General features: G+C 34.2%; 6 protein-coding genes and 1 non-coding gene across 8 annotated transcripts; 4 read left to right on the forward strand and 3 right to left on the reverse strand.

The window, feature by feature from the left end:
• Positions 1–20,246: 20,246 nt before the first annotated feature.
• On the reverse strand, positions 20,247–20,756 carry LOC130998137 (uncharacterized). Its single transcript, XM_057923571.1, has one exon. It carries the CDS (start codon positions 20,754–20,756, stop codon positions 20,247–20,249), a length of 510 nt encoding a protein of 169 aa, XP_057779554.1.
• A 2,622-nt stretch (positions 20,757–23,378) lies between these two features.
• On the forward strand, positions 23,379–28,612 carry LOC131001503 (MADS-box protein SVP-like). Its single transcript, XM_057927890.1, has 8 exons — positions 23,379–24,269; positions 26,303–26,381; positions 26,455–26,519; positions 26,609–26,708; positions 26,833–26,874; positions 26,976–27,017; positions 27,113–27,276; positions 28,390–28,612. The coding sequence occupies exons 1-8, from the start codon at positions 24,088–24,090 to the stop codon at positions 28,406–28,408; spliced, it is 693 nt and encodes a 230-aa protein (XP_057783873.1). The 5' UTR covers positions 23,379–24,087; the 3' UTR covers positions 28,409–28,612.
• Positions 28,613–28,810: 198 nt separating this feature from the next.
• Positions 28,811–28,894, forward strand: TRNAL-CAA (transfer RNA leucine (anticodon CAA)). Its single transcript has one exon. It is a non-coding gene; the product is annotated as a tRNA-Leu (tRNA).
• Positions 28,895–33,777: 4,883 nt separating this feature from the next.
• On the forward strand, positions 33,778–38,742 carry LOC131001504 (O-fucosyltransferase 31-like). The gene is made up of 10 exons (XM_057927891.1): positions 33,778–34,593; positions 35,534–35,596; positions 35,682–35,763; positions 35,888–35,958; positions 36,069–36,157; positions 36,285–36,488; positions 36,862–37,132; positions 37,497–37,724; positions 37,821–38,018; positions 38,255–38,742. Exons 1-10 carry the CDS (start codon positions 34,459–34,461, stop codon positions 38,462–38,464), a joined length of 1,551 nt encoding a protein of 516 aa, XP_057783874.1. The 5' UTR covers positions 33,778–34,458; the 3' UTR covers positions 38,465–38,742.
• Positions 38,743–41,935: 3,193 nt separating this feature from the next.
• LOC131001505 (mechanosensitive ion channel protein 2, chloroplastic-like) lies at positions 41,936–49,479 on the reverse strand. 2 transcript variants are annotated; one of them, XM_057927893.1, is made up of 13 exons: positions 49,222–49,479; positions 49,069–49,134; positions 48,555–48,712; positions 47,412–47,535; positions 47,189–47,286; positions 47,001–47,114; positions 46,255–46,315; positions 44,658–44,807; positions 44,407–44,517; positions 43,957–44,124; positions 43,743–43,856; positions 43,416–43,472; positions 41,936–43,166 (listed from the first exon to the last, which is right to left on the reverse strand). In XM_057927893.1, exons 1-13 carry the CDS (start codon positions 49,297–49,299, stop codon positions 42,267–42,269), a joined length of 2,199 nt encoding a protein of 732 aa, XP_057783876.1. In that variant the 5' UTR covers positions 49,300–49,479; the 3' UTR covers positions 41,936–42,266. The 2 variants fall into 2 exon arrangements, with proteins under 2 accessions (XP_057783876.1, XP_057783877.1); XM_057927894.1 differs by having other exon boundaries at positions 49,069–49,128; positions 49,222–49,361.
• Positions 49,480–51,804: 2,325 nt separating this feature from the next.
• Positions 51,805–54,253, forward strand: LOC130998139 (uncharacterized). The gene is made up of 4 exons (XM_057923572.1): positions 51,805–51,871; positions 51,955–52,289; positions 52,467–53,803; positions 53,902–54,253. Exons 1-4 carry the CDS (start codon positions 51,805–51,807, stop codon positions 54,236–54,238), a joined length of 2,076 nt encoding a protein of 691 aa, XP_057779555.1. The 3' UTR covers positions 54,239–54,253.
• A 58-nt stretch (positions 54,254–54,311) lies between these two features.
• On the reverse strand, positions 54,312–57,638 carry LOC130998140 (uncharacterized). The gene is made up of 5 exons (XM_057923573.1): positions 56,721–57,638; positions 55,374–56,639; positions 55,195–55,302; positions 54,916–55,119; positions 54,312–54,833 (listed from the first exon to the last, which is right to left on the reverse strand). The coding sequence occupies exons 1-5, from the start codon at positions 57,303–57,305 to the stop codon at positions 54,378–54,380; spliced, it is 2,619 nt and encodes an 872-aa protein (XP_057779556.1). The 5' UTR covers positions 57,306–57,638; the 3' UTR covers positions 54,312–54,377.
• Between the last annotated feature and the right edge of the window lie 13,760 nt (positions 57,639–71,398).

Below are 71,398 nucleotides of genomic sequence, written 5' to 3' on the forward strand. Positions count from 1 at the left end.
ATTAAAATATTTATCGTGCATTGCATGTATACAAATGCTAATAATCAAGAAAATAACAAATAATGTTCAATCAAAATTGCTTAAAAAGAAGAAGAAGAAGAAGAAGAAGAAGAAGAAGAAGAAGAAGAAGAAGAAGAAGAAGAAGAAGAGAAAATGTTCGTCAAAAAAAAGAGAGGCGAAAATGACAAATAAATGAATATTCAGATCTTCTTATAAATTTATTTCCTATTTCAGATTGGGTTAGGCGGTTGGATTAAAAATTAAAAGCCCAAGTACGACCAATATCTTATAGGCCCAGTAGTTGTGGGCTTTAGTACTTATGATAAATTACCTGCAAATATCCAAAGCCCCGACCCACAAATATTTGATAAAAATGAAATTCCTACTCTTTTTTATTTATAGTTTTTAGGTCAATCATAGGCATAAGCTATAAGAGTTAATAATTGAGTTAATTGTCTTAGATATTAGAGGATTTACCTAAATTTGCAATTAAAAGTACCACGTTTACAGTCTGGTAATTGGCTGCTCTCCCATTATTTAATTCGTTACAATTACAATATTTTTAAAAACTTGTTTGATGTTGTATCCATTGGATTGAGATTTAGTGTATCACACTTGATATCTAACTTTATATCTTATTTTTTATTTTATTTAATTTTCATATATAGTTTTTCAAATTTCAACTTTGCATGCTAGTTTAATTTTATAATTATTAACTAGGATTTATTTCATCTAATTAGAGTATATAATTATTTTTTTATCATTTAATTTCTCTTATATTAGATAATAATAGGTTAATAAATTAAAAGTTATGGTATGTAATCTTTAAAATTTTTAATTTTTTGAAATAAAAATTAAGTACTATAATTCTTATTCTTATAAGTAGATTTTATTTTTATAAAAATATTATTAAAATAATAAATATCAAAATAAAATATGATGATATATTAAAATAATAAATATAAAATAATAATGAGGCTCGGCCCTTAGTCTGCTCTCTTGTGCTTTCAAGGGTTCTTAGGTTTTTTGCGTTTCTTTCTTTTATAAAATCACAATTTAATAAATATATATGAAATTATGAAAACTGTATCTCGTATACATGATACAGCGTCACTGAACTGGTAGAAATATTAGAAATGTTGTAATTGCAACTGAAAGATGAAGCTATCAAACCAATCAGATAGTGAGCACATTAATTATTGCTTTATCAAATAGGGTTGGGTTAGCCCGTCCTTTTTCAAATTGGATCGGCCCAACCCAAATTTCTACGTGCCCATAAATCAATGGCCCAGCCTGCAAAAATTAGCTGCCCTATCAGGTTGGACTAAAAGTTGTCAACAAATTAAGAGTAATAATATTATAAAACGTGATGTAATTATAAATGAGAGTAAATTTTATAATATTCAAGATAATTACTTACAACCATTTATTGAAACGGATGTGAGTAATATGCATTTTAGAATGTACAAACATTTATCAATATATTTATATGATCTTTTTTTAATTCTTTTGATTTTCTATTTTTACATATTAATATTTATTCTAAAATGTTCGAGTTTTCATTGAAACGGATAACTAAGTATTGTAATAAATTATTTTTATAAATTAAAACATGCGTGGGTAGTTAACAAGTACTTAGAGCTGTCAAAAGTGATCCGGGCTGATGGGCCGGGTTGGGCTTGAAAAAAATGAAGCCAAAAAAAATTCGGGCCTAAAAGGCCCGCCCAAATGGCCCATTGGGCTAATCGGGTTTCGGTAGGGGTGTAATCGAGCTGAGTCGAGTCGAATAGTATCTTGCTCAAGCTTTGCTTGTTTAGCTAAACAACTTGTTTGCTTAATTATCGATCGAGCTTTAATCGAGTCGAATACAATACCGAGCTTAATCGAGTTTTTAAATATAAAATTTTAATTATTTTCCTAATACATAAGTTATTTTTCAAATATACTACTCTCTCCGTCCCTGAAAATTGTGACTTTATTACTATATCGGTACGTTCTTGAAAATTGTGACCATTCTTTATTTGAAAATGATCCCATTAACTTTCTCTCTCACTATTTACAAAAAGGTGTGTGACTCAATCTCCACTCAACTACAATTACTACACTTTTTCTTAAAATCCGTGTCATCTCCCTTGGGTTGCAATTTTTAGGGACGGAGGGAGTATAAGATATTTTATTCACAACAATGTAATATATTTACTATTTTCTTGTAAATAAATTATGTTAATTAGATACTTAATCCAAATATTACTAATTATAGTATAAAATATACGACATTCAATTAATAATCTTATGTTTTTAAGATAAATCATTTAACGAGCATGCTCACGAGCTAACGAGTCGAGTATCGTCATGCTCAAGCTTGGCTAGTTTAGCTAAACGAGCTGCTCATTAAACTACCGATCGAGCTTTTATCGAATCGAACGTCGAATATAGTTCACGAGTAGCTTGGCTCGTTTACAGCCCTAGGTTTCGGGCTTTTAAGCCTGGGGTTGTCGGGCTTTTTGGCCCGCCCATTTATTTATTTTACTTCCTCCGTCCACAAAAGAACTTCCTATCTTTCCTTTTTGGGACGTCCATAAAAGAACTTCATACCTATTTTTGGACTATACCTCACCACTTATAATTCTCTTACTTTTCACTTTTCACAACTCCCAATATTAATTATAACATCTTTTCACCACTCTCAATACACTCAACTACCTTTTACCCACTCTCAATACACTCAACAATATTTTTTCTTAAAACCCGTGCCACTCCCTCCTAGGAAGTTCTTTCATGGACGGAGGTAGTATTTTATTAATTTATAGTATATATTATACATAATAAAAAAATCCCTATAATACTATATTAGTGTGTTCTACGTTTATTTATATATACATAAAATTTTTAAAAAGTATAAATCATAATTGATATATTTTTCTAAAAAGACGGCAGGAAAAAAATAAGAAAAGTGAAAAAGTAATTGATTTAGCAATGTACTGAAAATCAAGAAAATCAAAATTGATACACAGAACTTCGTATATTTAGCTATGTAGTGGAAATTAATTTGTTCGTGAAAATCGAGAATATGGAGTCCAAGACTTTCAGTGCATGAATTTGTGATGCTTTGGTTGTGTTAGTTTTTTTCTTTTTTTCATCATCTTAAAGTTAAATGTCAAAATTGTGTTATTGATGTGGCTATCTAACAAATCACGCAACATATGATCATTTATATTTGTGAATTAATAATCTAATTTGACGTTAGTCCATTTAATTTATTTTATTTTTTAAAAATTTTTTAATAAAAAAATAAAATTTAAAGAAAAAAAATTATTGGACGAGTGATGGCCCGAGAGGGGCTGAGCTGGACTTGCTAATTTGCAGCCCGGTCGGATTTCGGACCGGCCTGGCCCGACCCGATATTATCCAAAAGCCCGATGGGCTCGGGCCGGGCTGCCCGGCCCATTTGACAGCTCTACAAGTACTATACATGTTTGTGACGAGAATGCAGTAAAATTGCTTTTTACATATCAAATTCAAATCGGTTCCTCCAATATAAAGATTGTTTCATCTACTGTAACTATAAACATAACAAAAGTGATTATTTGTCAAGTTTCGACAAGTTACACACTAATTAATAATTAAAGGGTTAAGTACCAAATACCCCCCAACGTTGGGGCCCCTATCGCAAATAGGACCCTATACTCAGGGTAAGCGCTGTTTACTACCTCAACGTGGCTAATTTTAAACAAATCCCCCCCCAACGTGCCTAAACCTAAGCAAATCCCCCCCTGCGTTAAGTCACTGTTGGGGGGGTATTTGGTACTTAATACCCAACGTTGGGGGGGGATTTGCTTAGGTTTAGCCACGTTGAGGTAGTAAACAGCACATACCCTGACTATAGGGTCCTATACGCGATAGGGGCCCCAACGTTGGGGGGGTATTTGGTACTTAACCCATAATTAAATACATAGTTAAATTCTATTCAATTTTAAACCGAGGTGAAATTTATACTCGTCATTGTAAATAGTAGAAATGAATAGTTGTCAACAAACTTAATTTGTAAAATATTTAGTTAAATTTAAGGACTTTAGACAAGATTCTAAATTTGTACGTATAAACCATGAACTCTTCATCTTTCTTTCTCAAACTCTATTTTTCTTTCTCTTTCTCACCCTATCTCTCGGACGACTCTTTTTCTATCTCGGTCTACTTTTTCAATTTTTTTTGTTCGTTGTTGTCGTCATCCTCTCCAAAATTTGGAGAACTCCACCGTCACGCCATCGTCTACAAATCTACGAAATATGTGAGCCGAGTTTCAGATAAACAAAAAAGAAATCAATTTAGTTCAAGAATTTAGTTAGATTTATAATATTTCATGTTATTTTGCTCAATTAATTCAAATTTTGTTAATGAAATGTAATTGTAACAAATTGCCATTTTCTTGGCACGAAATGGTACAAATGAGTTCTTTCATATCATCTGTTTCAAGATCTGATGCTCCAAGTGTTGACACAAATAGTGTTAATAGTTCCATTAGCACCATCTATTCCGTATGTTCCAAGATCTGTTGCGCCAAGTATTGGCACAAATGGTGCGAATGAGCCCATTATCACCATTCATTCTCGCCGTTTCAAGACCCATCGCACATATGCACGACACAAATGGTGCGAAAAAAAATCATTTGCACCATTGGTGCCAAGTGCACAGGTGGAGACTTATTGGGTGACGAAGAAAACAATATTCATTCATCCACATAATACGGATTCACCGCTGCAACCTGACGACGCTTACAATGAAAGAGAATGAAATGAAAAAAATGAAGATTTAATTTAGGAATTTAGTTAGAATTGAATTATTTTGTTTTATTTGTGAGATTACGTGTTAATTTAATCATTTGATTTGTTGAAAAATGAAGAAAATATTGATTTAAATCTTATTCATGAATTGTATTTGTATTTGTTGGAACAAACTGCAAGGCTATAATTTTTTTGTCAGAACAAATTGTGCCATTTTTTAGGACGAATGATACAAATAAGTTCTTTCGTACAATTCGTGCCAAGTATTAGCACGACATATCTTGGCACGAACGGTACAAATAGGCCATTTCGTACCATTCTTGCCAAGCCCATGATCGAATGGCGTGTTAAGACTTCGTGTGCCACGACTGGTACGAATAATCTTGTTTCGTACCAGATCTGAAATACAACAGAAAAATAAGTATTCAAAATATAGATTAATGACATATCACGACTAGATCTGAAAAATAAGTACTCCATTCGTCCCACTATTCATGACACGTATTCCATTTCGGGTTGTCCCTCCGATAATGGCTCGTTTATATTTTAAGAAATAATAAGGGATAGTTAATCTTAATTAAAACACTAATTAAATGCCTAATAAAACCTACTTTAATTAAAAACAAAACACTCTCACTGTAACTCTCTCTCTCTCTCTCTTCTGATTACTCTCTCTCTCTCAGCTGCTACACCCTCGCCGCTTCTCATCCTCCGCGTCCACCCACCCTCCTCGGCAACGGTGCGGCGACTCCGCGCCCACCCACCCTCCTCCTATCCGCCGCCTTCTCTCTGTTGGACGCCAGAATTTTATTCGCCGGAGTTTTGTGAAGGCCGCCTTCTCCTCCATTGGCCTTCCCGGCCCTTTCCTCTCCTGCCTTCCTTCCCTCTTCCCCCCTCCCTCTCCTCCATCGCAATTTGCATTCGAATCGAAACCCAGATCTGCATTTTCCTTGAAACGGGAATTTTTAGAGCTCAAATTTCATTGAATATTTAAGGGTTTTCATCGCACACGATCTGAAAAGAAATGGCTTGCCCGGTTATTCAATTTATATATTTTCTGGGTTGAAATTCGAAGAATTATTGGTTTGGTTACTAACATAGGTTATTAAAAATTAAATTAATAAAGAAAGTAATATTTTTTTTAATTCATAAAATAGATATAATTAACAATCTCTTAATCACAAACTTAAATATGTGGACCACACTCTTTATTCACTTAATTTGCTTCTCCTTAATCTCCGTGCCGAAAAGCAACGTGTCATGAATAGCGGGATGGAGGGAGTAATTTAATGGAGAAACACAATAAACAATTGCTTAACGAGTATTTGAATAGAGAAGATGACCGAAATAAGTATTGGCCTAGCATAACTTTTGGCACGAATTTTAATACACAGAATATGACTATTTTTTGTGAATACCTCTATGATCATTTTTTTGGGACGTATCTAATAACTTTATATGATCATCATGTATTAAATTTTATTATTAATTAAATATCAATATTTATTTATTTTTTTATTATGTTTACTAAGTATTTCGTAAGCTCAACTAAACTCAATTATGATACTAAGTCAATCTTGATTCTTCTTAAAAAATAGAGTTAAAATTAATTCAATGAAAGTCTTTGGATGACTTGCAACTTGAACTAGGTCTTATTGGCACAATAAATTATCATTATTAATTAATACTATCTTTTATGTGAGACACTGATAACACTCATTTTATCATGATTTTTAATGTTCTTATGATGTCAATTTTATGGGAAATTGAATGTTTGATGATTATTTTGTGCTTAAATTATTTTATCTTGTGAAATAGTACTATGATATTTGCTCGTACTTTGGTGATTTTTACAAAAATATTGAGTTTGAATTTGGATGAATGATCTTAATGAAAGTTATAGATCATCGTGATACAAGTTCGTAGGCGCAAACGGATCGCAAATCGGAGTTCGGACGAGAGAGATATGCCCGAAACAAGAAAGTCGCGTGCGGTAGTGAATAGTATCTGACGGGAATTTTCGGGATTTTTTGGAATTTTCTGATTTTATCAGTATTTTTGAGCTCTGTACTGTATTTATCCCCTTTGCCTATATATAGGTCATTTTATTTTTCTGTTTTAGACTTAGGATTGTAGATTATATTTTTTTTCGTGCAAGATTGAAGACTTCAACATTCAAGCTGTTATTCAGATTTCTTTCGGGTTTTATCAATTTCATTTATTTTTATTAATTACTTTCTTATTTATTATGTCTTTCATTTATTTTATGATGTTTAGCTAAATTTTTATCTGATTCTAGAGTTTGTAAATAGTTAATTGAATTCATGTAATTAATTTGTTAATATTTTTTTGCCTTTCAGTTAATGATTCATAATTCCTGGTGCTTGATTTCGTGTGGATTATCTGGTCAATAATTTGCATGTGTAGTTATTCGGTTTGGGACCTAACGGAGATAACTGTTTAGCGGATTCAGGAATGTATGATATGATTTTAACCTTAAAATCTAACGGAGATAGGTGGATTATAGGGAGCTATTCTTAGGAGCTATTGGGAGTTAGTAGATTTTCTTGAGACCTAACAGAGATAGATAATTTACTAATTTACTGTCGTTGCTGCTCTAGCGAGAGTAATTGATTATATGTGTGATTTCTCATAATAGTTGGATTAAACTGGTGATTAGGATTAATAGGTTGATTATGTGAATTTGATTGATGAATTTACATCCTAGGGTCAGTCGTTTTATTACTGATTTTCTATTTGATTTTATGTGCTTTGTCTTGAGTTTAGTTTTATTTTATTCATTTTGGAGTTTTTGTCTGGATATTATTGGTAGAGTCCTTGATAGGATTACTTAGAGTAATTTCGTTTATCGGTTCCTTTGGATACGATACTCGGTTACTGATTATTTGCTATAATTGTACCGTGTTAGTTGCGGTATTTTGTTGCTAAGAAATTTAATTTAATTTTTTGATTCAAAATAAAAGAGGATTTAGTTAGTGTGGTGCTCAAGTGAGTTCTCGCTTTCTTCTTGAATCAATTTGTAGGTACCTCTGGTACCTTTGACATTTTCAATAAATTCTCTTTTCTTGACCAAAAAAAAGTTAGTTTTAATGTTTTGTCCCAATTATAGCTATCTTTGTAATTCTTTGTACTTTTTTTTAAATGTATTTTTTTATAGATTTTGTACATAAGAAATAAGAAAAATTTAAAAAGTTACAAAAAAGATTTGAAAAAAGAACTACAATGTGGGTATATTAATAAAATAACTAAATATTTTTTTTTGAACCAAAAAATTTAATTAAATCAATTTTTAATACTATTTTACTATTTTTTGTCTTGACATATTTTTTAAAAATAATATTATTGTATTAAATAAGAATTAACATATCTTGATACTATAATTTTATCTTTCTGAGGCCAAATGTTTTGGGTTCGAATCCTCTGTAGCACGACCTTTAAATTTTTTTATTTAATAGATAAATCACATTTTTCCATAATTTTTGTCTTTCTAAATAATCGTGTAAAAAAATAGGCAAGTAAAATAGAATGAAAGGAATATACATTTTCTTTTCAAGTATTTAAAAAATACTTGTAGAAGATAAATATTTCTTTCATGAAAAAACTTCATATTTTTCTTTTTTGTCACATTCATAAAAGAACTTTTTATCTATTTCTGGATTATAACTCATCATTTATAATTATCTCAATTGTCCTTATTCTTTATTTTTTTTCATCACTCACAATACTAATTAAAATAATATTTTATTATTTTTAATATACTCAATAATTTTTTCATCACTTTTAATACATTTGACTTATCTTTTTCTTAAAATATATATCAACACCCCTAAAAAAATTTGTGCAAGGATGGAGTATTTTTTTAGTAAGGAATGAAATTAAGGGAAAGAGTACGCCATCACATTTAAGTATTGTCGCAATCGTGGGGGTGTAGCGTCGAACTGACCACTGTATCTTGCACGTGCGATTGTACTTCGAATATTGGCTCTAGATTTCTTCCATCTTTATATCTGTCCACTCGTTTTCTTTCATGTTTTTTCTTCTCGCACAGTTACAGCTTGCAACCTTTTATGGAACACTCACACCGTCCCTCAAATAACTTCTAAATAACGCACGCATGAGTTTTAAAAAAAAATATTAAATATATTAGTAATAGAGAAAAAATATTATAATTAATATTGAAAGTGAAAAAAATATATTATAATTAATATTAGAATTAGTGAAAGATTGAAAAATAAGAATAAAGACAATATTATTAATGACAGAGTAATGTCCCAAAATAGATAGTAAGGTACTTGTGGGACGTCCCAAAAAAGAATTATAAAAAGTTATTTAGGAAACAGAGGAAATATTATAATACACGTTTTCTTATTTCCTGAATTGAAATATTAAATTTTTAATTCTTTTGAATACTTCCTCCGGTAAGGGATCACTAGACTTCCTTGGGATTTTTAAAAATAACCGAAGTATTTCTTAATTTTATAAATATATTATTAACAATAAAAAATATATAATTTTATCTCCATAATTATTATGTTAAGCTATTTTATAATGTAATTGATATGTAAGTTATAGAGTTGACTCGTTGTTTTGAAGAAGTGACCACATTAATATTAATTCTTGTATATCATTTTAATTTTTTGAAGCTGATTTGTATGAACTTGAAAGTCAGTTTGAAATGTATGTTTTGTAATTCAAATGACATTAGAATTATATTAATGAGTATTACTTATTTTCAATTTAATTTAATTAAGTAATTTATTTAGTTAATTATTAATTTTATTAAAATAAATTGGAATCAAAAGTTTGGCTCCGCCACTGACGATAAGTGTGGTCTTCTTGTCATTTTGATCCGTCCACAATAAGTGTGATCTTTCTATCTTATGACGTATACCCTTATACTTTATCTTATTCTTACACAATATTTACAAAGAATTAATCTCACAAATTATTTATTAATTACCTAACAAATAAATTCAGTGGATCATTTTTCTACTTATACAAATATTTCAATATATTTTTTAAAACTCATGCCATTTTATCCACACCACACTTATCGTAGTCAGAGGGAGTATAATTATAATTTTTTTCCAAATTAAAATTGCGTTGGTTGTCGAAAACTCTAACACAACTAAATTGGTCATAAGAAAAATTGATGCAACAGTATAAAATATTAAAATATCATCGTTTATAATTAAATTTAAGTTTCAAATCCACGAATGATTTGCCTGAGAAAAATTATAACAAATTGGGTGAATTTATGATGAGTTCAAGAAAGGATATACGACTAGATTAAAGGGCAGATTTCAAGAGCACTGGGAAGCTCGTCCAGAAAAGATTTACATTGTGACAACATATTTTTAAGAGCATCCGCAATGGGGTTACATGATAGCTTACATGATAGCCTACTTTATGATGGGGGGACCACATGGTGTAAAGATGCTGCAGTGGGGTTACATTATAGCTTACATGATAGAATTACTTTCCATTTTTATGCTTTTTACTTAAATTTAATTGCTCAAATTTAAATAACACCTTTGACTAATAATTAAAATTTCATTCAAATAAAAAACCTAAAAATTACATTAAAAAAAAATTAAAAACATAATTTAAATTACATAAATTAAACCCCTAGTCTAGATAAGGCCACGACGCTTGAGCATTTCTTGTCCCATGTGCTCGTGGGCCATCCTCTGTACATCGCTCATATGCGATGTATCCAGACTGAGGAGTTGCATGTCGAGCTCCCTCTCCTTGAGCTCGTTCTTTTTGGCATATTCGGCCGTGATATTTTTCAAGTTCTGATCGGACCGATCCAATGCCTCTTTGTACTCCGATGACTGCTCGGAGCTTGCCGTCGCCTTCCCCTTCCCCTTCGCTTTCGCCGCCCTTGCCGCCGCCTTGTTCCCAATCGGCCGGGCAGACGAGATCTCCTCGCCTGACGCCGAGGTGGTGAAGGCGCCCTCCTCTGTCGTCTTTGTCCTCTTGGAGGAATGCACGTCTCCCTCGAGGTACATCGACTTGAACTTGTGGTTGTTCCGGAGAATTCTCCACGCATTCCAGTAGTTGAAGGAGGCGTTATTTGCGCTCCGACTTTTGAAAAGAGTTTGGGCCTTGTCCCGGAGCATATCGTCAGAATGGCCGGACGGCCACTTGCTGCGCGCCTCCACCCAAATACTTTCCCACAACCGCACCTCTTGGGCCACTCGGGTCCAGTGCCCTTGAATCTGACGAACTTTGAGGTGGGCGCCGATGAGGGGGTTGACACGGGCGACGATCCTCTTCCAGTACTCGAACCCCTTTTGATTTGTCCCACGGATGGCGTCGTTTGTCTCCTCCATCCAAATTTGGACGATGATGTCCGTCTCCTCAGTGGTGTAGGTATGACGGGTAGTCTTACCTCCGTCATCCTCCGCCCCCTCCTCCTCCGCCACCGACGCCGGCCTGTCATGTCGGATCTTGTGGGCGACTTCTTTCCTTCGGCTGCCTTTCTTCGGTTTGGCAGCACTATGGGCCGAAGGCATCTCCTCGCCGGCCTGAGGAGCATCCCCCAAGTTACATCCCGATAAATCGGGATGATATTCGTCGGATAGATCGGGACACCAATTTAGATCATAGTAATTTGGGTTGTTTGGATCCATGGGGTGTAGAGAGAGGAAGAAATGAAGAAGATGAAGAAGAAGAAGTGAGGGCGTAGGGAAAAAAATGAGGAAGAAGAAGAATAAATAGAAGAAAAGAAAGGAAAAAAAAAAAATTGAATGGTCAAAAAAACACGCAAACGGAGGAGTCAACAGTCAAATCCATTTTTTTTTAAATAGGCGCGTGCATCGCACGCGCCTTACACTATCGAGAAATTGGGCTACACGATAGAACGTGTAGCCCTCGTGTAACCCGAGTCTGCAACGGTTACACGATAGAGCTTTTACACGATAGGGCTATCGTGTAAGCGTTATGGATGCTCTAAGAAAAATAATCGTTTTCCAATACCACAAATCTTTGAGCTCGTCGATGGCATTTGAAAATAATTTTATATATGAATTTAAAATCTATATTTAAATTTAATATCAATGATAATATTTTAATGTGTTACTCCCTCCATCCTAGTTATAATAAGACTTTTTTGGGGGCACCAGAATTAAAAAAGATGTGTTTTGTGTAGATGAAAAAAAAATGAAAAAATGAATAAAAAGTAAAATTTTTGCTAAAAAAAATCAAGATAAATGAAAACAGTCTCAAGATAGGTGGGATGAAAGGACAAATGAGATCCTTTGTATTAAATATAGTGTGTACCACTCTTAAATTCTTTATAATTTTTAATTATTTGTTATTCAATTTTAATTTATTATGCTTTAATATAATACTATAAAAATAATTAACAAGGGTTCACTCATCCAATTAGGGTTTAAAATTATTTTTTATATGTGAATTAATAATAGATTATTTGGGTTCATTAATTCAAAGTTAGGATATATAATTTTGTAAGTTCCAATTTTTAGTGATAAATATTAATTAAACTTCATAATATAATAATAATTTTTATTTTTATAAAAAATAATTATAAAATAAAAAAATTAAGAATGGTACACTATTTTTCTGATCAAAACAAAAAATACACACTATATTCTGGAACAGATGATCCAATCTCAATGAAAGGAGCACAATCCTATGTCTGATTTGTTTACTATTGCATTAAAATTTTAATGGTTAACTCAGCTTTGATTTGGGAAAGAATTAAAAACTCGAAAGATTAAGTATTTTTATTCAAAACGAATTCACGTAAAATTTGTCTTTAAAAGTAATGTCCAATTATTTAAAGATTAAAATATGAAGCAGTTGGTGATTGAGTGATTGACATAGCCACAAACCAATCTGAAAAACAGAAAAAGTGTGACGTAGAAGTAAGTGTCAGCCAACGAGTAAATGTTGACCAAATTGGCGTACAATTTTGTCGAGGATTGCTTCCATTAGCTTCATTAATTAGTTTCGTAAATTATTGATGCAGCCACTTTTTTCCTTTTTTTTCTTTCGTACTGCTAAGTCGATCCACGATAATTATTATGTGGATGAAAAAAATACGAATTTTTTAAAAATACGTATAAAGTGAAAAAAAAAATCACACAGTAAATATTACTATGTGTGAATAAGATAAAGTATAAGAGTATAAGTATATCCTAAAATAGAAACGTCACACTTATTATTAATGAATTAAAATAACAAAAAAAAATCACATTTATCGTGGATGAAGGAAATAGTATTTTTTTATCTTCCTTAAATCTATAGTGAATAATATATATAGGGAGGAGTTCTTATAAATTTACTATTTTAACCTTTTAATACATTTTTAGAGCATTTTATGCATTTTCAGAAATAGCGTGTGCAATTAATTAAAAGATTCACAACGTTAATTTTAAGGAAATAAAGTGATGATATTAGTTCTTAGTTTCTATCTTATGGAAGGTCTTTATCTTAAGTGAGATTGCTGACATAAGAATAATGAATAAGTCAATATATAGTATTGAAAAAAAAATAGTATATAGTGTTGAATAACAATAGTAAAAAATTTATAAAATTTTCGCTTCCTCTTAATAAATATCGACCATAAGATATATTAAATTAATACTTACAAATTAATCTAAGATTTCACAATATAAGATTATCTAATTGAAACCATTCCATGTATATATATATATATATAGGGTGTGGTTCCAGAGAGAACTACATTATTGTGAGAACGAGAGAACCATCAAATCTAATGCATTCACTGTAAAAATTAATGCATTCGCTTTTAAAATTAATGCACTAAAAAAATTAAAAAAAAATGCTCCCTTCAGGATTCGAACCCAGGTTCTATATTCATCCAACAAGATGATGCATCCACCGTAGATCTTGATGATCGAATGGCTGAAAATGGTTCTCCGTTCTTTTTTTATTTATGGTTCTTTCTTGAACCTCTCCCTATATATATATATATATATATATTCATAAGATACATTGATTTATTTATCGAAATTATAGACTCACTTATTCGTAACTTTTAGATTTATTCTCCATTCTCTACTTATTTGTAGTTTTCTACAGAACTTCTCCCTATATATATATATATATATATATATATATATATATATATATATATATATATATATATTAGTAATTTGGAATCGTTAAATTTTAAACAAATTAATCAATCTAGATAAATAGCTTTTTTAGGTTTTAAGAATACTATTTAATTAAATAAAAGACTGCCCTTTCCACAATTAAGTTATCATGCATATTCCTTATATTTAAGAAATTAAGCGAACGATCTTCATGCTTTTTAATGAACAAACACAAAATCTTTGGTACATTCGAGTGTACCGTCGAGTTGACTCGTACTCGATCAAAATAATTATTTATATAATTTGGATAAGGATATGAGTTCAAATTAGGGTATGGATCAAAATCTAAGTGAAGTTGCAATTCAATTATACGGTACACTCAAGTGTACCCAAAACCACCTCATGAACAAAACTATATCCATTTCTTTGTGCAAACATGTGCAGTTGTAATGTTTCGAAAGCCAATATTATATAACTAACACTTTTGAATGCAATCAGAAGAATTATTTTTTGAAAAGAAATTAAATTATAATTTATTATTGACTCTATTGAAAAATAATTCTATTGTCATATCAAATAATTAACGTAGCGACTTTGGCCAAAATAGAATAAAAAATACTAGTAATCATTATATATCAAAAGGAATGTTACTTAATTAGTACTAACAACTAAAGACGCACCGCATCTTTTACTTTAGTTAGTATATACTTCCTCCGTCCCACTTCAATAGGCTCACTTCTTTTGAGCATAGAGATTAAGAAAATTTATTTTTTAGTAGAAAAATGGTAATAAAGTGGTGTGGTCCACACCAATTCAGTACAATTTTTTTATCCGAAAAGGAAAATGAGCCTATCTTATTCATAAAAAACATGTATAATATGAGACGACACGAATTTTAAGAAATCTTGTAAAGTGTAGCGTGGGTGGATTAATGGTCCCACAATGATTGTGATGTTTAATTGATGGAAGAATTATTGCTATAAATGAGCTATGCATATAGGTTTTTATTGGATGGACGGAAAAGAAAAATTATGCATGTTTTTATAAGACGAAGAAAATAGTATTTTCTCATTGAATTTTTGTCAGAAAATTTTTTACGATCTTAAATAACATTATTAAAAAGCAAGGCAAGATTAATCGACTATGAAGGAGTAATATGTTATTCCTCGAGTATGTAAAACATATAAATTCATTTTATTCCAAATTTGTAAAATGTGAAATGAATATTGGTAGCAGTACAAGTTTGAGGTGTTGTTGGTGCGGTAAAATTATAAAATTACGGTTACACACGCAAACAAAATAGATGGTACGCATTGTACAACTATTGAAGCACTCAGCGTAGTAACTGCAGGAGGTGATACAACAGAGAAAAGATTGCAGCAATCGGCGACTGAACTACAGAATCTACAGTTTCTTACCCACGGCCGGCCACACACGCTCATTTTCTTAGGTGGGTGTATCTCTGAAAAAAAATATTAGGCGGGTGTATTATAAGTTCATGATAAAGTGAGTACATTTTTTTGTAGTGTTATGATAATAAAAATATGAAATAAATGATTTGTGGTGGAATATATGTGATAAAGTGTGATGGGTCATGTGTCATAAAGTTGTGAATATATTGAGAAAATATATGCAAAAAGTAAGGGGTTTGTGATAGGATAATATTAAAAAATAAAAAATTCACATTTTTATAAAAAATACCAAAAAATGATAAAAAAGTACACATTCTTGAGAGAATGAAGAGAGTATAATAATATACATTGAAATAAAATTGAGATCATATAATACTAACCTTGAGACCATATATGTCGAATCATTTACACCAAATACAAATCCAAACCTAAACCAATTTAAATTAAAGATTACTTCCACCAACAAATCTATTCCAGTCATTTAAACAAAGCTCACACATAAACTTAAATATTTTATTTTCACTTACTTTTTATACTTTTTCAATCATGCCTATATATTTCCTTGAAAATATACATTTACCTCCAAAAGTTTTCAATTACTAATCTCCTACAAAACTATATATTATATACAAATTTAATTATTAATAAATAAATAAAGTATTATATTTATTAAAAATTACACAACTTGAAACATAAAACACTTCAAACTATATACCATTGTACACATAATTTTTATAGCAAATGAAATTAACTAATTAAATATCAAGAATGGGAATTCATAATATATCATTTTATTATGATTTTAATCAATAACTCACCCTTAATTTAACATTTTTGGCCCTTAAATAAACTAAATAAAATTAATAGCCCACACTTAATATTATAAAAGGTCTAAACTATATTATAGTTAAGAGTTAGTCTAATTTTTTTATAGCAAAATTAGCCCAAAATTAAAAATCCAAATTAACAAAAATTATTTAAATTTATCAATAAACTAAAAATCAAAAACAGAAAATTGATAAAAAAAATACAAACATTATAAAATTTGTTCAAACCATAATTTATTTCTTCTTCTTGCATCGCTCTTTTATCTTCTACTTCGTTCTTTTTCTTCTTCTTCTTTGCCTTGTTTTCTCCTTCATTCTAAATCTTCTTCTTCCATTTCATCATCCTGCATCTTCCATGAACAGTAGAAACACATATTTGTATTTCTACTGTTCAAAATGCAGTCCCAAATGCATTTTGAGTTGCGATTTGTAGCACTATTAATTGGAGCAAATCTTCTACTACAAAAGGGGTTTTACAATACCATTGTAGATTATGTAAGTAAATATATGATATATTCTCTTATCTATTGATTTGTTTATTCAATGGATGGGATTTTTTTGCATTTTTTGAAGGTTTAAACAATTTTTTATGGTAAAGAAGGTATAAACGTCTTTTTATCATTTAATGCATATGGTTAAACACAAATATCGTTGAGGCTGTGATGGTTTCTAACAGCTGGTTGATCGGTTTTTTAATGAGAACGCGGGTAAGAGATCAACATGATAGGGAAGAGTTTTGTATGGATAAGAGAAGATAGGGGGAGAAATATGCGAGATTCGGCTAGAGGTAACCACTTCACCCACTACTTAGACGTAGAGTTGGCCATGCACCTCAAGTATGCCTCCAAGCACTAGTTGAGTCGCACTGTTTGACCATCAGTCTGTGGGTGATAAGCAGAGGACATATCTAGGGAGGTCCTCATTAGCTAGTTAGAAGAGTTCCTTCCAAAAGTTGCTAGTAAACACCTTATCACGGTCTGAAACTATACTCACAAATGGACCATGTACTTTATAGATAATGTTAAGGAAGAGTTTGGCTACTGACTGAGTTGTGTAAGGATGGGATAGGGCTATAAAATACCCATACTTTGTAAACATGTCCACAACCACCAACATTACTAGTAGATTTTGAAAGCCCCTCAACAACATAATAAAGAAATGTGAGTCCAAGCTTGATGTGGAATGGATAGGGGTTGCAACAGCCCCGGGTAAAGACCTCTATCCCCTTTGTACCTCTTACAAATATCGCACTCCTTAACAAATTTGATAACATCACTTTTCATTTTAGGCGAGTGAAAATAATTCTTGAGTCTCATATATGACCTTGCACCACCGAATTCCCCCCAAATGGGGAACTGTGTACCTCATTGAGTTAGATTTTCCTTTTGTTACCATTATAATTTGAATCATTACTCATTTAAACTTTCACGAGTATTCATCCATCATCAAACATTCAAGTTCTTTCAACTGTCAAAACTTAATCGGAGTTATTTCCCGACGAGATCCACACCTATGTGTTAAAGGAAGACCAGTGATCCTTATTTAACAAATTACATAATTTCTTCGCTTTACACGGGAAAATGTATGAATCGATTTAAACCACCTATTCCAATATCTAAACAAAATACTATGTCCCTAAAAATTGTAGTGCAATGAAGATGGCATGAATTTTAAAAATGTGGTAGTTGTGTTTTGAATAAAGATTGAGTTCCAAATCTTTTGTAAATAGCGGGTGCGGATAAACTTTTTTGGGGTAAGTGCCGCTTAATACCCCAACTACTTTTATTTTTGTGTTTTGCATCAATTTAAAATTTTCAGCCACAGTATACCTTAATGATGTTATTAAGCGAATTTTACATCCGACGAAGTAATTGGTGGACGTCGTATTCCACCAAATAATTTCTGCAATACTATCAAGAATTAAGTGAGTATAATGATAAGCAGGGTCGAACCACAAAGAGCAGGCAAAATCATCCAATTCCCTAAAGACCTAATTTGGTGCACCACGCCTTAAATTTGAGAAAATAATTATCAACTAAAAATCAAATTAAATCAAATAAAGTACTATGGAAAATAATCAATAAAAGGTAACTCGGCTCGAATAAATCCACACTAATTCAATTCTCTGATCATCGACGCAAAGATTAATTAATCCCTATCAACCAACCAGTTATAGGATACCGTGATACGCACTGACATACCCCAATTCCTACTTACTATGTCGATAGACAGCTGTGATACAAACTAACCTGCCTATTTCCCTTATTAGAATATAACATAGCTGGAGACGACAGACCTAGATTTAATATTCTAATAGCATTAAGAAGAAGAAACCCAGTTTAGACCAATTATCCTAGATACACTAGTCATAACTAATCTGCCAATTTATTCCTACTACGAACACGGTAGTTTTATCACTAATTAGCCATATTCCAACAATTACGGATTGGAGGTGCTAATTGATTGTAATCCAATTAAACCTAAGTTAGCCAAACTTAAATAAAATCAGAATTATTATTAAAATAAGCTTTTATAGAAAGAAAAAAGGAAAAGAAAAAACGAAAAGAAAAAACCTAGGGACCCTTGAGAGCACAGGAGAGCAAACTAAGGACCGAGCCTTATTAAAATCATTTTAAGGCAAACACGTGAGGGAAAATCCTTAAAAAGAAAAAAGAGTGATCGTCTAGAAAGGAAATCTGTGCAGGAGCGGAAGTGAGATAGCTTCAAAGGTTTCGACCTAACCATCACCCCTAAGCAGCTCGGCCCCCGGGATAGAAAATGTGGATCGACAAAGCCAACAGAAAACATGAAAGCTGAAGCTCCAAGCTTGTATCCACATGCTCGAAGAAAGCCACCCCCAAACAAACAACACAACCAAGAAAGCAACCGCTAAGTGTTTGAAGAAAGACCACACCTAAAAAGACCCCAACACCAGCCAAGGGCTCCAGTAAACAACGCTCCCCACGTACCACAAAATCCAAGAAGACAGCCGCACCGTAGGTAGCAGTTGGCAGAAGAGCACCGTAGGTTCGAAACCTCTAAAAACCCAGCAAACCCAGCCGAGAGCTCTTGCAAAACCAAACCCAAACAAAGAGAAGGAAGCACAATGCTCCTTAATAATACGTTTGGTGTCATCCGTGAGACCACGGAAATTCCAAACAAGCACGTTCATGGGGAACTAGAAGTTGTGCGTAGAGGAAGGATCACCATTCTCCACCTCGGCTGCCCATCGCCCTGCAGCAATATAAGACATCGTTTTAGCATTACTAGAGTTTCCCGTATCTATGACAAAATCACGAGGATTTTGTCCAGCTTCAAAGGCCGATTGCAGCTTAGCATTAATAAGTTCCATCGATTTTGGGTTCGGAACAACCTTTTCCGATTTCCTGAGTCTCCCTTTAATACTGTCATCGAGAACAGGAACGGATTTCTTCCCTGCACCAGGAGGTCTGCCAGGCCCACGTTTCTTGGGCTCTAACACCAGTTGAGCGATACGTTGGGCTTTCATAGAGTTTTCCATAGCTGTCACCGCAGTTGCCTTCCTCTTAGGATCAGAGGCCATATCATATCTCCTCGGGTCAGATTTATCACTTTGAGGAGTGACCCTCACCCCATCATCCTTCGTCGGATTCGTCTCGAAATTATGTGTCTCCATACGTACCTCTGCTACCTGTTTTTCTGTTAACGCAGTCTCTTTCCGAATGTCAGATTTTTCATACTGAGCAATAACCAGCGCCCCATCATCCTTCGTCTGAGCTGTGTTATGAGGCTCAATACGTTCCACATCAGTTGTCACCTGCCCTTCTAACGCCTTCTCCTCAGCTTGCCAATCATCCGAGGAAGGATCCATGACAACCATGGTCTCGATTTTTTACTGTCAACAATAATCGCCTGAAGAATATCAGGACCATAAACTTCTTCATCATCCGCTTCCTCTTCATCCGAAAATTCCCCCTCCTCGACATCGAGACCAGCAAATTGATTTTTTCCCGTGGCCAGAGACTCCTGCTGCTCTTTAGGCTTCCAGTTACTAACTTTAGCAGGGGGCTTGAAAGTATTCATCACCTGCTTGCTGTCTTCCTTAGCTGGCATATTGGTATCCTTGTTCGTCCCCTAATTGTTGCCTTCCTTAGCTGGAGCCTGCTTGGAATCATTACCATCCGCATTGATTTTAAGCCGCTTGCATTTATCGAGAACGTGGCCTGTTATGTTGCATAGAGAGCAGTAGCGAGGCAATTGTTCATAGACAAATTCCACATAAAAAGAAGTAATATCGCAATCAATTGTCATAGAGTCAATTAAAGGAAGAGACAAATCAATCTCAACAAGCAATCTAGCGAAACTTCCCACTTCCCAATTCGCCGAAGTGCCATCCAATTTGATAGGAAATCCTAACGTACGTCCAATGGCCGCAAAAACCTCTGGGTGCCAATATTCAGCGGGCATATTATATATGCGAACCCAAACTTGACTAAGGGAAGATATTTCCTTATGAGGATCAAAGTTGCGAGTCCATTCACGCAATCGAAGTGAGCCAGAAGAAAGATCCCAAACCGTTTTGGCCTTGGCTATGTCTTTGTCTTGTTGTGTTCCGAACTTCAGCGTGAAAAATCCTTTTCCCATCGGAATCAATTGCCAACCATCTTTCAGGTTCTATAGACGTTGCAAGTCGGATTTGATGTCTTGTGTAGCTCTCGGCTTGTCACCATTTTGTAGGAAAAGTCGCCCTATAACGGCATGCTTAAAGCCCTCCAAGTTCTTATCAATGAGGGCCTTAGGGATGGTGAGTGATAAACCGCTCCCCGTTCTCTCGGAATTCAGCGAAGTGAATTTGTGGATGAGTAAATCAGGCTTCCGTTGAGAAGGTTTATGAAGCAGAGATGAATAGGTCTTTTTCGTAGCCTTAGCGGACCCATTGTCTCCTGTATCCGCGATCGGCGCAAAGCTTGTGTGAACAGCTTTTGGCGTCGGTGTGGTAGCCGCACTTTGTGCATGAATAGCAGAATAGTTGGCTCCATAGTTCGCATCTCTCACCAGATGGGAGTTCGGGGAAAAGTTGTTAGAAATAGGAGGGAAATCAGAACGTGAAGGCAAGGCCGCCGAGGAGTTCGGGGCCAGGGGAGACTCCGGCGCCGTCATCAGGAAAAGATGCGAACCCTAGGAATTATGTTTAAACCCTAGGAATAAATCGGAAACAATATAAACCAATTTTAAAACCAATTAGGCCTCACATATTAATAAATTAGTGCTTCATTATTCTCGCCGAATTAAAGATTTAGCTACTCATAATTAAACTAGAAACAATCAAATAAATAAAAGCAATCATAAAATAAAATAATAAACTGCAATTAAATAAAAGCACCACTGTTGAAAATAGAATAAAATCGTCTACCCAAAAATCTTCAAGTCAAACGCCAATCCCCCGAGAGAAAATCAAAAGCAAAATCAACAGCAGATTTCTAATGTTATGGAATAATACGTGTAGTGCAAGAGTTCAAGAAATTAAAATAAAACCTAAACTATCTCCTCATGCATGCGGCTCTGTCAAAACTAAAATAAATACTAGGGATTAAAAATCCCAAGTAGCCGTCCTTTTTCCCTTCATGGGCTGATCAGCCATCAACCCAGAAAAAAAAAATTAAAAAGAAGAATTTTGAGCTTAATTAAATTTAGAATAATAAACTCCAAGCCCAATCTCTAATTTCCTCCAACATTCATGCAATTCTTTATCCAAAATCTCGACTTTCACCATCTCTTTGGATCCACGAGCTTCCACTCTCCATCCATCTAATTCCTGCGCCAAATGCCAACAACTTGGGTAATATCGAATATAAACCACGACAAACAACACTAATCTAAATAACTGAAACACACCCATCAGTAATATAGCCACGTGTAAATTTTATTGATGACATGGCTTAAAACTGGTAAGATGTGTCAATAATAATCATATTAAGCGACGTGTAATGAAACATCATTTTTCTCCCTTAGTAAACGACGTCGTTTCATTTGGGCGTCGAAATCCTCCTCTTCAGGGGCTATCTCGAGCTCCGACGAGTCCGCGCCATCGAAACATAAGAAGATTCCCGATTTATGTGTGACGGGTGGTTTCCCAACGTGTTCGCGTTGAGAAAAAATGGGGTGGAGGATTCGATTGGCATCTCGAAGAAATGGTCCAAGGCCCTGGTGGTTCAAGGCTAGGGTTTTAAGCAGTCGTTCAACGATTCGGATTTCGATTTCTTGTTTTGTGGCTTTCGCTTCAGCTTTTGATTCCTGTAAATCGGATTTCAATTTTCAATGGGTTTGAAATTGAGAATGAAGAAGAACCTTTTATTATATCTTCAAGCTAATGAACCCTAAAGTTGTAAATATGTTAAGGGCATTTGCAGGTGGTATTGCCGCCGCTGACGGCGGAGATGAGAGCAGGCGGAGGTGAGGAGACGACGAGGGTAGGGTGCAAATCTAGTTAAGATAAATTAAAGGCATAAAAACCCCTAATAATCTATTAAGGGCATAAAAATCCTAATTACAACTAAACACTTTAAATTAAGATAGAACGACAATGTGTTATTGTTAAGGAAAACGTTATCGTTCGGTATATCGGCCGATGGTGCCACATCAACTTTTCCGACTGCCTAGTTAGCTTCAATTGGAGGTAATTTAACCAAAAATGCAAAAACTGCTTAATAGCATAGTTGAGGTATATTGTGGCTGAAATTTTCAAATTGATAGAAAATGCGAAAATGAAAATAATTGGGGTATTTAGCGGCACTTACTCCAAATTTTTTGTTAATATAATTATGTGGTGTTAAAATAAAAAAAGACCATGATTTTAAGAAATATACCGATATAATAATAAAACCATTATTTTATAGACAGAGAAAATAATACTCTCTCCGTCCCGTGAAGCTCGAGCATCTTCCTGATATGATATAAAATTTTTCTTTTATTCACATTTTCACTTTTCACCTACCATACTTCACACATAAAATACTACTCCCTCCGTTTCATTACAAATGTCTCATTACTTTTGGGTGCAGAGATTAAAAAATGTGTAGAAAGTAGATAAAGTGGGTTTGTGAAAATTATTTAAATATTTGATATAGAAAGAGAATATATTGCCAAAAAAAAGAATAAAATATTGGTAATGTTTGAGACATCTCATTATGGTAAGTGAAATATTTGTAATGAAACGGAGAAAATAACTTCTTCAAATTGGTGACGAAAAGAAATTATTGAAGCTTTGAACTCAGGGAGTAGTTAATTAAGACAACCATCTTCACCACCAATAATTTTTTCCTTTTAAAAAAAAGGAGATGTCTTTTCTTTCCCATTTGCATTCTTGAGAATGAGACGAAGACATCTGGCCCTCTTTCCATCTCTCTCTCTCTCCGGCAAACACACTCACACAGTAGTTGCCTCTCCTTGTCGTCTCATTCATTGGTGACCTTTGAGCCAACAGCGGAAGAATAGGTCTTGGGTTGGGTTTCCCCAAACACCAAGTGTAGTGAGTAGAGAGAGAGAGACACATATTCCAACCTGCCGAATTTGGTAAAAGCAATAAATTCCCACGCAACCAGTATCATCTCTGGTTTCCTCTTTGTATCCCTTTATCATTTTCTCCGACGGGCCCCCTGCCCCTGGCCTTTATCATCTCTCTCTCTCTCTAAAAAACAAACTGGATCTGGTAATGCATAATCAAACGATGGCGCCTTAACGAGGCGGTGCGTGTCTCCCTTTAGTATCGGAGCATATCCCTTTTTCTCGTTTCCTTTACTCTCGCTTTGCTGTCATTTAGGGTTTTTCTTTAGTTCCCATATTCCCCTCTAAAAATGGCAAAATGCCGCCTTTCCCTCTCTCTCCTAACCGCCACGAGCCATTTCTAGAAACCCTTTTCCCCTTCAATCCATTTCTTTGTATGCTGGTTTATTCCGTGTCTTCTTAACAAAACTAAATGGCTAGAGAGAAGATTCAGATCAAGAAAATCGACAACGTCACAGCACGCCAGGTCACCTTCTCTAAGAGAAGAAGAGGCCTTTTCAAGAAGGCTGAAGAGCTCTCCGTTCTCTGCGACGCCGATGTCGCCCTCATCATCTTCTCCTCCACCGGAAAGCTTTTCGAATATGCCAGCTCCAGGTCTCTCTCTCTCTCTCTCTCTCTTGCCTTCCTTAATTAAACAGCTGTAAAACATAAGGTGGCTTCATAGCTTTTCTTTTTTGTTCATCAACCCACCACAGCCATTCAAATATTGATATTTTTCAGTCTCCTGTTTTTACTGTTGGCTCATCTCATAAATACCTAATATAAATATAATTGAATATTTCAGTATTTATTGTTACCTAATACTTACTATATTGAATAAAACTCAAAAAATTTGTTCCATGCTTTTCAGTTGAAGGAGTGGGCGTGGTTTTTCCTTGGGAGTGTAGTAATATATGAGAATATTTTATGCCATTTGCCACTTCCTTGTTGTTTGTCTCATGACTTTGATTTTACAATATTTATTCATGCACTGCTCTCTCATCAAATCCCAAGTAATAGTATCACCACATCATTACTAGATCGAGTATATACATATATATATGTCTCAGATTATCCCCTGAAAAAAACTTGTCTGCTGATCAGATTTACTACTCTATAGTAGTAATTTTCTAGAGAGGGATATATAGATATGAAGGGTTGAAAAAAAAAATGGTCAATAATCACGTTATTCTAATAGTCTTTTTTGTTAAAATACTGTAAGTTTGTGTGTGAGTGTCTTTTATGTTTGATGGGATAGGCAACAGTTATCTAAAATGGTAAAAAATTAAATTTATTTTGCATATTAATATATATATGTAGGTTATCGAGTGGGATTTACACCCGTATAGTTTGCGGTTATTTTCCAAGAGAGTTTTCAAAGTGCTCTCAGAGGTAGTAATTATGAACTCTCCTTGTCAAGGAAATAAAAAGAAAAGAAAGATTTATATCCTTCAAATATTAGTATTATGAAAATTAATTAACACGATGTTTATGTTCGTGGAATGCATCAACGTGAGGCTTATCATATATTTATGCATCTAAATTGGTATTTGTCACTAATCACCCTAGCTAGCTAGTATACGTAATTAACTTCTCATTTATGTTATGTATCATTCTACTATATTTAGTTCTAATTCATCAGGTTTAACAACCACCATGAATAAAATGATGACTGATGATATCATAATGTTTAATAAACTAATCTTGTTCCTTTGATACTCGATTAAATCACATTTTCCGATACTATTAAAGATAACAAATTAAATGGAGTACTATTAAAAATATTAAAATAATACTCTGTGTGTCAATTGTGGTCTTATTGATATGACTCTTAAAATTGTGGTTTTTCCTTATCAAAAAATGACTCCACAAACTTCTTCACTCATTATTTACAAAAAAAAGTGTTGAGGCTCAATCTCCTTATAAAACACAATTACCACACTTTTCTTAAAGCTTCCATTGCACCACAATTGTTAGATCCAATTTAAACATGTGTTATCAGATCCAATTGAACATGACAAAACCTGAGGTGGTCATGATAATACCTTATAACCGAGGTTGGTATTTGGTGGACAACCAAACGTTTCTCCTTAAAGATGCACCAAAGTTCAATTCAAAGTTTTTAGATATATGCAAAAAAATGAAGAGAAATTAAAAAAAAACTAAGTAGAAATTAATATGCATGTTCAATATTTTATTTGGCGTTCGATGACCTTCAATAACTTACGAACTCACCCTCAGCCTCCCACTCCACTGAGTAAACAGTCTATTTTTCCCACTGGATTATGTTATTTTCAAGCACATGTATGTTTAACTTAAATGGAAGTAGACTTGTATGAAATTAGTTAAATGACATGACGTATATTACATTATGAACTTTTCAATATACATTGTAGATCAGTAGCTTTTATCACATTTTTAGACACACATGAATTCTAATCTTATTAAAGCGTATAAAACCTAAATACATATGTATTTTAAATAACTATAGCATTCTTATTAATGAAAATGAAGTATAAACTAATATATCTAAACACAGGATATAAAGTTAATTCCCAGTTTACTCTGCCTAACAATACGTACGATGTTTAAATTATTGTTTATTATTTAATTAAATTTTTGTTCCTTGCCATGTTTGGATTATGAAGCATGAAGGAGATACTCGGAAGGCATAATTTGCACTCGAAGAACCTTAACAAGTTGGAGCAGCCATCCCTCGAGCTGCAGGTATTACATACACAACTCTCATAAAAGACAACAGTTTTAATGAAAAAATGGTAATATAATTAATGTGATGTAGCTAGTAGAGGATAGCAACCACGCCAGGCTAAACAAAGAAGTGGCTGAGAGAACCCATCAGCTTAGGTAATATATGTACATATATAAGCTTCTTATTACAAATACCTCTTCAAGAATCTATCCATTATTAATTATTTTATTTTGAAATTAAAAAGGCGCATGAGAGGAGAAGAACTTCAAGGATTAAGTATTCAAGAGCTGCAGCAGCTGGAGAAGTCACTTGAAGTTGGCCTAGGCCGTGTCATTGAGAAGAAGGCTAGCGTCGAAAATAAATAAATATCAAATATTTTATTTTTTTCATATCAACATAAATTTGAGATGAGATGTTGATGTTGATCAAAACCCTTAATTAATTTAATAATTTTGTGGTATTTGGCAGGGTGAGAAAATCTTGAATGAGATCAGTCAACTTCAAGAAAAGGTATAAATTGATGGCATTATGATTGTGTTGTAGTAGTGATACAAACACTTGAATAAGCCAGAAACATGTTTTACGAATTTGGTGTTTCTCTAAATGTGCAGGGAATGCAGCTCATTGAAGAAAACAAACGTCTACGACTGCAGGTTAATTAATTGTGACTCAACTCGAGTATATATATAGTAGTAGCTCGATCTCTGCCTCTCATCGATTGTTTGATCATATATTGTAAAATTGATAGGTGTTAGATTTATCAAATAATGGGGTAAAGAGAGTGACGATAACTGCTGAGTCAGATACTATAATGTATGAGGAAGGGCAGTCGTCGGAGTCCGTCACCAACGCCGGCAACTCCACCGGCCCTCCACAAGATTATGACAGCTCGGATACATCTCTTAAGCTTGGGTGAGTTTATCTCTACTTTCTCATCGTTTATATGGACATATATCATGTTTTTTTAAGAAAAAAAAAATACTACTCCTAGTGTGGACATCAACAAGCATGTATAGAAATTAAGTCATTGCTTTTATTGGACTGTCTTGCGATAATATTAGTTGAGATTATGACTATACATGCGTAAATGCTTGCTCTAGCTATGATTTAATCTATAAATGTTCATCTAGATATGATTTCATGGAGTTAACTAAAATAATACTTGTATTATCATAAGTGGTTAAAATGTACACTTACACTCAATGACAAAGCAAGAGTACTCTTTTATCAAGATCCCCAACCTAACATTAATATGAAAAATGTTAAAATGAAAATTATAAGTCATATGTCACAGACTCACAATTATAGTTTAGCATTAAAAATCAATAATATAATAAATTACTTGAACTTAATTCGATTATGATAAGGAAAAATTAGAGCATTAGAGTATAGTCTATTGTAATTATACTTAATTTTGATAAAAGACTGATTGATTTTTTAACATTTTTTAAGATAAAGATTAACTAAGTCTATTACCATAAATGACACTAATTTACACTATAATTAGTGTAGGTGTGTTGGTTTAATGGTAAAGTGGTTAATGTGTGCGGCAAAATGTCTTAAATTTGAGTCACCATCATACTATTTTTAAAATTATTTATTCTTTCACCCAAAAAAGATGCACTATAATTTATTACTACTAAACTTTGATTTAGAAAAACAATACAAAGGAAAATGAAAGTAGGGTGTGGATGCCTCACACTGATATATTTGTTTCAATTGTATGCAGCCATATTTATGAAGTAATAAAAGATACATTTTTCTGATCCCATCCCTGATTACACTAAAATGATATTCCACAAACCATGTCAATTAATTAAAGGTAGTCTGCGCCACTACTCTTGATATGCAAACTTGAAGAAACCTATGCAATCTTAATTGCAAAGGAAATAAAATATATATATATACTTGAAGAAGCTTCTATATAATGACTACAATGGGCAAGCATAATAGAATGTCGATTGCCGCTTTTCGTTTCCTAATTCGAAAAGGGAAATCAATTTGATGAAATTATTTTTGTTGCAGGCTGCCTTACACTGGGTGATGAAGAAACTTAAGGAGCGAGGTAGCTCAACGTCAAAGACTTGGTGCCTAATTTACTGAACCATAACACTTTCTAGTGGAATTTTAAAGCTAACTCCGACTGCATGCACAGAGCAATGTAGACTCTTAATTATATTCTTCTATGTTTGTTGTATATCCTATTCCTATATATAAGTATCTACCTACAAATACATTTAATTCTCTAGACGTGTGCGCTGCGGTCGATAATTGAAGCCATTCATGAATTTTATAAGTTTATTATATACGCATATATATATATATATATGTGTGCAAATAAACAATGATTTTCAATTGTGTTGCGTTCGGAAACGTAGTGATAAATTTTGGTACAAAGCCAGAATTATCATTAAATTAAAATATTGCTAGATACATAAACATAATGGTCAGGATGGCCGAGTGGTCTAAGGCGCCAGACTCAAGTTCTGGTCTTCGTGAGAAGGCGTGGGTTCAAATCCCACTTCTGACAAATTTGTTTATATTTACCTTTTAAGTAATATTTTTGTACATTTTTTTTATTTTAATAAATTTTCGTACTTTTTATATACGATCTCATTCAATCGTAAGTTAAAGATTCCATTAACTTTTCAATTATTAAATAACAAACCACCCATTATAATTCAAATAAATTGCACATAATATACCAAATGGAAACTTGACATAACTATATATAAAAAAAAAACCAACATAATATCAAATTAATCAAAGAATAAATTCAACATAGTTGAAAACTTGGTATAATTATAAAAAAAAAACTCTATGCAAACTAGAAACGTGTTCAATTATTTTTCGACATGGGAATGAATTAGGAGAAAGAGGTCATTTCTGATCTAAATTTTGAAAGTAGATGACGAAGATGAGGTTCCACATCTTGCTCAACAAGCTTTTAATAGTTGCAGATATGATGGATTGATGTTAGTGAACAATCAATGTTGTTCTAGTTTGGATCATCGATTTGCTCGATTTCTCCACCCAAGTTTTTGATTTTGATGGGTTGCAAATCTTTTGATGGAATATGCAAATGCAATAATTTTCCGGCAAGATTTAGGGGAATTCATCAAGTGATAAATTCTGATAAGTTAAATTATAATGAATCAAGTAATTTTCTTATATTTTTGTTTTTGTTTCAACTTTGAAATTGTTCATTGATAGATAAGAAATTGAAGAAAATAATTTACTCTTTGACTCGATGTTAGTACTTTTGTTGTATAAGTTTCCAACAAGGATAATGTGAAGTTTATTTTAATAATAATGGCGATTTTTTGTTTAATAATTTAAAAATTAACGAAACCGTCAAATACGGATTGATTGAGATCTATAAAAGTACAGAGGACTTACTAATACAAAAAAGTTGCACAAGAATTTAATGAAATAAAAGGCAAAAATACAATAATCTGAGATGTATTGTACTTTTTATTTTTTATTAGTATATCACCCGTGCGATACACAGTAATCCTTATTGATGAGGAGTAAAATATGCATCATTGTTGCGCAGAGCAGGATCAAAATATCTCTATTTATTCTTATTATTATTATCACTGCTAATACGTTTATTTTAAGTATTTGATGCAGCTCTGACTTCATAGGGATGACCTGGTATTGCTCGGCTCCACTTTCTAGCTATGATACACGCCAGCTCTGACCGTTTATATAGATATTGAATATATACAACATTTTTGGATTTCTGGGGTTTGACCCCCTATATGTTCAACATAAAAATTTGTTGAATATGACATGAATAAATGCTGACCGTTAGATTAAATAAGATCAACGGATGAGATTACTTCTTATTTCTCACTATATTTACACCTTCTCATTTGAACCTTTGCCTATATATATACTCCCTCTGTCCCTGAAATAAGTTCCTCTTTCTTTCTTTCCATTTTTGGACAACTACCCCACCACTAATAATACTTTATTTATTCTTACTTTTCACTTTTTCACCACTCTCAATACTAATTATAATATTTTTTTACCTTTTCACCACTCTCAATACTAATTATAATATATTTTTCTCCACTATCAATACACTTTACCATTTTTCCTTAAAACCCGCGCCGTCCGCAAAGAGGAATTTATTTTGGGGACGGAGGGAGTATATATATATATATATATATATTTTCTGCTTTACCAAATTTACAATCTTTGTTTCTTCAGGGCGCGATTAACTTTGATAGATAAAAATAGTAAAGTTAATCCCTTGTTTACATTGATTGATTGGAACTTTGGGATATTTCAAAGCCTTTGATAATTTCTATCATTTAAGTTACTTTTGCTTGAAACTTGTCCCATTAAAAAAATAGTATTGAAGTAATCTTACCCTTAAAAATAAAAATACTCAATCATGCATCTTATTGATTATTCAAAGTAAACGTCCCCTCAAAGAAAATAGGAAAATATAAAAATCACAGTATTTGAAATGAAAAATATATTTGTTGATATTTTGGATAAGAAACGAAGGAACCTCAAAGTATTTAGGGCTTTAACTGTTCAATGGCCCATTATGGTGGGGCCATTTTGGTCAGGAATTAATGGACTCGTCAACGATCAGCCCATTCCTGAACCATACTGAATTACTTGCTGTCATTTTTCTAGTTTTTTTTCCATGTTTAGATTTTTATTTTTCTAACTAAAGTGGAATGAAAATTTATTGGGCAATGTAACCAAGAATGATACTATAAAAATATGTCATTATTCTAATCTTCCACTCAACAGCGATAATTTTAAATGATTCATAACCTATTATTGTATTCGTTGGGTTGGAGAGTCATGTGTCATGATTTACAATCTTAAAATTAGATAATTATGGGTAGAGCATGATTCCATTTAGAATCTTAAAATTAATATGAGTGATGGCTATATATAGTAATTTTAAAACTTTAATTTCTTGAATTTATGTCTAGAACATTAGTGGGCAATAGGGTTTGAAGAGGACAACTAAGTGGAGTAAATGAGAGTCGTAATTTAATCTAAATAAAGTCATCAAAAGTCATGGTGGTGAGGACTTGAGTTAGGTAAAAAATGACAAGAGCAATTAATATGGCATATGCGACAACATGTTTAGATGGCTACTTCATAAATGCGACAATTAGATTAAGTAATTAGTACGTCATTTAACTGGATAAGCTTAAGCGAAATTAGACATATTTTTGGCTTGCCTCAAAATGCCCTTACTATAATAAATAATTGTGGCTATATACTTTACTTCTATGAGATTTAGAATTCCTTTCATCTATTGCTTTGCTTGCAATCGTTGATTAGAATATTCATTTTGTAGCTGCAAAGGAAAACATTTTTACAATAGAATAAATTGGCAAAAGTTTCGTATTCACTTTCGCGCAATCAAAATGGTACTATCTTTTTTAAAATAATAAAGGTTAATTAATAATGGTTATAATTTTAAAACTATTATAAAAATGATCTCAATTTTAAATATATGAAAAAATAGTTTTAACTTTCATGAAAATTGTAAAACTAAACTTGAAAAAGTACAATAAAAACATGGACTTTCGTAAAAATTGCATAAGTGGTCTAGACTTACACTTTTTGACTTGAACTATGATGTCGATGACCCGAAGTTGACATGAAAATTACGTGGAAATTTTAAATTATACTTGGAACATTCTTAACAAAATTTGAAAATACTCTTCTTCTTTGAACCTAATTTTGCACAATCAAATGACACTTTAAATAACAAAAAATGATAGTACTTTTTTTTAATGCAAATGATATTTTTTATAAAAACAAATGATACTTTGTATAAAAAAATTGTGATAACTATAAATGATAATTTTAATTCATGCAAATGACATTTTTAATAGAAAAAAAATGATATTTTATCCCATTTACCGGGGCATAGAGGGCAAAAAGTGGGGAGAGGAAGTAGAGGGTCGGGTCCAGTAGGGCGCAGGTTGACCCAACCGCATAGGTCTTTCTAGCGGGAAAGTTTGCCAAGATCAAATATAAAACTCTAAGAAAAATATATATGCAATGCGCATTAGGGTTGGCAAATCGTGTGTGTCTGGTCATTGTCGGGTCGACACGACACGTTAAGATCAAATACGAACATAACCTGTTAAGAAATTATTCGACATGAATACGAACACGTACAACATGATTTACAGGAACACGCCACGAAAACGATAGCAACAAGATATGAAAACGACACGATCTAGTAAAAACCTGAATAAACTCGACCCGGTAGCAATACGATAAAAATAAGAATTACGTGAATTTATGTTGCTTGGTGACGGAACAAAGAATGCGATTAGGAAAAAAAGTCTCCAAAAAATCAAAAGCCCTAACTCTAATAATAATATTAATTCTAATGGGTTACATGAACCCGATACGAAATTATTATGTCTTTATCAGGTCGATATTATAAGTGTACAAATCCGATAAAGTTTGATACTAACTCATTAATTTCATGCGATTATGTATCGTGCTTTCATGTCGTGTCAAAATTATCAGTCCTACCGCATATATATTTATAAAATCTTCAGATTTTACTTAATAAAAGTAATAAATATAAAAATATTTATACTTATTAATAAAATATTAAATTTACACACTTATTATATTTCATGTCGCACAAGAGGAGTATTATTATTATTATTATTATTATTATTATTATTATTATTATTATTATTATTATTATTATAAAAAATTGGTTTCTAAAGAGCGTTATATGTGAAATTAAACTAGAATAAGTTTAGTAGGAGTATTAATTAATTCGTAGACTAACTAGTTGATGATAATTTTCATGTATCCGTCCATAGTAAATCTTAAACAAACATTAATTATAGGATGACGTTCTAGGTTTAGCAAATTGGTTTATATATATATATATATCTTTTTATTCTCGATCAGATTCAAGTATTGCATTATAATTAAGGTTGAATCAAATATGCGAAAAACGATTTTCTAAAGACACTTCCTTTTTGGTCCAAAAAAAAATACACTTCCTTATTGCATTAAACCCGTGATTTTCATTAAGAAACTTTGGTGTATGTGTCTTTTTCTCTCTTCCTGTGAGGGCGAGAAAATTAGGTATTTTCCGAAATTTATACTGTCCTTTGTGATAACTACAACGCATTTCCATTTGAATTCCATCCAACTAGGAATTTTCCAAAATTTCCAAACATTCCAAAAAAATGAAAATAAATAAGGACAGTGTAAAAAAGAGAAAACTCCATCATCCAAGTTTTGACCATGGCGACAGCATTCTGTCGGTGGCGCGATGTCCCAATCACTAAAAACAAACACACCCCACTAATATTTTCTTTTCCTCACATAATTTCCCCAAAGATTAAACCCAATAAACCTCAAATTGTATTAAAAAAAAATTGCAAAGATTTTTCACAAAAAACCTGCATTACTACACGAACCCATTTCATTGTGCGACGCGTAGAAAGCGGTGGCTGAAAAATCTACTCGGTCGGCTGTCTGAAAAGACATCCCAACCAATTAAATTACTCCCCCTTCTACACGAACGCTCCAAATCGCTGCAGCTGTCTCTTGTCCTTTTATTGTGAATTTTTGTGAGTGTGTTTTGTTTACAAAACGTTGTTTCGTTGTTTCTCGCCATCTTCTACACTGCATTATTGTTCAATTATTGTAATTGTAGTACGCAACCGTTTTTATTATTTTTTTTCCGCCTTTATTTTGGGTTAAAAAGTGACTATTGTGAGAGATCATGCTTCTGTTAGTTGTGTGCATTTCTGATTATATTACTGAAAAATAGGATCTTTTACTCCGTATTTTTGTGTGTATTTTATGTGGTGCATTACCATTACTGTGTGTATGTCAGTGTGCGTAATAAATAGGCATGTGAACTGATAATGAAAATGGCCCTCTTAAATTGTAGTTGTAGTCCCTCTCTCTCCCCTCCTCTCCCTTTCTCTCACATGAAAGTAACTTTAGTCGAGTGTTCCAAGGTTTGGAGTTGAATTTCATTACTTACAACAATAAAAAAAATAAAAAGAATACATGTGCAGTTAGTTGCAATAAAGATCAAGAGCCATTATTATTAGTATGAGGGAGGGTTGTCATTCTCCCAGTCACAACCACAGAGGAGGAACCATGGCTGGAGCCCTGATGCTGCTGCTTCCCCTTCTCTTTCCAACTCTTTTCACTCCTTTCAGCCATGCCTTTCCCTCAGTTCTCTCGGTATGTATTTGATGTTTTGGCTTTCATTTCTATGTTGATTTATGCGTTGTATGTGTGAAGTTGTCTTTGTGTTTGGTAAATTTGCTTTTTTGTTCGATCTAATGCCTAGTATGTGCGCTTGTCATTGTGTTTGTTAAATTTTGCTATTTCGTTTATTAGTTATAGGAGAGAGGTGGTTGCAAAAGGGGTGAGATTAGAATAGCAAGAAAACTTTTACCTTGTATGAGAAATGGCATTTTGTGGAAGTTTGGGAATTGTTAGGTAGGTAGGGAAAGATTTGATCTTGATGGGAATTTTAAGATTTTTGATTCTTGTTTAGTTATTCGGTTGTTGAGGAATTCATTTCCAGTGTAGATTTTCTTTGATTTGGTGGCAGTTTTTTAATTGAAATAGTAATCATATGTTGGTGTATGGAAGAAAGACATATATGCTTAAACTGTATAGTTGGGAATTTGGAATTTGGCCAGAATTTCCAAAAAAAGAAAATGTTGAAGTAGTTCAATTTTCTAGCAAATTGGTCAAGCATAGAAGTATTGTGTAACTTAATTGCTTATTATATTCGTTTTGAGTGCGGACTTCATGTTGGAGTAGGTAATATGCATATGTATTTAGAACTATATTTTAGTTGTTCCCTTGCTGGCTGGATTAGTGATTTGCATTAGTAAATGAGATTTAAATAGAACTCTGGAGGCAACTTGTGGATGATGTCGTCATGTTTATCGATGAAAAAGCATATAGGTATTAGAAAACTACTCATGATGGAGGCCGAACGACTGATCTGAACATATAGAGATTTAGCGGCTCAGTTTCCCTGGGTATTAAAGTTATGCCTTATATGAGTTTCATGGGTTAATGAATGTGTTTTCTTTGGTTTACCATTAACATCTTGTAGGCTGATAATTGTAACATTCTCATAAGCTGACAATTGTATCTGTTGCAGGAGTGGAATGCTCCAAAACCGCGACATACTCGTTTACTTAGGAGTGCTCTGGAACGCCAAACTGTGAGTAAGAGCTCGCTAATTAGTTTGCACGTCTTTAGCAATATTCGTTCTTCAGGGTGCTGATGCATTCTTACTTTTGTTTCAGTCTGCGGAGCAACAAGCTGAACTATGGAGGCCTTTGGCCAACCAAGGATGGAAAACTTGTCTCCGACAAGACAGTACCTCCAGTAAGTAGAATTGTTTTGCATCAATTTTTATCTCCTATCTTTTAAGAGGAAGGCATAGCTGAATCGGATAATCTAAACCGTCTGTTTAGTCCCCTTTATGTGAATGGTGTTCTTTCTTGAGCAGCGCTGCCAGAGAAATCTCAAGGCTATATTCAGGTGTTCCTCGATGGAGGACTAAACCAGCAGAGAATGGGTGTAAGTAATTCAGTTTGTTATTAGGTGGCACGTGCACAGATTCTGTCTTTTTTGAACTGGTTGATATTAGTTTATCTGGAGTCACTAATATATATAATCCGTTTATAAAGATTTGTGATGCAGTTGCTCTTGCTAAAATTTTGAATGCAACACTCATAATTCCGCATCTTGAAGTAAATCCTGTTTGGAAAGATTCAAGGTCCTCTTTATTGAGTTCTTACCCTTCAAATGAGTTTTGTTAGGACAAGAGTTCTAGTTCATATTCTTTTTTTGTCTTCAAGCTTTGACCCAAACGAGACAAATGTTCTTTTGTCTTTTCCCTGCAGCACATTTGAGGATATTTTTGATGTCGACCACTTCATTAATGTACTGAAAGATGACGTATCTATTGTTAAAGAGTTGCCTGATGAATACTTTTGGAGCACTCGGGAGTACTATGCTGCAGCAATTCGAGCTAACAGAGTAAAAACGGCACCTGTTCATGCTTCAGCAAACTGGTATCTGGAAAATGTCTCCCCTGTCCTGCAGAGGTTGGACTCCTAGAGATTTCTTTTGTTTTCGGATTTGAATAATTTTCACATTCTTATCATATACTCAAATCAGGCCACATGCTTATGTCATTCGCCATGTCCTTGGAATCATTCATGTTTCCTTGATTTCTTTTTGAAACATTAAGTGTTTCACGACCTTATATTGTAGCTTGTTCAGGAATCAAGAGAAAAGCTTATTTCTTGTCTGAATAAAATCTTGTATACCTGAATAAATTCTTCAGGCTGGTTGTATCAGTTGAACACTTGAGTTCGTCAGCATCTTATGCAGCTGGCCTAAGTAGTATCATCTTTGATCTTGTTCTGAACTTCAATTTACATCAGGGTTTAATTGTTATGTTTTTGGGTATTCCAGCTACGGAATAGCTGCAGTTGCACCTTTTTCCCACCGTCTGGCTTTTGACAATATGCCCAAGGACATCCAGAGGCTACGGTGTAAGGTCAACTTCCAGGCACTAGTCTTTGTTCCTCACATTCGGGATCTGGGCAACTCTCTTGTCAGTCGTCTCAGATATCCTCCCACCACAAACGATGTCGACAGCGGTAACTACCTCACAAGAGTAACTGATTCTAAAGACAAACACGGGGATGGAAAATTTGTTGTTCTCCACCTTCGTTTTGACAAGGTATGATTGCTTATAGTGTCGGTAATACTCCACCTTTGTCATCAGCGGTGTGAGAAAAGATGAATAATCAACCACTTACTATTTCTTGGAACTAACCATTTATTTAGTGGGTTATTTATGGATGAATAAATAAGAGCATAGATAATTTGTGGGCTAAATTTGCTTTCCTAGTTCATTAATTATGTTTGTAGTTGGACTTAATTCTATAGATACTTGTTACTTTGTAGTATCCTCCCTTCGAAGAACTTTTACATTGTTTCGCCTCCTTGGATGCTATAAACATCTCATGGATGCACTCTGAGACTACTTTGCCTTTCCTTGGTAACTTCACACTATAATACTTCAGTTTCATTCATTGATTCAGGATATGGCTGCTCACTCAGCTTGCGACTTTGGTGGAGGCAAGGCTGAAAAACTAGCTCTTGCCAAGTATCGACAAGTTATTTGGCAGGGAAGGGTGTTAAATTCTCAATTCACTGATGAGGAGTTGAGGAGTCAAGGGCGGTGCCCGTTGACCCCAGAAGAGATTGGATTGCTTCTAGCGGCTTTGGGGTTCGACAACAGCACTCGCTTGTATCTTGCTTCTCACAAGGTATATTCAGCAATGTTCCTTTGTTTTAGGTGCATAAACTGTTATGGCAGAACCTGCAGTTTCTTGAATTTGCTATTTTTTGCGATTCTGTTTTAGGTGTATGGCGGGGAAGCGAGGATCTCGACCTTACGTAGTTTGTTTCCTCTTATGGAAGACAAAAAGAGCCTTGCGTCTTCAGAAGAGAGAGCTCAAATCAAAGGAAAAGCTTCACTATTAGCTGCAGTTGATTACTATGTCAGCATGCACAGCGATATCTTCATTTCCGCCTCTCCTGGAAATATGCACAACGCCGTGGTAATTACTTCTTCCCATAGAATCTATTCTATAAACTTGTAATGTCACACTCGTAAACCAGATATCAATCACGAAAACTTGTGTTAGACCGTATGACGGGTCAAGATCCGCCAAGCGGGACTCATATCGGATCCAAGTTCGTATGCGGTGGCATATTTGCCATTTTGTTAGTGTTTGGTATGGATGGGTACTGAATTATTATGAATTAGGATTGTAATTTCGTTGCAAATTTCCAGGTTGGCCATCGAACATACGAGAACATGAAGACGATAAGGCCTAACATGGCCCTTTTGGGGCAGCTTTTCTTGAACAAGAGCCTGACTTGGACGGAGTTTCAGGAGGCAGTTGTCGAAGGGCATAAAGGCCGGCAAGGGCTACTCCGACTACGGAGGTCCCAACAGTCTATTTATACATACCCGGCTCCAGACTGTATGTGCAGTGCTTGAGGTTGTTCGTGTGTTTATCGTGTCGATCCTTGTATGAATTTAGCCTGCATATAGTATTAGTATGTGTGGCTTATGGCTTGTATTACTTAGAAAAAAAAATAAATGGTTTCTCATCTTCATTCATTTGGGATCGTCCAAGGGGTTATAGATTTGTAAAATTTGAGGTCGTGATCAGTTATACAATTATCTTGAACCAGCATTTAGGATATGATTGTAATATGTTACACATTTCCACTGTCTTAAATTATTTTGTTTAATTAATGCATTTTATCTTTTAATACTTATTTTTGAGAAATTCTCCCTTCAAATTGTGAAAGGATATGAAACATTACTAGTATGACTTTCAATAATACTCATAATTAGAATATTACTAATATATTATATAAAATATATAAAAACCCACAAAAATGTAAACCATAATTCTCTTTTCCTAGCCTCACACACTAATTGTCGCCCCACACCAGCCCCCGACCAGCGGCCACATCTCCTCCCCTTCTAGTATTTGTTTATGCTTTGATTTAGGCCCATATGTTAGTGGTATAATGAGGTCGTCATTTAGTAAAAAAATTGTTATAAACATATGTTATTAATATGCGCCACATATTAATAGATACATATTTTATATATTTGTTAAAACAAATTTATGCGCCTCATTTCTAAAAACAATGCATGTGATTGTGCCCATATGTTTTTTATTTTTTATTTTTGAAACGGAAAGGGCACTAACATTAATCCAAATCAGAAACAGTAATATCTAGAAGTAGACGGAGAAGTCTGACTTTCAGATCATTACATCAGGACAAGACAACGAAAAACGAGCAAGCCCATGAGCTGCTCTATTAACCTCCTGACGCATATGAAAAAAAACAAGGACAACATTTCGACGAGCATGAAGGAACACCTCCCATAGCTCATCGCACAAGGAATCCGTCACATGATGAGAATCTTGTAGCACATGAAGAGCGAGGAGAGAGTCGGTATAAAGAGCTACTGGACCGAAATCATGTTCAAAACAAAAACCAATAGCAACAAGCATGGCGTGGAGTTCCCCGAGTAAAACAGTTTCGGTGAACCCAATCTTCCGGCAGCCCGCAGCCACCCCTACACCACGACCATCCTCTTCATACGCCACATATGTTAACATCAATTAAACAAAACAATTGTCATGAAATGAACTCATTTATGCGCCAATGATTATAGTTTAACTAATGCGCCCTTTGTTAAAACATAACGTTACGCACCTAATTATAATACTAAAATAACAATAGTATAATTTATGCGCCAATTGCCAATTTATATAATTATGCGCCATTTACCATTTTACGCGCCCTTATTTTATATTTTACGCACTATTTACCATTTATGCGCCTTTATTAATATAATTTATACACCTTGCATTATTTCTAAATCGTCAATGAAACCTAATTTAAATGGCAAAGTTGTGGCACCTAAAGACTCTCATTTATTGGAAATTTTGGATTTAATTTTGTCTACATGTAGTGTAGTGGTCCCGTCTACATGCTTATTTTCTCACTTTGTGTGGTGTAGAGGTCTCACGTGATGGCGCAAGTTGGGAGTATGCAGCAAGATAAATGATTTAGAACCTAAATACAAACCATAGTAAAATTATCCCTGCAAATCATTGTTCCGACACACATCATTTTCGTGTGTGACATGTTGAGTCAAACAAATATTAAAGTAAACAAATGAGTATGAGATGTAGACAATAGGAAATTAGGATATATTTGGTAGACACGTTATAAATGGTGGGTACTTATGCAAATTTTCCTTTCTAAATGAATGGATGTACAGCCCTACTGATCAAAGGAATGACGTGGTATGTGAGATTTTAAGGGCTGATTATTGTTGTAGACATATATCTTTCAATAGCCCCTAATTGAGAATCTCTCAACACCGACGAATTCTCAATGTTCTCACTCTACCGCATGGATGAGCTATATAGTTTTAGCGAAGCTACAACAGTTTTAGTTTGAAGCTGCAATTTTAGTTTTGACCGCTAGTATTTTAGTTTTAAGTCGTATTTTATTTTTATGTTGCAAAACGACATCACTTCTTCATTCTCACAATACTGCATCATTTTGGCTGTCCGAAATTTGTGCCACTTACTAAAATTGGAGTACCAAATCAGATTTGATTTGGCCGAAATTTAAATCCAGAGGAAATTTTGTAAATGATGAAAGTTTATGTATATTGACGCCAATTTTATAGAGTATGGAAAAATCATAATTTTGACTATAATATTTGAATTTACAACTAATTTATTATTATTATTATTATTATTATTATTATTATTATTATTATTATTATTATTATTATTATTATTATTATTATTAATTAATTAATTAATTAAGAATAGATTAATTAAAAAGCATCTTTTGAAATATTCTATTTTTCGTGTATAATATAGTAGACGGTTAGAGATATAACTAAAATTCCGAGTCATATTAGTGTTAAAATTGTTACTACATCCATCCATCAAGAATATACAATAATTATCCGATTTGGCATTAACAAAGAGTATACTATTTTTTTTTAACATGACCTCATTTTCTCTTTTTTAACTATAACCAATCATTTCTATATGCCCCACACACTCAATGCAACCACAACCACTCATTTCTACTTTACACACATCTACCAATTATTTTTTTAAAACCCAAGTCCACCAAAAATTATATAGTTTTGGTGGATGGAGGTAGTATATAATAGGGCATGACAATATTGGAGATGTTTTTAGATAGTTTTACTTTACATGATTGATAAGATGCATGATTGAATATTTTTATCTTTCATTGTTTCAATCTCATCCTTCAATGAGACATGAATCAAGCAAAACTTAATTTAAATGATAGAAATTATCAAGAACCTTGAGATATCCTAAAATTTCAATCCATCTAATTAAATAAGAAATTAATCTTATTATTTTTATCTATCAAGATTAATCATCAAGATCAAACGTTCCCTTAGAATTTACATGTAGCGAGTTTGGATGTATTTCAGGCGGGTCGAACGAACTGTTGTAGCTACAGATCTATTTCAGGTAGAATCCAAAACGTGTATCTATTTCAGGTAGAATCCAAAACGTGTATCTATTTGTTAAAGTTTTGCTGCATATAATTGCGACGACTCTTTAAATAAACAATTAGATCTAATTTGCTATAAAAAATTATGTTAAAAAAAATTGCAATAAATAATAGAAAAGAAATCCATTTCTTCTCTGAATTTGCGAGGGAATTTTAATATGCTATTTTATTTGTGATTTTGTCTGTTTTAGGAGTAGGCTGCATTCCGCCTCGAAAAAAAGTAGGCTGCATTCAGTTCTCTATTTTATGATGATTACATGTTTTCGTATTTGTATTTACATAGTTATTTCTGCATATAATTTCAATACAATGTTATGGCGAAAAATAAATACCTCATTAAAGATTTGTATTGTATGGTCGCAAAAACTCATCACAAACGGACTTACTATAGAAGGAGAGAAATAATCCACATTCCCGAAAAATATAGGAGAAAGGGATTTATGCCCCTAATATCTAGCACAAAAGGGCCAAACTATTACAAATTAGAACTAAATTTACGCATTACAAAAGGCAGCTCCGAAGATAAATTAAACTTCATAATACAGGAAGAAGCAAAATGGTGTGAGCTTCCTTTACTTGTATATTTGTTAATCAATCAATGGGAGATGTACCTAAGATCATGCAGTTTTCTCAAAAATAGAATACGTATATGTACAGTTTCGATTATACTTCCAATTTGTGCAATGCAGGATATGCTTCTATTTTTGCTGATCTGACTGCTCGTTACTTGGAGAGCCAGAGGCGTTCGGCCTCTTACTATCGTTTTTCTCCTCCGATGCTGCTGACCCGTTCCCACTACGCAATGTGGCCAACTCCTTTGTGTCTTCTGGATTTGGTGGGGCAACCATTTCTTCCTCGATGGGAAGGGTCCTCTTTGAGCCATCCAGAGCAACCCCGAGGACTATGTTCTCTTCCAGAGACGGCTTATTCGCAGGTGTCTGTGCAGCTTGCTTCGAATGTGAAGTTGAATAGGTATTGTCTGATCTTCTGCCCCCCGACTCTGGTGAGGAGATTGAGCTTGCATCTTGCCCCACCTTTTGCGGTTGCTTAGAAGAACTATCAGCTGTTGGACTTGGTTCTTCGACAGACTTGTTTTCAGTATTCGCAACAGTTTTTGTATTGCTACTGAGCTTAGGATCAGATGAGGATTTTGAAGCCATCTTCAGATCCTCCTTGGTCTCAACTTTAGGTGTTTTTCCAGCCTCAGACTTAGCTTTGGAATCTGATTTTTGCACATCTTTCGCCTTATCATCAGATGTTGATGGTCTGGATTTAGAATCAGTGCTTAAATTTGTTTCACCCTTAGCTTCTACCTTATTATCTGGTACTGGCTTTCCATTTCCCTTGACATCTTCCTCCCCATTTGCTCGTGCTGATCGAGCTTGATTCTTAGGCTTATCCTCCCCATTGACTTTATAGGATGGTTCAATCAATAGCACTGGGCGATTTGACACCCCTCCTCGATTATACATAGTTTCTGAAAATGGTACACTGTCCAAGTCCGCATCAGTAAATACTTTCTGAACTGTGCGGATGGGAGTGGCCAGTCGAGCACGATGGTGCCTAATGACTCTGAGTAGATCAAGCAAAATAGCTTCCTGTTGTCCAAATAAATGAAATCAAATACAATAATCAAATTGAGTTTTATCTGAACTAGTAGAAAAAAAACATTTATAATAGACAATCGGGTGATTCTTTTTTTACCAATCTATATATCATAGAGACCGTTTAAAGTCTGTTTCTTCTTATCCTTATTTAAGCTATGACCTCCAATGAATGTATCATTTAGAGGTTGTATAGAGTAGTGTTTATTGACAGAGAGCAATGGCCAAGTAAAAAATTCTCACCTTGACACATAAATATTCTTCAAAATGGGAGGTCTTCACAAAGCAGGAAACCATTATCTGCGTAATTGTGTGCACAAAAAAAAAAATCACATATGCATAAATTTTGAGTTATAATTGAATCACAAAGTGCATATTCCAGGTGATGATGAAAAATATTCACTAACATGTTTCAATTTTCAAATCAAACTCAATGCAGAAGATTTTGTAAACTCTCTCTCTCTGGTTGGGGTTTTGATAGGTAGGTGGGGCAACATCAACTGTTCTTTCCCATTAATTTCCATAGAAAAAAAATTCCCTTCAATTGTTCTTTAAAGAATTAAAACTCACCATGAGGGCCTGATTTTCAGGATTAATATTGTCCAAGAATACTCTTCTGTGCAATTTTTGTTGTTCCACTTGAGGATTCTTCGCCAATACCTTGCGCATATCAGCAACAATGTTCTGCACAGAGCAAATGACATTTTGAGATGGATCAAATAAGAGAACCATTCAATTCCTTTGCAAAGAATTTATCAACAACACAAAGTAAAACAGCACTCACATTAATTTTGCTGACATCCAAGTGACTGATGGCTAGGTGGGTTTTAATACGCCAATGAGTTTTTTGAGTGAGATTTCTCACAACATTCACAGTAAACTTGTGGTTCGGAATGTGGACAGCTTCGCGATCTTCACCTCTTACAATTGTTGGCGACCACCATCCAACATGCTGAAATAGAGCAACATTAGAGATGTCAGAAACATGACACAAGTAAAGAAAGGTTTGTACATTCACTCTGAAACTAGACATTCGCAACTTTCAAAAGTTCATGTGCATTACAGTGTGTGAACAGCAGTACGGCCAGACAGAGATACAGACTCTGAGAACATAATTAAACACCCAATATACAATTTCCATGACTTCAGACACAACATGCCTTTATAGAATTATGTGTAGCTATTGTTTTCAACAACTATTTTGAATGAATGTACGAAGATGGCCCATACGAACCTCAACTGTCCCAGAAACTTCATAACCTTCAATCTTGGTCTGAATCCACTCATTCACAACGAACGGCCGGGTAGCATGAATCATTGCACTTGAAAGGAAATTTGTAAAGATCTGAATAAAGAAACCAAGGACTCTTTGAGTGGATTTTACAAGCAATCTTAATTCACAAACAAAAACACATCTTAAAATAGGCAAGGAAACAGAAATGGACTGAGATATACTCAAAAAACGAACAGAAATTTCATTTACACCTCACGTCCAGCTAGTGTGAGCAGGACCGTCCCAAGACCCCCAGCTGTGAGCCATTTTTGGGTTGAGAAACCCAACAGTTCCATAAACAATGACACAGCCGCAACCCACACAGCTGTATATATAGCTTTGCCAGCAAACTGGAAACCCATCTGTCAAGAAGCAACATAAAACTATTGAGAGTGAACTAATTTCATAATCAAATGGAGCACACAGTATTCTGCTTTCTCTACTGGTACACTTAGATATCTTCTTCCGTTTTGTAGCTTTCAATTTATGCATGAAAATCCATTGAGCAGCAGCCAATGAAATTTGAACTTGACCTATAGGATCATGGACTCATCACTTACAATTATGGAAAATGGGTGGGATTATCTATGGTATCAGATTATGCTAAACTTATTGGAAAGTTGAATTATATAAATAATCCTTCCTTCCTGCAAAAAATGGCTCTGAAATGTCATTTGTACCAGCAACAGTTTAATTTTCTTTTTTCACCATGTTCACTAGAAATAAGATTGAAAATGAAAAAGATGCAAAAATTTAATGTTCAGAATTCCTGATGTGGCGTAACGTACTGAAAGCAGGCTAAATACAGTAAATTTTGAAATAAAGATGTAGAAGCAAAATAATAATGTAATACACCAACTTCAAGAGAACATGAAATACATATTTATTCATTGACCATCACTGCTGGTGACCACTAAAACCCTTCACACCTTTACTGAATATCTGAGCACTCATGCGGGACTTTTTACTGGTGACAGGACTAGTTCGAATAAGATAGGATCCTTAATTTACTACTCCCTCCGTCCGCCAAAATTATGTAAAATAGCTTGGGCACGGGATTTAATAAAATTGGTGATGATTTTGATGTAGTGGAGAAAGGGTCCCACCACTTTATGAAATGTGTGGTTGAGATTGAATTTTGAGTGGGTTTTTTGTAAATAAAGAGTGTTAGTAAGGATAAAATATTATAGAGGATGGTGGGACCATTGCCATAAAAGGAAAGTGACATAATCTTGGCGGACGCCAAATATAGTAATTTTTACATAATCTTGGCGGACGGAGGGAGTAATACATTAGCAAAGATTGTCTTATCAGTAACTAAAATATTTTAGTGGATAGAGAGTTCTATGTTAGTAGGGATACAATAAAATCCTCATTTACCATTATATACACAAGTTGCAAGAATTTTAATGGTTCATATGTGTTAGAAAAATGAGCATTGTCATATAAATATATCAAAGTAAGTCTTAATAATTTTGTTGTAGATTAGGGTTCCCTGTGTCGAATGCCTGCCATTCTACACATCCAGGGAGTTCATAATAAACATTTTTGATTTTACAAGTGTAAGTTATACACTATGGAATTACGAAATAGTTCCAGCTGAAGAATTTCAGTGGAAGGAACCTATTATATTGGACAGAGGTTTAGGTCAAGCAAGTATGCAGTTGACTAATCTTTTGAACAGGTGGTAAAGTGGTGATAATTAAAGTATTTGCGCACCACTATAACACAAAATAATTCTTTAAATAGTAAAAATAGTACAAGTGCATTAAAAGATCCTGTAGCATGAAACAAAGAGTGGGAACATACATTTCTAGTATCTGTGGGGTCATTTGTCTCCATTGCAAATTTTTGTGCTTGTAGGATCAAACTGCAGAAAATAATTAAAAGTGACATTAGTTCTCCCAGAAATAAACTTGATAACTACAAATTTAGAAGAACATATGTACCGATCAAAAAATATGATAAGAGACTTAAAGTGTAACAAAAATTACAAATCAAAGTCGAATTATGCACAGATCACAATTAATCACCTATCAAGCACCCAGGCAAGTTGTCTATGTACTTTAGCCAGGCTACTATTCTGAAAGTAGAAAATGTTGTGAATACGTATGTCCAAAACCGAACTTACTTTATCAGGACATTTTATTTTATATTTGGACTTATCTATTATATTTTGTGCTTAAACAAATAATTCAGGAAGAAGAGCAGAGAAGACAACAAAAATCGGACAAGTGATAAATTGGTGAAACTTCTAATCAAGCAAGGGAAATATCTTTAAACCATAAAAGTGGAATGTAACTCTCTGTGTGCATAATATGAGCATGAACATATAAATGAATGCTATATTCAACCAACAGGAAGCTCAGATGAATATACAATACATGAATCTGTATGAGGACCTTAGCAAGTCCAGCTGCCAATATACATGAAAACAATGATGGGAACCCAACCTCTATTAATATCAATGTCAGAGCAAAAGGAAAGTATCAACATAATGTAAATGAAAATCATTAGGAATCAACACCTGTCAGTAAAAAGGTTACAATACTGACCTTGACAGACAATATGCAAAGCCCAATACTGTTGACAAAGATCTGACAAAATTTAGGAGCCTTTGTTTAACAACCTGACCAGCTTCTGTGGGAATAGTTACTGGATCCAATGTTCTGTAAAATATTAATTTTTGTTTAGTAAACTTTGAGATCTGATTTTTCTATCTTCCTTTAGCAGACATACTAACCTGCAAATAATGATTGCTCCTGCCCACAGTAGCAATGGTTGAATATAAGATGTTATAATTTGATAAGTGCTACTCTTTTTCCAAGTATTATCACCCTTCTGCATATGTGCCAAATTTATTGTACTTGATTAGTCAATGTGTCAAGTACTCAACAAAGTTTCAGAGACCCTTCATACAAAGGTACAAACAACAGAAAACTGAAATATGAAGAAGAACACAATACATGGAAGAGTATGTTTCTGCTAAGTCGCACAAGTGGGCCAAGTCCCCATACAGCAAAGATAATAATACTGACTGCTGAAGCCAATTTAATCACAAGAGGACTTCCTTGCAAACGATTAAATGATCTGCAAGACACAAACTTTTTACTTAAGAAAAGTGACAGAAAATATTCAGAAATGTTTAGCTACAGAAATATAACAAAATCTCACACAGTTCACATCAGATCAATATTTCATGTGCAGAGCTATTGCTTCAACAGGGCTTGATAAGCTCTAGTTTATCTTTTCCTAAAATTGACACTCTCTTGAAGATATTTGTTCTCTGTACAGGCGGCATGACAGTTTTAGAGATGATCTAAGTTTCCTGAAGTATCCTCTCAAAAACATTCCTCAAATGATTAATAAGATGTGAAGAGTCCACTACCTATCTCCAGAAAATTGCTAAATTTTACAGGAGAGGAGCTAATAAGCTCCCATGAGTATACCCAAATTAACATTAATGGAAAAAGGTAAGGATAAATTACTTCAGTTTAGGATGTATTTACAAAAAATGTATGGTTAACATTTTCTAGACTTCTTGATTTTATTTTACCCAGATAAAAAATAAGATCTAACATCTTATAAGCACACAGAAGTGTTAGAGCACTTAGGAGTTAGAAAGATCTAATTATTAGGCACCCATAAATACCCATCAACAGTGCCTTTCACATGCCATATCAATATCATCAATAAACACAAGAGATATGCCAAATAAAGATCTTGAAATAATCCTTCAATACGCAAAGGATTATTGAAACTTTAACAGCTCTAGAACAAATTCTGTGAGTCAAATTTGGAATTTGGAGCAAGGCATAGCTCTTCTCTATATTAGAAACGAAAGACACAGGAGAAGCCTTTGTATAAGGTACTTAGCCCACTGCAACCACCCTGTTTGTGTTAGATACTTCATCACAATATATATCTTACAACCTACACTAGCAACCCTGATAGGTTGTTAAGCTATTAAACCTGTATTTCATGAGCAGCGAGTAAAATCAGCTAGCTATATTGTGGCTACCAACTCAAATGATACTGAAGTATACGCTAATCAACATTCTTCTCGGAAAAATCACACAAAAAAGCAGATGCTGAAGAGGAGAAATTACCTTGCTAATGTCAAGGTTGCATTCTTTAAACAGTTAGTGTCCAAAGGGGCGCCTGGATTTAAAAAACAATGGCACCTAAGCCGGTTATTTCTACAAGGAATGGTGCATACTCTTCTATTTATTCTCTTCGAAACATTTGAACTCCAAGAATAGTGTTGCTGAAAATGTAATTGAATAATAATGTCAAGCGCGGCCAAGAATAGAGAGCCAACATGCAGGCTAAATCTTCATGAAATGCAAAGTAATGTGAAGATACAATAATCAAATCCTTGGTACACTAAAAATCATATACATTCTGATTACCAAAAACACGAACTATTTTAAGAAACCACAAAGCACCTGCAAAAAACGACTAGCAAAGAGAGGCTTTCCCATCAAAAGAAAATCCTTTTAGAATTTAGAGAACTACTTTAATCGAAAATATAACTGCAAAAACAAAATGAAAATTTCCCCTTGCAGGAAAACCATAAGAAATAGGGCTCAAAAATAAAATCAATCCAATCACGGAACATACCAGTGAAATTGAGGGCAGGTTATCGCTCGATATACATAATCTGCCTTTTGCATTCGGATTCTGCAGCTGGAAAGTGATTATGATCAGAAAACAATTAGAGGAAAAATAGCTGACTTCAAAGAGAAGACTACACGATTCGCATAGGATAGTTACCCGAAATCTTTTACTACGCCCATTGTTCCGGCAGATTCCGAGCTGCAGGGAGAGCTGCAGAGAACCAGAAACAGTCATTCTCTCTCTCCTCGCTTTCCCCTCTCTCCCCCCTCTCTCTCTCTCTCTACCTATACATATGTATTTGTATGTGATCTACTCGTATTATTTATTTTATACTGTGTATAAATGTAATAATTAAATACGAAAAACGAAAATAACGAGAACAAGGAACAGGTGCGCTCCACGCCAACTGCCCAAGTTTCCAAGTTAGGAACGACTTTTTTATTTTTTGTTAAATCAACGATCTTTTATTGAGAAATGGTTATTTCTATAAAGTAAAGTAAAATTTTAAATCACTTCATCTTGTACATATCTTTTTATTTTTATGTTTTAGGTTATCTTTTACATAGATTGGGTTCACATTTTATTTATTTTTCCAGCTTGACGCAATAAATTCTATGGATACATTTGAAATCGGCAGTCAACATTTATTTAATTCTTCGGTGCCTTAACTACTAATTAAAATTTGTATACGGATTGTCAGAACCGATCACCTACCCACCGTGGGCAAGCATAACGTGCCCACCATTGATGTGGCAATTTTAATTAGGAAAGATAACTAATAAATCTTACTCTAATTAAAATTATCTTACTATAATTACAATTGCCACATCATGGTGGGCACGTTATGCATGCCCACGGTGGGTAGGTGATCGGTTCTGTACGGATTGTATGATACATATAATTGTAAATACAGTGCCTTATTAAATGTGCTATGATTATATGTAAAATAGTTTGAGAATTTTAATATCCTAAAGCTAAATAAAGTGTATATTCACAAGCATTTATAGAAATGAGTGTTTAGTACAGAAAGAAATAGTAGTATGAATTCAGAATAAAAAAATCAAGCTCGTTGGTATTAGGAAAGTATATTTTTTCAAGTATAATATCATATTTATACATATATACATATAAAAGTGTACTGTTAATTTTTTTTGAGGCAAAATTTAAAGTGCCCTTTCTCTTATGAATAATTTGAAAAATGCCCACCCTTATCATGCAAAGCACTACATGCCCTAAATAAGTGAAGAACCGAAAATGCCCTTTGAATGTGATGGATGTGCATTGTTTTCCGCAAAAGTACTTACACATCTATGACAAAAGTTGTTAAAGTGTAAGAAAAACATCAATTCATCAATTTAAACATTGAAATCGGTCAAATATGTGTTGGAACATGTGAAATACTGACAGAGAAGTTAATATTTATTTATTTTTGAATTAAAATCGAAGGTTTTACAAGTAAATCGTAGGCTAATTAATCAATGGAAAATAAATACTAAAAATTAACACAATCGATATTAGCACTCAAAACACACATTGGAAAAAAAAAACAAGCGTCCGACCGGGAAAAACAAGTGTCCGACCGGACACAAGTTTTCACCGGGCGGACACATATATGTTCCGGTCGGATAGATGTTTTTTTGGTTCCTATGTGTGTTTTGAGTGCTAATATGGATTGTGTTAATTTTTTGTATTTATATTCCATCGATTAATTAGCCTTCAATTAAGGGACATAATTTTTTTTTTTTTTAAATTGATGATAAACGACAAATATGATGTGAAATAGCTTTGTCAGTAAAGTATTCATGTCAAACACTCTAATTTCATTGAAATTCACCTGAAATGAAGGAATCTTTGTTTATATATGAGTGAATTCTCTCATTCTCTCATCCTCTCATCCGAACACTCAAAGTGAAAAAACACTCAAACTCATTAGAAATTCTAATATTTTCCAAGTGGTGAAGCTATTATTTGTGAATTCTCTCATCCGAACGTTTAAAGGTATGTCATTTTACGTTTGAAATGTAATTTAAGTTGGTTATTGTTTATTTTCAATGTTTTGTTTGATCCTATATGCTTATGTGAATTATTAGCATATTATAGCATACTATGATTTAAAGCCACGTTTGAAGGAAATACATGTGAATTAGAGCAAATTCTATCATGTTTTAAAGTATTAATTAGTAATTATTAGTTGCATTTTAGTTCTATACATATATATTGCTACATAACTCATGTTATTATGTTCGAAAATTATGTATCCGCCCGGACAAGTGTCCTTGAAAATGTGTCCGGCCGTGTGTAATTGTATATCATGTAATACACGGCCGGACACATTTCCTCGGCTACTTCCCCGGGCGGATAGATGTTTTTCGAGTGTATTAACATGTTATATGTTGTATTTTAACATTGTATTCCATTTACATCATATATTTATTTATTTATTATTTTTTCTGTAGATGAATGAATATGGGAGATACTTTGTGGTTAATTATGGAGGTGCCTTCAATGGTTATGAGTACATCGGCGGCTCTTCTAAGAATTTGCATATTTTCGGAGACACAATGGCCAGTACGGTGTACATGATAAATTACCTGATGATGGAGAATTCATTGAGCACTAATTACAGCTTGTATTATTTGACGAAGAGATTAAATGGCAGGGTATATAGTAAAAATATTCTTGCCGATGACAATGATTTGCTTCAGTTGCTGGCGTCGCAGCCACATTTTCCTGAGATTTATGTTGTTGAAGACGATTACAGTGGAGGAGTGTATGTTCCTTCGTTCGATCTCCCTCAATCTTCCGGGTATGGAGGTGAATCCAGTGCAACATTCGAAGGTGGGGACGGATTGGAAGCAATCCAAAGATATGCTTATTTAGACCTATCAGCCGGAGATTCACCGGCGCAACAAAGTGTTGAACCGTCGGTCACTTGGGGTAATGATCAGTCAACGGGTTGGCCTTCATGGGATGAGCCAAATCCGTACCAGTACGATCGCCTAATAACTGATCGTTGTTGGGGTCCAGCTGATGATCAATATACGTACGAGCCTCAGTTCGTGGAGGATGCTGGTAATGTAGATGAAGATTATGTTCCATCGTCTGAAGCCGAGACTGATACAAGCGCCTCTGAAGACTTGTCGGAGCCAGAGAACGTGAGAAGGGCGGGGATTGAATATGCAGGTTGGCAGAATTTGCAGATCGACGAGGATGATGACGAACAGGTTCCTGGAGCAGATGAACTAACTAATTGGTTAGTTCCGGTTATCCCGTTGGACGCCGCAGCGGCAGTTGTGGATATTGAAGATTATCAGCTATTGCCTCGGGAGTTGTCAAAGAATATGTATTTCAATAGCAAAGATGATCTGATCGTTGCAATCGGTCTGTGGAACATGAAGCAGGGCAAGGAATTTTCTGTCAGCAAATCAGACAGCAGACGAGTCTACGTCAAATGCAAGCATTCAGATACGTGCCCCTTCAAGCTCCATGCATCGTCACAAGATGGAGTCATTTGGGGAGTGTATAAGTTCACCAATGAGCACTCATACGACGGTGAGCTAGGGCGCGTAGCGCGAATAAAGGCCCCCGCAAAAGTCGTCGCAGCATATTTAGCACAGAAGATACACGACGATTGCGAGATCTTGAAGCCGAAGGCCATCCAGCTGGAGCTGCGACGTGAGTTTGGCGTACAGATCAAGTACGATGTTGCATTGCGAGCCCGTAATCGAGCCACTGAGATGGTTTATGGTCGACATGATCAGTCCTTCGAGATGCTGCCCAAGTACTTATACATGTTGAGACAATCCAATCCCGGTTCGAGGGTGGAGTGGGAAGTTGACGATGATGGCCGATTCAAACACTTATTTGTTGCTCTTGCAGCTTCGGCTACCCCTTTCATGTTCAGCTTACGGCCAGTGATTGTCGTCGATGGCACACACTTGAAGGGCAAGAATAGGGGTATTTTGTTTGTTGCAGTGACGAAGGACGGCAACGAGAGTTTGTTCCCACTCGCGTATGGTGTTGGCCCGAAAGAAAACGATGAATCGTGGAGTTATTTCATGTCACGCATTCGACGTGTTTATGGCCAAGCCGATCCACTTTTGATTGTCTCTGATCAGCATATCTCCATTGCCAATGCTATCAGGAATGAGTTACCAAATGCAACCCACGGCCTATGCTACTACCATTTGCAAAATAACCTGAAGCATTACGGTAAGGCAGTGGTCGAGGTGTATCGACAAGCTGCATTTGCGTACGAGAAGTCCGACTTCAATAGGGCTATGAACGCCCTGAAGGTTATGAAGAGAGCCGCGTACGATAAACTAATGGGGATTGGGCCGGAGAAGTGGGCTCGTTCGATGTGTCCTATGCCTGTGCGACGCTACAGTTTTATGACATCAAATGCTGCTGAAGCTTTTAATTCCAGATTGTTGTGGGCAAGAAGACTTCCTATATGCTCGATGTTAGAGGCAATCAGAATTGTTATTGAGAAATGGTTCAGCGAGCGACTAAGGGCTGCACAACAAATCGAGCAAGGCTTGACTGTTGAGGCTGGTAAAAGGGTAGCTATTGAAGTCCAAAAAAGTCGTCGATACACTGCACAAAGGTTGAGTGGCATGAAGTATAAGGTGCAAACTGCTGACAGAAGCTTCAAGGTGGATCTAGAGAAGAAAAAATGCGAATGTCGAGTATTTCAGCTAGACCAACTGCCCTGTTCTCATTCAATCGCTGCAATAAGGTACGATCATGAAATGATTACTGTCGGGTTCATTGAAATGTAAATATGTTCTAATGTTCGTTATATTGATTACTATCGGAGTTTGTTTGTTTTTATAGTGAAGCCGGTGATACGATCGCGGAGTATGTAGACTCGTACTACACGAATGACTTTCTTATCGATACTTACTCTCGCGAAGTTAATAATCTCCCGCCGAGACGCCAGTGGTTGGTTCCCGAGCACATCGCTGAGCAGGTTGTATTACCTCTGATTGTAAAAGGTCAAGCGGGGCGCCCAAAAGAAGGTAGACATCGAGGCGGTGGTGAAGGCACCAGCACACAAGCCGATGAGTCTTCTAGTATCAGGCGTCGTAAACCAAAGAAGTGCAGCATCTGCCATGAAGAAGGACACAGCAAGAGAACGTGCGCTGGCAGGGCGACTGAGCCCAGGGAGTAGTGGGATCCATTTGTGTGCTGTAACAGTTAATGATATTGATTGAATTATCTTAATATTCGATAAGCTGGAATGATTTACAGGAAATAATGCTCGTTGAATAACCAAATAGAAGCACACATTAATGTAACAATATACAAAACTATGCAAAACCAAGTCTAGTGATACGATGTGTCCTAGTTTCACACAACGAAAATATAGATCTAGCAATCTTGGCCCTGTATGCCGCCACGTTGTGGTTACCCCACTCAATGGATGGAGAGCCAGATATCAGTCGTTCTGCATACATGCAGACGAAAGGCCCGCAGCTGACAGAGTCCTGCTGGTGAAACTGAACCTCCGCTGGAGCAAACACCGCCGTCATAAGTGGGTACTTCTCCTTTGCCACTGTCGAATCAATGGATGTGTCGTCTAGCCACCTCGCCAACTGAAGGACAATTGGCAACAATCTCAGTAAAGGCAGTAGTTCACCAACTCGACCATCCTGCTGTCGAGGTGATAGCTTGTGGAATACTGGGTCATAGACCTCGCAAACCAATTCTCCTAACCGGATCCGACATAGGACAAAATGGTGGCCAATTATGACTGGCATGAGAACCTATGACAAACCACAATGAATTGATAAGAAACAACATATAAAGCACAAATGACTAATGACAAATAATTGTTTAACTGATTACCTGTGTGGCATCCATCCATCCTATATGACCAGGAGGAAGTTCTTGGCCCTTAACGGCTTTTCCACGTATTTGGCAGAGCCAGTCTATCCGGGGCTGCCAACCATCAGCTATTGCTCCATGCGTCAATATATGATACTCCTCTGGAGTAAACTCACTGGCTGCCCACTTCTCCAATAGAGCGTCCCACTCGCCCTGGAGGTATATCTACAGATCAATAGAAGTAATTAATAATTTATATTCGCACCAATGAAAACATACAAATAATGAAAGTTTACTTACAAACCAATCCGTGTCTAATATGATTGTGTTATTCATATCTACGTCATCCAGTAAATCTGCTGAAGCTCGAAGTCTATTTCTCAAGCTTAAGAAATACAAGTCAATATCCTGCAACAAAGTTAAAATCAATAAGTTAGTAGAAAGTAATTTAACAATGTTAAAATCAATAGATTATTTACCCCAGTTGTGAATTCCTGGCTGACATTATCCATCCGCGCGAAGTCGTCGTACTCCCGCAAACCACCACTTGCCTTGACATAAATCTCACGACCCCTACCCTCTCGACACCTAGCCATCCACTTCTCATAATGGTCACTGCAGACTTGTGTCACTGGACGTGGCATTTGGCTATTAACCCAAGGCGATCGCTGATAGTTAGACGGACGCCTCACCCTCTGACTGCGACGCGGGGGCTCTGCTGGCGGCTGCTCTGCCTGTGGCTCAGGCTCTAGGTGCTGCAGCAGCAGTACCTGTGGCTGCTCTGCCTGTGGCTCAGGCTCCTCCGTCTGAGCCTGTCCTGCCGAACTGGACTGTCCCCACTCATGTGGTGCAATAGAAGTGAGCGGTTCAGCAAAGAATATCGGGGTCTCTGTTCTATACTGCGGCTTCAGGAATGGGGAAGACCAATGAGGGTAGACTTGGGTCGACCAGTCAAAAGTTTGCTCCGCCGGTGTGTAGTCGCCCTGAACAGACTGATTCATGGCCCGCCACTGCTCGTCGTAATCCTGGGTCTCTGGATGGCGTGGTTCCTCACCGCGGGGGTCGTCGTCGCAGGAACGTGAAATGCTTGGCCCTGAAGCGTCGGGCCCTAAAGCACTGGGTGGAGGAGACCGTCGCTGTGGAGGAGACCGTGGCTGTGGAGGATCAGGGGACCGTCGCTGGTCATCATCATCAGGGGAGTCGGGCACTCGGAAATGTTTGCTCTTCTTGCACCTATCCTTTTTACCCTTGCTCTTCAGTTTCTCCACGAATTTGCCGAAGGCCTTCTTAATCTCCTGACGGATCGTCTTCTTCACCCACTTACGATCCACCTCACCCTCGCTGGGACTGGATACAGTCCGAGATCCGCTCGATGATGAAGAAGTATGCGGCGCTGGGCGCTTGCCCGGATCTACTGAATGACGAGCCGGCTCGTGGGGTCGAGCATCCCTCACAGGGCGCGAGCCCGGATCTACTGAATGACGAGCCGGCTCGTGCTGTCGAGCATCCCTCACAGGGCCCCGGACACTGTGACTGCGAGTCGTACGAGGCTGTCTAGGTACATCCTCCTCGTCCCCGCGCTCCTCCACAACACGGGCTCCGGTGCCCTGTGGAAATTGGACACCCCGAGCTAATGGGTTGTCGGGGGGCCTGAAGCTCACCGAGAGTTCGCCCGGTGTCAGCGCTGATATGAAGTAGTGACTCGACAGATCGTCATCATCGGGGTCCAGGGGCATGACACCACCCTAGAAAGCAACAAAGATAATATATTAGAACATAAGTAAAACCAGTAACGGTGTGGAGGATAATCTTAAATAACTGATTACCTGTCCCTCGAATAGATCGCGCAGACCGTGAAGCTTCGGCTTACCCCTGAAAGTCCATCTCAAACACCGAGGGTGCGCTGTCGGATCACCGCTAGATGCTGCGACCATGTGTCCGAAGCCCGGGACGCGCTCCAATGCCCAGACATATAAAGCCCACGAAGGACCGTAGAAGTGATACTTCTCGCCCTTTCCTGTCTCTCTCGTATAATGGCATAACATCTTATACGAATACGCGCCCCAGGGGAATCTATCAAATGCAGCCAGATCATCCACCAACACCCAAAGCCACGGCTGTACCCGCGCATCCAACCCAAGAACAAGGGTGTGAGCCACACACACGAGGACAGCACGAAGGTACAGGCTCCCATCCTCATCATCCACTCGACGATCCAAATCGCACACGCGTTTGATGAGCGACTGTATGGTCATGCTTCGCGCACCGCAGAATCGTCGGTATGCCTCCACGCGACTGCAGTCGTGCTGTAATGTCGCATCGAACCTCGATCCCCCGAAATTGAGCCCAGTCACTAATGCGTAGTCCGCAGGGGAAAATCTGACTCGTGCTCCGCACAGAAAGAAGCACATCTCATTTTCTTCTGACACAATCTGCCTCGATACAATCTGGTGTAATGCTTTATTGCTCTTCGCGCCGGGCCTCCAATCAGTGAAATGCCCAAAACATGATGCTCTAAATCTTCCCAATAAATCTGAATTGCACTGTTCGCCGACCACATTTAAAGTTTCAACCAGCTCCGGAAAATGTGAATCCCTATAGTAGGTGCTGATAGCAACCTCCGTCTGGTCTATAGTGTCGCGACGAAGATATGGGACATTCGCCTATTCATTTACAAAATGAATACCATATTAAATTCAGTAAAAAAATTAAAAAATAATACAAATAGGCATAATTAAATAACTACAATTTAATCAATACCAACCAATTTAATTAAACTGCAATTTAATACTAAATTCAGTAAAATTCAGTAATATTAAACTGCAATTAAATTCCGCAAAATATTAAAATTCAATAATTCAGTAAAATACTAAAATTCGAGAAAAATAGTCAAATTCAGTAAAATATTAAAATAGTAATTCAGTAAATTCAGTAATATTAAACTGCAATTAAATTCAGTAAAATTCAGCAATTTAATATTAAATTCAGTAAAATTAGTAATTCAGCAATTTAATATTAAATTCAGTAAAAATTCAGTAAAATATTAAACTGCAATTAATACCAAGCAATTTAATTAAATTCAGTAAAATATTAAAAAACGGCAATTTAATTAATACCAAAAAATAACAGTTTCATTAATTAATAATTCAACAATTATAATTAAATTAAATTCAGTAAAATAGTAATAATTAACGTAAACATACAGATACATGGAAAAAAGTATTTTATACCTAAATAACAACTATCCGGCCGGCGAAGTGTCCGGTAAAATGAATCCGGCCGGGTACATTTCAGATTGAAACTGTCCCGGCCGGACTCATTATTCCGGGCATAGTGCCGGCCGGGTAGTTGTTCTATCGGCATAAAATACTTTAATTTATCAAATCGCACAAAGCCCACATACACAATGCAATTATAATTACTTAAACAAATATTTCAGATTGAAACAAATTCAGTAATACCCAGCAAAACTCGCAATACTAATTACTTAACCAAATATAATTAAATTAAATTCAGTAAATTACTAACTGATTAATATAAACATACAACTAATTAAAATGGAATAATTTATGCTAAAACACGATCGGTCCGGCTGGTGAAGTGGCCGGATAAATCGATCCGGCCGTATGTTTCATTTAAATAATGTTCTCGGCCGGATCGATTTATCCGGCCACTTCACCGGCCGGACCGATCGTGTTTTAGCATACATTATTCTATTCAATTTCATGAAAATTAAAAATAAATACCTGTGAAGAAGATGCCATGGATGAGTCCGAGTGTGCTTCAATCTTTTGAACTCTCTGTGCTTCAATCTTTTGAACTCTCTCTCTCGGTGGGTAAAAGTGAAGAAGCCGATAGAGGTGTGTGGTGGAGTAAAAAACCCTAGTATTTTAAAGTAAGTAGGTAAAAGTGAAGAAGCCGATTGTATCGGCTTTATGTCTATCAAAAGGGAATCAAATTTTGAAGAAAGATATTTTTACCTTTATGTATCGGTAACATGCATGATTTTTTTGGGTAACAAGCATGCATTTATTTGGGACGGATATTGAGTATATTTTAAATTTAAAGATATCAATTGATTTACACGATATATATAGTGTTATATAGTACTATATATCAACATTCAAGAATAACACAATATATATATATAAATATATATATATATACAAATAATTTCAAAGAATATATGTATTGAAATTAAGATATTAAAGGGAAAAAAATAAAAAATTTAAGATAGATACGCATGGATATATATTATTAGCGTCTTGATTTTTTTTTTTATGAAATTGAATAAAATAGAATATTTTATGCCTAAATATCATCGATCCGGCCGGTAATTGTCAAGGAAAAATGTATCCGGCCGGCTCATTTGTAAATTGAAATGTACCCGGTCGGATACATTTCTCTGGCCATTTTACCGGCCGGATCGATGATATATCGACATAAAAGTTTGTATTCTATCTATTTATATCTTTATATTAATTTTTACTATTTTGCTGAATTTAATTTAATATATTGTTTAAGTGTTAATTAGTGTCCGGTCGATATATTTACAATTTAAAGATATGAACACTATATATATATACAGTGACTTACAAAATCATTGCATGCACAGATTGAAATCATTTCGGTCATTATTGTAAAGAAATGCATTGAAACTCAAAAATGTGTAAGATTGTGTAAGAGAACCGAAATCATTACATTTGATGTTGACCCACTTAAGGGTTAATTAGTAATTTAGGGCATGGGTAGCTTTGCATGATAAGGGTGGGCATTTTTCAAAATATGAATAAGGAATGGGGCACTTTTGCCTATTAACACATTTTTTTTCTCGCCCCTTTCTTCATAGGCCTTTTGCTTGGTCCGCCGCGGCGGCGGCGGCGTTTGGATAAGTCATAAAATTACAGATGGAAGTATCTCAAAAAACTTTTGAAATTTTCATGTTTGTTATTATCTCGATCGATTTCACTCTAATACAAAAAATTACGACCATTCAACATTCTTCTATGTTTATACATATTACTACTAATTACTCCCTTCGTCCCAAACGAAATGTCCTAGTATTTCTTTTCGGCACGAAAATTAAGAAATGTGTATAAAGTAGATAAAGTGGGTTAGTGGAAATTATTTAAATATGAAGTATAGAGAGAGAGTGCATTGCCAAAAAAGGAAACATGACATTTCGTTTGGGACAACCCAAAAAGGAAAACAGAACATTTCATTTTGGACGGATGGAGTACTTTATTACATCTCACTTCCCCTAAATAATTTTTTATCTTCATTTTTCAAATTCATTTTTCTATGTTTATACATATTAATTACTTTATTACATCTCACCACTAATAATACCTAATTTATTCTTATTTTTTTCCCTTTACACAACTTCTAATACTAATTATAACATATTTTCATTATTTCAATATTCTTTTTTCTTTTTTGAGAAAACACAACTTTCAATATTAATTTATAACGTTTTTTCACCACTTCTCAGTACACTCAACAACTTTGTCTTAAACATGTGTCACTTCTTCCTAAAAAATTATTTGGGAGATGGAAGAAGTACTACTATATGCAATTATAATAATTTTCTCTCATATGCAAAATATTGTGAACTTTTTATTCCTTATTGTTTTAAAAATTCTCCTATAATAAGCTATTTAATTACTTTAATAATTACTTTTTATTTATTTTTATATTTTCAATAATAAGTGTCACGAGTTACAAAAAAAATTGTAGCCCACTAAATTAGGACGTTTTGCAAAATTAGACCACTTTTTTTTCGAACTTGCAAATTTGGGCCATTTAATTTTAATTTCGGCGCTTGTGAGCCACATTTAGGTCCCAACGAGCTATTTTGCACATGAGACGTGCGTGACTGCACAGGTGGAGCACGAATATTGATGTAGAATTTTATTTCATTATTTTATTTGACATATTTGCACACATATAAAACAAAATTCCAAATTAATACAAAATTTAAAAACACTAAAAAAACACACAAAACAAATTGCTTTTTGGATTCCACCTCAAGAAAACCCTAATACATTTAACACATTTAAAAAATACAAATGAAACACAAAGCAAAAACCTCAGTATACGAATCAAGAGTTCCAAAATCAAATGTTCATTCGTTGTCAGAAAACTTGAGAAATCGGTCCGTGGATCATCATCGTGTCGTATTTCAATATTCAAAATATCATCTACAATGATTAGACAAACTTCCATTCAATACAATGCTATTTGCCTGAAATTTCAATAACACATTAAAACACCACAGATCATCAACAAAATCACACTATTATCTTCAATTTTCTGTTGCTAGTTTTGACCTTCTCGACCTCAGTCTCTGCCGAATTTATTCTTCATAGTAATCCAGGAATAATTATTTATGATCGACGACACATCGGAGGATTGTGCCAAACCCAGAATTGGCATTGACTTGTTTGCAAAAATAAAATTACAATAAACATAATAAAAAAAAACTACAAATAAAATTCATCTAAATCATGTATGAATAAATAAATAATTAAATATGAGATATTGTTATACTAGAAAAAGTATTAAGTAATTAAAATAAATTGTTTCTTGATCTTCTTTTTGTTCTCTTTTTCCTTTATTTTATAAGTTTGTGGTTGCATTTAATAAACTAAATTGTAACGTTATATTAATTTTTTATAAATAATTCTATTGATTTTATTACCATAATTGTATTAATTTTAAAATTATATTTTATTATTAATTAAATAATTTATTTGTATAATTATATTAATTTTATTGAAGTCAAATATGACACAAAAATTAAAATACATAATATATATATATATATATATATATATATATATATATATATATATATATGGAGGTTAAAATAAAAACAACTCTTAAAATATAAATGAACCATTTTTCGGCCCTTAGATCATCAAGATCTACAGTTGATTTATCACCCTGTTAGATGAATTCATAATACTGAGTTCGAATCTCATAGATAGCAAAAAAATTAATTTTCGTAATTCAGATATTTACACAACGAATTCATACAAGTTCAATACAAAATTCATACATTTACATACGATATCTCTAAGATTAAAGCTCAACCGTTAGATTATGGACAGAAAATGGTGTAAATCTATAACTATTTTATACTCTAACAGTTGTTTTCAACCTAAGCCTCCCCTATAAAATATATATACTAAAAATAAAAATACCTCTTACAATATAAAATAAGAACCATTTTTAGCACTTAGATCACCAAGATCTACGGTTGATTCATCACTTTGTTAGATGAATTCATGATCCTAAGTTCGAGTCTTATAGGTAGCGAAAATTTTATTTTTCGTAAATAATACATTTACACAACGAATTCATACGTGTTTTACATAGAATTCAACATTTTAACTGATTCGTATTTTATATTTTAAGAGTTATTTTTATCCTAGCTTCTTTATATATATTATACACACACACACACACACACATATATATATAGTATTTAAATTTGTTACAATCAAAGAAAAAAAGTAATTATGATAACATAGTTCATAAATAATTAAATGTGAGGTAATTATTAGTACTTGTTGACATGGCACAGACGTGACACTGCTATTAAATAGCACCATGGTGAATGTTCTAACTGTTTTTTTTTTTTTTTTTCACAAAAAGTCATGTGCATCCACATAGCATAACAAGCAAAAGTAGTGTTCAGTTCATATATATATATATATATAGGGAAGGGCTACCGTGAAAACACTTTTTAAAATAAAAATAAAAATAAAAACATTTTTTAGTGTACGAAATTGGGCAATCCAAAGAACACTCACCTTTTGGCAAGTCTGGGTTTGGGATATGATTTTTATTGGGTTTGTGAGCAATTTTAATTTTTGTTGTGTTGATTAGATTCTAGAAATTTTGAATTTTGATCTTGCTTGGAATTTGGTTATGGAATCTTATTTAGTGAATTTGGTTCTTGAATTTGTTGATTTTGTTCTTGAATTTCGTTCTTGAATTTGTTAATTTTAGTGAATTTGTTCTTGAGAATGATTCGCCGAAGAGTTTTAATTGTTGTTGATGAATTGTTGTTAATTTTTTGGATTTTGGTTGAATTCGTTCTTGTTGAATTTGTTGTTGTTGAGAATGATCTGCCGAAGAGTTTTAATTCGTTCTTGAATGATCCGCCGAAGAGTTTTAATTTAGTTGAATTCGTTCTGAATTTTGGTTCTTAAATTGTTGTTAATTTTTTGGTTTTTGATTTTTATCTAATCACCTAATCGAATACCTTTATCTCACCTCTATTCCCTAATCTTGTTCTCCTTAATCTTCGTGCCCAAAAGCAACGTCCCATAAATAATGGGACGGAGTGAGTAATTTTCATTTTTTTATTTGAACAATATTTTGAGACTTACTATTTTTAACATTAAATTAACTATCTTTTACATTTATATTTATGAAATTACTTTTGAGGTGGTCTTGGGTGCAACTGGTTGCACCGTGCAACCGAGTTGCACCCTCACTTAATTAAATCATGATCCGTACCGGCTTATCCTAACTTGAATTCATATCATAATTCTAACCGTATAAATAATGCTACTTATTTTAGATGAGAGTCAACTCGATTGTACGGTGCAACTGATTGCACCCAAATTTTTGTGATTACTTTATCGTATCTCTAATTTAAAATTTCTCAATCCGTATATAAATAAATAGATTATTTGGTAGTACTAGTAATTCAGACAATAGATGGACATGAAATTATCTACGTTTGGAAGGAACAACATGGCACTTGGGTAAATAACAAACGCGGCGAATATGGAAAGAAGCTACATATATTCTCCACGTGCTTTAATAATGGCGGGTGGACGAGAATGAACGCAACTACGCAAGTTAGTTATTATACTAGTACTAGTACTACTAGGTAACCCGTCGAAATTCGACGGGTATCCTTTGGCGTAATAATTTTAAACTTTTGATATATTAACAAATTTTTAAACAATCTATATATTATAAAGTGATAATGTTAACATATTTTTATAAGAGTAAATACTATGATAAATGAAATTGCTATTAAAAAATAAGTTCACATTTGAACATCATAATCTAGAGCTTGAAAGATAAAAACTGGAGCTCGTAAAACTATAATGACTTGTGAGCATCATCTCGTATGAAGCTTGAAAGAGCATAACTAACTTGTAAACATCATCCCATCTATAATTTGAGTAATCAGAGCCGAGGTGTAAACATCACTTATTTGGAGCTTGAAAGATCGGAGTTGAGTGTTAAGGTATTATCTTATTTAAAACTTAAAATGTTGGAATTAAGTTATGTGCATCATCTTGTTTGGAGCTTGACAAACCACTTCTAACTCATGAGCATCATATTGTTTGGAGTAAAACTGTGTTTTGAGTACATATCGTATGGAGCTTGATAGACAACCTTTGACTTTTTAACGTATCTCATCTGAAGTTTTAAAGATCAAAAGTGAATTTTGAGAATCATCTCATCTAGATCTATAAAGAAGCATATACCTAGCTAGTGAAAAATGTTTATTAATTAATTGGTCAATTTGTATTATCATTAATTTAATACAACAGATATTTTTGCCACGTCGAAGAAATAAAAAACAAAACTTATGCAGACATGCCAATATATAAATTAGTTTTAAATATATTATGCAAAAAATTTATTATATTTCAATTTATTTTATATATAAATATTAGTGTTTAGAAAATCATCACATGGTTATCAGACAATTAGAATTTTTCAACTTTCTCAATGTTGATATTGTGATAAACTAATTTTCTTAAAATTGAATTAGATAACTTAAATTTAGAGTTTTCACATCTACGCTAAACTAAATTTTCCTCGAATCAACATCAAATAATTGAATTTTTCAATCCGGTTATTGATTAATCCAGTTAAATCAAGTATCGTTTTTAGTTCTAAAAAAATTAGTAATAACTCACACTGAAGTTGGTTGATTAGATTTTATAAGAAATAACAAAACTAAATTATTTGATTTTTTTTTAATTTTATAAAATAAACATAACAGAGAATTAATTAATTAACTACATCAAATAAATTAATAATGTGTTGTCCAATTAATCTAATAAAATGCCATGTTATTATACATAGTTCTTTTGATCATAAAATTAGTTTATTATTTAAAAGGAAGTCATATAAAAAATCAATGTGAGATTCAAATTAATGAAGTCTCTTGAAAAAAAACTACTATGGGATTCAAATTTTATTTAAAAAAAATTAAACTAAATATATTGCTTTCAACAAATATATATTACTATGTGAGATCTTGTATTCTTCTTGATCATGTTGTAGCCTGGAGGTAGATTGTACAACTGTAAAAGCCATATAGCATGAAATTGTGAAAACGCAATTTGTTGGGAAAATTGGTACTTCCCCTAGTCATGTTTAACACTGTTCAACTTCATTTAATTACTAAGATTTGTTACAACTAAAGTTTCACAATCAAAATTTGTCAATCGTTCAAAGCAGGAGGAGATTTACAAATAAAATAGATGAAAACATGCGACAAGTTAGAGAAGGTTATCACAAGATATTGAAGAAATACTCCAATCCCAGACCAATTTCCCAGATTGAGATGCCAACATTCCAGAAGCAGCTTCCTACAGCCACGTCGGGATTGACATGAGCGATGGAACATGACGTGCCTAACGTCCTGATTGTCGATGTACAGGAAGAAATATTGCGCTTCGTTGTTCTTTTCCCACTGGAGTTGGGGCCTATGCTGCTCCAACAAAGATAGATACTCTCTTCCCATGATGGGTATGCCACCTAAACCTAAAATCGATATTATTGCATGACATTCAATTTCTAAAGAATGATTTTCTACTAAGTCATAAGGATAATACAAAGGATAAGCTGCAGCACCAGCAACATTAGAACATTAAAAAATGTGATGAAGACTTACCTCCAGAAACAACAAAATCATTCCCACAGAAATTGATGAAATACGCTTAAGATTTCACCACTTATGACTTCACCAAGCACTTACAACTATTGGATGAAATGCTTAAGATTTAAAACAAAGGTAATTGTAAGATAAAGAGAGAGTGGTAACAAATCACTAAAGTTAACTACAGCCATTTTATGTGGTGGGTCTCCATTCAATCAAAACCAAAACACGATTGTTCATTTCTTCTTCTCAAAGTAGAACCTCACTGATCTTCTCTCTCACTACTAAATTTGCTAGAAAAGATTAAAGTCACTGCCACAAACCATTGACTAAGGAACATGGGCTCTAACAAAGATCATCTTTACAATATAATAATCCATTATTTTGCACATTAGTTGGAAAGTAAATGAGATAGCAACTTTGAAAACTATAGTTCAGTAAAAACCAAGAAAAAGAACAACAAAAGGAACATGATAATCAGTTGGCTTTACAAGGAAAAGAATGGTTACTTTCAACTTTTTGAATTTGTTAATCATAATATTTTGTCAGAGATTTGTGGCTTTCTTCTTTTTTAGTGAAGGACTGACATTAATGGTTGACAAAGGTCATCAGTTCTCCCACTAAAGATACGATATCCAAATCAACTTTCAAATGATACATGCAATTAATATTGCTAGTATGGGATATGGAAATTACACAACTATGAAGTTGATCAGAACTTGGCCATTATAAACAATAGATTAGCTAAAATTGGTCAACACATTTATTTGCTAAAATAAATGAAGATTTACATAGAAAAATACTGGTGAACACAATGAGAAAATTGGGGTCTTTTATATTTCAAACAACTTTGACATTCTAAATATATTATCAAATATATTATCAGAATATTTTGTGAGGCAACCATATCCTCTAACAACATGAATAATCAATTCTGCATTACACCAATCTGTTGTATTGTAGGTAGATCCACAATCACAACTTAACATTCGATGATTCAAATTAGAGTTGGAAAGTAAAATGAGATAACAACAAAGTAAAATGACATAGCATTTTGATCATTTATTCAATCGAGCAAATCTATATATTTCCCGTCGAATTCCGATGAAGTACAAAATGTATAACAAACACCAACAAAATATAACAATGCCAAACAAATCAAGTTTTGTAAAATCTCACTTATATTCTTAGGCATTTTATCAAACAACTGGTGAGCAATACCATATCATAGATGTTTAAATAAAAGGAAAGATTTACATTTACATAACTTTAAATCAAAAGAATGGTTGTTCCTAACCTCTGTTCTGGCTGTTCCTAACCTCTATTCTGACAACGGGACAACGCACCTTATAACAGTCGAACGGCCGTTCCCAACACCCGGTGAGCGGCAGATCAGATTGGCTGAGATTGAGAGAATTTTTAGATGGGTAGATGAAAAAAAATGAATCAGATTGGTATGAATGAAGCACAAACGCCGCTTGCACCGTGATTGAGGCAGTAAACGGACGGCTGGGTGAATTGGTAGTCAACGCTCCAGCCTCCAAGCAAAAAGAGAGAAACGCCGCTTGCACCGTGATTGAGGCAGTAAACGGACGGCTGGGTGAGAAACGCTGCTTGCAGGTTGGGTGAGAAACGCTGCTTGCACCGTGATTGAGGCAGTAAACGGCTGGGAGAATATATGGTAGTCAACGCTCCAGCCTCCAAGCAAAAAAAGAGAATAAGCGTGTGTGGGAGGAGAATATAACCTAAAGCGTGTGTTGAGGGCTGGGAGAATATATGCCACGTAGGCTAAGGAATTTGAGATGGTGAGATTTGAGGGCTGCCACATAGGATAAGCTTAATCGAAGCTTAATCGTATTATAGAAAAGATTTTATTTTAATTATTACAAATAAAATTTGTATATGGGCTGGGCTTCGATTAACCCACTTTTACAATATCCTGTGCATCCCCTCTTGTGTCGGCTCAGCCGGCTTTTTTTTTTTCGCCCCGACTCACTCCGATCCATTGGCCAAAATATATATATATATTAAGTTCTTTTAGTATTGATACGTATTAAGAGTGTCATTTACAATGCATTATTTATTTTTATACTCTCTCAATCTATAAAAGAATTTTCTACTTTTTCTTCGTGAGACGTCCACGAAAGAACTTTCTATCTATTTTTGAATTCTACTCCACCACTTATAAATATCCCATATATTCACTTTTACTTTTACTTTTACTTTTTCACCACTCTCAATATTAATTAAAATACATTTTCATTATTTCCAATACATTCAACAACCTTTAACTTCATTTTTAATATATTCAATTTTTTTTTCTTAAAACTTGTGTCACTCTCTCTTAGGAAGTTCTTTCGTGGATGGAGGGAGTATTTATTTGAAAAACATCATTTATATTTAAAAAACTATTTTTTCTTGTTTATGTGAATAATTTTATTTATTATTAATATAAGTATCATTTGTTGTTATAAAAATATCATTTATGTAGTTCAACATAAAAATAATTGAGCAAAAAAATTGGATAGATTGAATCGAGTCGAGCTATACTATTTGGCTGGATATAATCCATTCGCACTGTGTGGACCAGCTCTAAAGTATATGCCTTACTCTTTAGGTGCGCATTTGGTTCAAGTAGAGAAATGAAAATGAATGGAATTAAATAAAGGCATGAAATGGTAACAATAATCATTACTTTTATTGAGTGTTTGGTTTAACAATGAAAATGAATCATTAGTAGGGGATTCTCTTTCTTTTGTTTCCCCTCTATTTTGAGGGGTAACAAATTTGGTGATTGAGTTATCCTCAAGTAAAGGTAATGGTTAAGTCATTACTCAAATCAAACAACAAGTAATAAATTCAATTAATTGAATCATTTTCCAATCTCTAAAAACACTCAACCAAACGTGGGCTCATTCTCTATCTCATGATTTTCGCCTTTCATGGCTAAGATCAACAATTTACAGTAACTGGAGTTGATGATTAACAAAATACTCCAAACTCACGGATCTGAAACAAACTTTTAAATAAATAATTATATACCTTGTTCTTTCATTATGAAATTTTTGGAATTGAGCTCTAATTAAAATTCCGATCATATTTAATTTTACGTAGAATTTTATTACGTGACATTTTTCGACAATCTAAATTACAAGTTAAAATGCATGGTTTACTAAATCTTATTGTACAATTTCGTTTCAATTCCGATTGCCACTTAGATTGCCATGTCATAGCTAGTTCATATATATATATATATGGTCAAGTTAAACAGAGAATTATTATATATTTCATTTTGAACAAGTCTATACATTTTACGAACAGATCAACATAACTAACGAACATACGTATTTAGTGAAAATAGAGAAAAACTCGCCACCAGCAGGATTCGAACCCGGGGCAAATTGTTGTTCATGCGGTACATTGATTTGTTCGTAAAAATTGTAGATCTGTTCGTTTTTATTTCGCGAATTCTCTATTCTCTAAATATTTAGCATTCTCTGTTTAACTTTTCTCTCTCTCTCTCTCTCTCTCTCTCCTATATATATATATATATATATATATAGGGTTGAGTTCAACAAAGAATTATCTTTTTCGAGAGAACGAACAAATCTATATATTTTACGAACAGATCAACATAAGTAATGAACAGACATATTTAGTAAAAATATAGAAAAACTCGCCACCAGCAGGATTCGAACCCGGGGCAAATTGCTGTTCATGCGGTACATTGATCTGTTCATTAAAATTATAGATCTGTTCGTTTTTATTTTACGGCTTCTCTATTCTCCACAATATTTAGCTTCTCTGTTGAACCCTTCTCTATATATATATATATATATATATATATATAGGGAAGAGCTAAAATAAGAGCATTTCTTAAGATATAAAATAAGAATTATTTTCAGCCCTTAGATCATCAAGATCTACGGTTGATTCGTAATCCTATTGGATGGATTTATGGTCTTGAGTTCGAATCCCAAAGGTAGCAAAAAATTATTTTTCACAATTCATACCTTTATACAGCGAATTCATACGTGTTCTACATAAAATTCATACATTAAAAATTGCTCTTATTTCTTATTTTAAGATGTGCTCTCACGGTAGCCCATCCCTATATATATATATATATATATATATATATATATATATATATATATATGGGTTGATTATAGTAAAAACCGCAATTTAAAATGAGAACTGAGAACACTGCACTGACGTGTAAAGTTATTCGTTGTACAATTAACTATATTTGAGAAAAATAAAAATAAAATTTCGCTCCCTTCAGGATTCGAACCCAGATGGTGTATCCATCCATCAAAATGATGCATCCACCGTTGATATTCATGATCCAAAGATTGAGGATGATTCTCTGTTTTCATTTTAAATCTCGATTCTCATTTGAACCTCTCTCTACATATATATAATTAGAGTTCATGTAGGATTAAATATGGTCGGTATTTTAATGCGAGCCGAATTCCAAAAAATTTAAAATTTATGTATTAATTGACCAAAAAAGTGTTAGTTAAAAACTAGAATTTGGGTATTCTTCATGTATTTCCTGTAATTATTCATTTTTTTTATAGAGGTAATTATTCATTTTTAAATCATGTTCTATTTCCACTTTTATAGAGGTAGTTATTCGTCGTATCTTACCACTCTTTTCTGTCAATGATCAATTTAAAATTTTTAGATAAAGGTTGTATATTTATTCTTCTCTTTTGTTTTTTTGTTTCATAATGTTATCAAATTCCCCTTTCTTGCTCTTGTATAATTGAGGCAGTCAACATTTTAATGAAGGGATTCATCAATAATATATTGTCGAGAGAGACTTGCAAGGAATATCCAATTGTGTGATTGAAATACCATAATGTGTTACTTTACGATGCATAAGGCAAAACCTAAGTAAAGTATATATTTTGAGATTGCAATTGCAAGTTGCAAATTAAACGTTAAAGTATTGGAATAAATATACATGAAACCGGGAAATGGAAGCAACGAGGTATTTCTATTGCAAGATATTGTAGATTCGAACATGACAATTATGGTCTATAGAAATATTATTTTAAAATTAATCTCAATCAATTGGATAATATAATTTCCATTTACTGTAGTTGTTAATGGACGTCCACACCGTTTTCAGTAAATTGAATACAGAGGAGCAAATTCACTTGAAAAACAAGCTCGTATGATAACAATAACAAAAACTAAAACATAGTATGTACTTTAAAAATATTCAAATTAAAATAATGTTGGATGAAATGTGAGCGTAACACAAAATTAAAATAATGTTGGAATTAATTTAGGCTCCTTGTATAGTCATGTATGTGAAACAAAACGTAAAACAAAAGGATAATGTTGGATGAAATGTGAGCGTAACACACACTCTAATATGATCAATTAAAATGACCAAAAAAACCATGATTTTTGTGGGCAGCGAAGGGAATTTGCAATTGTAGAATTGTAGTTTCCATTCTATTTCATTCGTCTCAATCATTTAGTTTATTATTCGTTATCTGGAATAATATTTTTTTTCTTTTCTTTTTCTTAATCTCGAAATCTACTTAAAATAGCACAAATATA

Source organism: Salvia miltiorrhiza, chromosome 8 (genome assembly GCF_028751815.1).
Source record: "Salvia miltiorrhiza cultivar Shanhuang (shh) chromosome 8, IMPLAD_Smil_shh, whole genome shotgun sequence".
NCBI classification, from domain to species: Eukaryota; Viridiplantae; Streptophyta; class Magnoliopsida; order Lamiales; family Lamiaceae; genus Salvia; species Salvia miltiorrhiza.

Coding starts and splice junctions, on each gene's coding strand:
- LOC130998139 (XM_057923572.1), top strand. CDS start 51,805: ATGTTGTTGAAGACGATTACAGTGGAGGAGTGTATGTTCCTTCGTTCG. Junction 52,290..52,466: donor ACGAGGATGATGACGAACAG/GTTCCTGGAGCA, acceptor AACATGAAGCAG/GGCAAGGAATTTTCTGTCAG. Junction 53,804..53,901: donor CATTCAATCGCTGCAATAAG/GTACGATCATGA, acceptor TTGTTTTTATAG/TGAAGCCGGTGATACGATCG.
- LOC131001503 (XM_057927890.1), top strand. CDS start 24,088: ATGGCTAGAGAGAAGATTCAGATCAAGAAAATCGACAACGTCACAGCA. Junction 26,382..26,454: donor AGCCATCCCTCGAGCTGCAG/GTATTACATACA, acceptor AATGTGATGTAG/CTAGTAGAGGATAGCAACCA. Junction 26,875..26,975: donor TCAGTCAACTTCAAGAAAAG/GTATAAATTGAT, acceptor CTAAATGTGCAG/GGAATGCAGCTCATTGAAGA.
- LOC131001505 (XM_057927893.1), bottom strand. CDS start 49,299: ATGACTGTTTCTGGTTCTCTGCAGCTCTCCCTGCAGCTCGGAATCTGC. Junction 48,713..49,068: donor ACCTGCCCTCAATTTCACTG/GTATGTTCCGTG, acceptor TTACATTTTCAG/CAACACTATTCTTGGAGTTC. Junction 43,857..43,956: donor TGGATGTCAGCAAAATTAAT/GTGAGTGCTGTT, acceptor TGCTCTGTGCAG/AACATTGTTGCTGATATGCG.
- LOC131001504 (XM_057927891.1), top strand. CDS start 34,459: ATGAGGGAGGGTTGTCATTCTCCCAGTCACAACCACAGAGGAGGAACC. Junction 35,764..35,887: donor CCGACAAGACAGTACCTCCA/GTAAGTAGAATT, acceptor TTTCTTGAGCAG/CGCTGCCAGAGAAATCTCAA. Junction 38,019..38,254: donor GAAATATGCACAACGCCGTG/GTAATTACTTCT, acceptor GCAAATTTCCAG/GTTGGCCATCGAACATACGA.
- LOC130998137 (XM_057923571.1), bottom strand. CDS start 20,756: ATGGGAAAAGGATTTTTCACGCTGAAGTTCGGAACACAACAAGACAAA.
- LOC130998140 (XM_057923573.1), bottom strand. CDS start 57,305: ATGTGCTTCTTTCTGTGCGGAGCACGAGTCAGATTTTCCCCTGCGGAC. Junction 55,120..55,194: donor TATTAGACACGGATTGGTTT/GTAAGTAAACTT, acceptor ATTGATCTGTAG/ATATACCTCCAGGGCGAGTG. Junction 54,834..54,915: donor GATGGATGGATGCCACACAG/GTAATCAGTTAA, acceptor GGTTTGTCATAG/GTTCTCATGCCAGTCATAAT.